This window comes from Barbus barbus, assembly GCF_936440315.1.
Source record: "Barbus barbus genome assembly, chromosome: 39".
NCBI classification, from domain to species: Eukaryota; Metazoa; Chordata; class Actinopteri; order Cypriniformes; family Cyprinidae; genus Barbus; species Barbus barbus.
This window is the reverse complement of record NC_136717.1, coordinates 16909759-16981847: the sequence shown is the minus strand read 5'-3', so window position 1 is coordinate 16981847 and position 72089 is coordinate 16909759. Positions and strand designations below refer to the sequence as shown.

At 35.8% G+C, this 72089-nt stretch overlaps 1 protein-coding gene across 2 annotated transcripts; it reads left to right on the top strand.

Annotated features, from left to right (window-relative positions):
* The first annotated feature begins 37486 nt into the window (after positions 1-37486).
* LOC306858219 (protein shisa-like-1a) lies at positions 37487-71221 on the top strand. 2 transcript variants are annotated; one of them, XM_079398647.1, is made up of 5 exons: positions 37487-37728; positions 48843-48980; positions 58270-58483; positions 61667-61960; positions 69787-71221. In XM_079398647.1, coding segments are annotated over exons 2-5 (576 nt in total). In that variant the 5' UTR covers positions 37487-37728; positions 48843-48913; the 3' UTR covers positions 69788-71221. The 2 variants fall into 2 exon arrangements, with proteins under 2 accessions (XP_079254773.1, XP_079254772.1); XM_079398646.1 differs by having other exon boundaries at positions 37492-37728; positions 69894-71207.
* Positions 71222-72089: the final 868 nt, after the last annotated feature.

Sequence of the window (72089 nt, the reverse complement as noted above, 5' to 3'; positions counted from 1 at the left end):
AGGGAGCTGACTTTGAGAGAAAAGCAAGCAATTTGGATGCTAAAAGAATAGAGAAAGTCAATTAGAGCTATAGCAAAAACAAAGGGCATGGAGAAATCAAGAGTTTGGAAACCACCAGCGACACCAGCAACTAACAGCTACCTGATCGGCTGAGAAAACAACAGTAGATGATGACAGACAAATCATAAAAGCTGTGAAAATGAACCCTAAAAGACATGTCTGTAAAATTACCAACAACTTCCAGAAAGCTGGGGTGATGCGCTGATAATCTACTGTCCTCAGGAGACTTTGACACAGAATTACAGATGCTACACAGCAAGATGCAAACCTCTGACCAGCACCAAAAATAGAAAGGCACGATTAGAGTTTGCAAAAAAGCACAAAGGTGAGCCAGAAGAGTTTTGGAACTGTGTTTATGGACTGATGAGACAAAGATGAACCTTTATCTAAGTGATGGGAAAGCAAAAATGTGGAGAAAAAAAGTGAACTGCAAATGATCCCAAGCATGCATCCTCATCTGTAAAGCATGGCGGAGGTGTTGTCATGGCATGGGCATGCATGGCTGTCTCTGGAACAGGCCCTCTCAGCTTTACTTAATGTATGATGACATGAAACCATCTTGCCTACCAATATTCAAGAAAATGCCACCAGATTCATTGGGAAGTGCTTCATATTGCATCAGGACAATGACCCAAAACACCCTGCCAGTGTATGTGTCTTCTCAGTTTCCTGTTTGCCCTTATTTGGTTTTGGGCCGGTTCTTCTCATTAGTTCATCATTAATCATTGTTAAGTCTAATCACCTGTGTTCACTTGTTATCTTGTTTCCTCAAATTTGGAACACAACTTTAGATTTATGGCTTTGATTTTCTAGCAGGTTTAGAGTTCAACATGTAAAATAAAATTGAATATTTTCATAAACTTAAACTTCTATAACTTTTTTTTTGTTTCATTTTTTTAACTTTTTTTTACTTCAATGATAATCTGCCATGGGTCTCCTTTAAAATGAGACCAAACTTACCTCTGTGCTCCCAAGCTTAAAAATTTGATGCACTAGGTACACAAAATTGTTACTCTCGGCGCCTTTTGGACAAAAATGTTCCCATTGAAACCCATTAAAACCGTTATTTTTAATCGCAGTGCTGTTTAACTGTAAAATGATGCAATTTTTGTTAATAGGCTTTCATTCTGTTGGCAAGGCTTCAAAATGTATTTTTTTTATCAGATGGTGCCATGTTTTCAGGTTTGGTCTATAAAGGGTCTATAAAGCAAATTTATAGCTTGCTTTATTCCTGTTTTCTGCTGCTGCATGTTATAGAGCCAATTGGAAAATAATGCAGCTATAATTGTGTGTGTGTAGTATATGTAGGTATAGATGTCAGAGTGTGGTTTGTATGTGTGTCATAAAAACAATTGTGTGTGTGTACTTGTATGTTCTTGTAAAAATTGAAAGAGAAACTTGACTGCAAATCACAAATCCAAACACTGTGTGCACCAGTGGAGTTTTGCTGGCATCTAATGGGGAAAATTTGGTACTGCGCCCAAACTAAATTTTACTGAAAGCTAATTTTTTTAGATATCAACCTCAAATTTGGAACACAACGTTTAGATTTATGGCTTTGATTTTCTAGCAGGTTTAGAGTTCAACATGTTTCATATATAAAATATTCATAAAATAAAATATAAAATATAAAATATTGTTCATAAATAATTTGATTTCATAAACTTAAACCTGCATAACTTTTTTTGTTAACTTTTTTTACTTTTACAATAATCTGCCATGGGTCTTCTTTAAAATGAGAACAAACTTAAGTCTGTGCTCCCAAGCTTCCAATTTTTATGTGTAACTTTTTTTTTATTGATGCACAAGGGAGATATATATATATTAAACGTTGAGCTGGGATAAAATATTATAGATATATATGGATATATATATATGGATATATATATATATGGATATATATATATATATATATATATATATATATATATATATATATATATATATATATATATATATATATATATGCATGTATGATGTATGCATGTATGATGTATGCGTGTGTGTGTGTGTGTAGTTTTTTTAACAAAGTCTATAAAAACTATTAATAAGTAAATAAAATAAGTATTTAAATGTAAGGAAATAAACACTTTTATCCAAATTAACTTTATTAAAATAATTTAATATATAAATTAAAAATAAATACTTTAGACAAGCAAACAAACTCAATGAATCAATGAAGTTCAATAAAATATCCTTTACGTAAATACGTTGATTAAAAAATTTTAAACAAACTAACAAAAAAACTAATAATTGAAATGACTAAATAAATAAATATTCAGTTTGCAAACTGTCAGCTCATTAGCAGTCTAAAAAATTAATAGAACAAAAACAACATGAGAAATGAGGGGGAGAGAGGGAGAAAGAGGGAGCGCTCAAATAAAAGTTGTTACTCAGATAGCTAAAGGCTTGCATTTTTCTTCAGTATCTGAAGGACTGTTTCTCTGCTTGAGCAACTTCAGATTCTCTGACCCTAGGGCTGAAAATCAAAGACCATTCATGACGTGACTGTCCTGAACTTATAGAATCTGGCTTCGAAACTTTGCCAACCAATTTCCCTTGAGAAAATCCTTAGTAAAACTTTGATAGTCAATGCTTTTTAGCCTGTTTAGGAGTGTTTTTTATTGCCACTCTTATATTTTCAAATAAAATCTAGCTATTGCTTTAGCCTGGAATATATTTTACTCATCAATTCCGCTCAGAACGGTTTCATAATTCATTTTCCCCCCCCCATTTTGTCAGACAAGGTATTTTTCTTCTTTGCTTGCAGTCAAGTCTAAAGGTTTCTGCTGCAGTTCCTGACATTTAAGCCTGAATATTTCATCATTATAATGCATTATTGGGAAAAATGTCAGTATGATCCTGCCCACCACATCATAGTCATGTAGCTCAATCTTCAGGAGAGATGTAGACAGGACCACAGGGCTTTTTGTCAGCTGTCTGGATTATTACGAGTGTGGCTTTTTACTGAGTATTAGTAGAGGTTTGTCAGCTCCTTCTTCAGTTTAGTGTAATGGGAAGCAGAGGCCAGTGTTAAACATGCTAATAGCTCATAAAGAAACACTTTTACTGTGTTTATATAGCAACCTCATTCTGCATGTTTGATTGCATCCAATCAACTAGATGCTAGAGTTGTATTCTTTTATTTTAGTGTCAATAAACTGCTTGCGCCAATTCAGTCAAAAGGTCAGACACCCCACATTAGCTTTCCATTTAGCTGTTGATCTATGGTAATGATGAAATCAGCCACTTTTATTTAACACTATTATTATGTTAATTCAAATGATTGTTGTCAGTCATATTAATATGGTTTTGGAAACTTTTTACCATTAATTAAAATTAATATATTCGTTAATTAAATTGATTTCCCTCTTGTCCCAGACTTAATATGAAAATATGAAAATCCATCACTAAAATGTAAATATATTAAAAATATATATCTGATTAAGAGTGAAATAAAAGTCAAATATATATTTACTGTGTGAAAAAAAGAATAAAAGTCCTGTTCCTCAGAGTTACTATTATTTCCATCAGAATAATATGTTCATAAACTAAGCATCATAAGCACAACAATGTCAAATAAAACCATGTTTAAAATAAAATATCAGATGTGGTGTGCTAAAGAAAAATCATAAATGTACATTTTTGATTGTCATTTTAATCAGATCTCACATGAAAATGCAAGTATTTTGAGAAATAGCATCATGGAAAATATCTTTCCATGTAAAAACAAAACATTCTGGTGGAAAAACAAAAATTAATATTCCGTGCTAATAGATTTCTGTGAGTAGATGTATCTGATAAAGCCGCTGTCCCTTTGGCTCATGAAAGTCTGTGTATTTGACTGGTTTTCACTGTGATGTTACTGTCATCGTGCAGGACTGTGGCGAGCAGGTGTTTCATTCTCTCCCTCTGATCTTCATATTCACATTCGCAGCTCTTCAGATCTTCAGAAGAGCAGGCGTCCACCTGCCCGGCAGGGGAAAGGATTCGGTTAAAGTGGTTTATTGTTTTAATTCTAATTTTGCGCTTTGTTCTTTTGTGTTTTTCATGCATCAATATACAGATACACATTCAATTATATAATGACAGCTGAGTGAGATATTCAGAGCTAAGTACTAATTCCAAGCTAATTTTTGTATAGCGCCAGTTTGTCTGCCAACACAAAACTGATAAACTGAGGGTTTCACATGTGAGAAAGAGCAAACGCACACACACACCCCACTGTGCCCCATTAATAGAGTTTTAAAAGGATATTGATTGGGCAAAAAACACCATTTGTGCAAACCCAATTCACTAGATGTTCTGACAGCATCCAGTAAATGTCCATAAACAGTGCTGACTAAAAGGGTTAGCAAGCTAGTTAGCATCAACAAATTCGCACATGCCATTTTAGAGGGCTCTAAGACTTCAGATGATTTTGCTAAACTACCACAACACAAGACAATAGCATTAGCAAACACGTCATTAAAAAGTTACCATAGTTTAAAAAAATTATACAAATTATAAAATATAAAAACACAAACCAAACACATTTTCACCTATGAAAGGCTATCCAATTTCTTCTGGAATTTGAACGGCGAACTTCAAATCGTATACAATTGTGTGCTAGCAGAAAAACTGCCATTGAGATGAATGGGAATGCTAACAGATAGCTTTGGCGCTAACTAGCCTTTGCACATGACCTTTGCAAAAAGGTTTTTATTCTTCGACATGCCATGCAGTGCTGTTGAAAATCCAGCCCTGAGTGTTTATTTATGAAGAATGGTGAGGAAAAATGCAACAGTGCTTTTCACACAGAACTTTTTGAACAAAAATACACTAAAATCAACACTTCAACGATATCTGAGATGAATTTCAGTCAGATAAATCACTACTTTTCTCCATCTAGCTTAAACATAGAGATAAGAAGCACTAACTGTAACATTGCGACAATAATTTTTCATAGATTCCCACATCGTTTCAACTCTCTCAGCCCACAAACTCATTTAAATTCACTCCACATTCTCTGTCACTCCCCAGCGATGTGTGAACCCCTGACACAACGCAAATAGTACTGGCCTCCTACAATGGTACAACACAATTTCTGTGGTCTGTTATCACTGCTGCGTCTCATTCACCATCCTGTGATACTGGTGCAAATCTCGATTTCCAAAAGCTCAGAACAGCTAATCATAAATGCGTTTCTATAGGATGTGACCTGTGGGACATCCTTGACCATAGGATCAAGCAATATTTAGGAGCATTGTCTCACAATGCATTGTGTCCTTAAATGTATTTTTTAGTGCTGATGATCAGGTGAATTATGCAGCTAAGCCTGTCACATTCATCAGAAACACTGAACATCAAGTTGTGTTCCTGAATTATAAATCGCCTCAGGGAGAGCAAGAGCAGTATGAAGCAATGCTGTAATGGTAATTTTATTTTACATTTTGGCAAATCTGTGATGAATTTGTACAATCTCAGTATATATATATATATATATATATATATATATATATATATATATATATATATATATATATATATATATATTCGTACAATGTTCCCATGAGGTTTAGGGGTGGACCTTTATGCTTTTGTTTCCTCAAAAATCATAGGTTTTTGTACAAATCAAATCGAATGAACATACAAATTCATATGAAATTGTTCAACTAATTCACAAAAATCTATTTTTATCATTAATAGAATGCTGGAAATAATGTATAGATTTTTTAATAGCACCCTATAACCAATTACATCCCATTTGATTTTATCTCTAGAGTTTCCATTGGTCCCAAACCCATGATAACAGCAATCCTTATACTGATGTGTTTTCCTTTTGTTAACAATGAACTCTGAAGGAGGCCATTCATTCATTCACTTGTTGATGTATTGATTGCTACATGCTCAAAAGATAAGCCATTTAGCTGATAAGAGTTGCAGAGGGATCAAGAGAGAGGCAGAGATTTATATAAAAAAGGACTGCTGCAATGCCAGGCAGCCAGATAGTCTGAGTCTATGATGAGGTTGATTTGGCCAGCCAGAAGGTTTCATGTATTACTTTTCAAAAAGAAATCTTATCTTTGGCAACAATCTCATGCAGAGTAGTAATGCTGAAATGTGAGATTTGAAACATGATTATAGTTTTAGTGAACATGTCTAGGATCATTTTAGCTGGTCAAAACAATGAACATGGGGAAAACAAAGTATCAAATTAAGTTGGAGAGCATGAAATAAAAATTTACTGTATGTTATTTTGTATGTTATTCTAAAGAAATATGTTCATTATCTTTTTCAAATTTGCAAAATCTTTTAAAATAACTTGCTTTTAAAAATACAAACATGAACATGAACAAAAAGATCTGACTAACATTGTTTAGTCCTAACTAAAGAAAATGCTCATTCTAAACGTCTTAGAGACATACATCACTTTTTTTGAGTTACATAAAGCATGATTTAAAAGAACGAACAAAAGAAAATAAAAGCAACTAAAACTGACAACATGTTAAAATTAATGCTAGCTACTCAATCCACCAGCATTCATATTCCTCCCCTGAAACCAAGCATTCAAGAGGCTTTTTAAAAACTTGTCTAACCCAACGCAGCTGCCTGTAATTGGCAGTAATTTCAAAGATGTTCTCACTCGTGTTTGAGGAGGAGTGCATGTTGATTGGTCAGTTCCTTCATTACCCACAGGACACACCCACACACTCCTCGGCATCGGACATGGGAAAGAAAATAACAGATGTGTAATCCTTTCAATAATCTTATACTCAGGGCTTTTGATTTGAAAATATCTTTTGAAACGTTGGCCTCTGGCCCATTGCTTTATTTTTTTCTAAAATATATTATTTAACTCATTAAGTTAAGTGATTTGGCATGAAGGATCAGACTCATTATCACACAGGAAACTTCAATGAGAGAGAATCACTTCTTAATTCAAAGTAGGAGGCACTCAGATTTGATTTTATTTCTGTAATGTAATGCAGTTAATAACTGCAACTCTTTTCTTTAAGATTGGCTCCGTGTTCTTCAGTCAATATGAATACAGGGTATTTTTCTCAGAGGACATCGCCCCCATGAAGAATTCATAAATGATGCTTTGGTTTCTAGAATAAGGAAGTTTCTCAGCCACATCCAAATTTAAATCAGTAAAAGCAATAAATCCTTTTGTAAGAGCAATAAATCATTTTTATTCAAATGGAAGCATTATGTTCTATTCTCTATCAGTCTGTGTCCTATTAGATCTTAATATAACATATTAAAGAGAATCTTTGGTATCCAAAGCAACCAAGAGTACAGTAATTATGCATAGAGCACTCTCGTGCCTCAAGATGCCAATGACAATTACACATTTGCCTCTGCGAATCAAGCCTACGAGAGTTTTGAATTTTGTTGCTTTACAAATTGTTCAGCAATTTATGATGCCATCAAGCCATTAAATAACCCGCAATGTCACGGATCATTTTCTGGAGCCCTTGACTTTGAGGGCATCAATTAAAAAACAAATCACGGTGAAAGCAAATTGGTAATGATAATTTTTAGCTTTCATTTTTAATTTTTACCATACAATTAGTCTGTAATACACATTTTGTTTACTTTTAATAAAGATAGTGCTAAAGTTTGGAAGAAAATAGTTTTTTGATGAAGCAACAGGCTTGTAATGAAAAAAAAAAAAAAACATTTCCCATGATCTGCCGCAGCACAATATTGATAAAATACTAAAAGATCCAATTAGACACCTAATGCATCCTTGGTTCCTCATTTTATTGCAAACCTTCTGAAAACCTTCCTTTCTTTTGTTAAAAAAAATGGAAGGAAATATGAAATTGCACTTTTTCATATTTCATACCATATTCAAGACTGAAAATTCCCAGGAAGACTTGAAGGCTTGTTGCTCTTAATTTCCTACAAGAAAACCCAAACAGTTCAGAACAAACGTTGATATGCTGCCACATTTACCATTGTTCTGTGAATTTTCATAGGCAAAATCTATTTCAATAGGAATCCACATGATCAGGATTTCTGCATTAAGGTTTCACAGCATGTTCAACTTGGTCAAATGGATTCACCATGCTGACCAACAGAAATCAGCTTGGTTTAAAAATGACTTCTATGTGACCTTTTTGCCTGTTAAATTTCACTAATGTGAGCACACCTTTATACTTTAAATACATGCGTTGTTATAATCTAAGTTTTAAGGTTTTATTACAGAATCAACTTTCATGATTGAAGTATGCTATTCTCTCCCGATGGCTTTCCAGCCAGCCAGGTCCTGCAGTGACCTTTGAGGTGACTGCTGAGTGCTATTCGTGTTCCCAGCTGTAGACATAGTGTAAAGGGCGGTCATACATTCCCCAGAGATTGTGAGGATTTTAAAGTTTTACGACCTCTGTGCACAGCTAAGCACCCTGTCTTGTTTTATCCTGTCTCCATGGCTCTCGGTCTCAAAAGTGGGAGAGTATGTCTGGAAAACAACGTATTGCTTCCATATACCATGGATAAAAAATTAAACACTTCACTGCTTAAAAGCATGCACACAATCCTATATATATATATATATATATATATATATATATATATATATATATATATATACACACACACACACACACTATAGCTCCTGTTTAGTTGACATTTTTCCAGCTATTGAAGTCCTTGAGGTAGTGAAAAATTTGTTTGTGATAGCAGCGCTGAGAATTTTCTGTCTACTGTAATCACCTGTGCTGTAAATGTAAGCATATTGAAGCCTCAGTTTAGTCTTTTCCCAATTTGCACTCACACAGATAGTTTGAGATGTCTGCAATTTGCGTAAACACGGTGACATAAGTGGTCAGAACTGCAAATCGCCTCAGCGAAGAATCTCAAAGCGTCCTCAGACTGTGCGTGCGGAGGAGGAAGAGGTGAGAGAGTCCAGACCCGCGTTTGGCTCTTATCTCTCAGCTTGTATAAACGGCCCAACTGGAACATCATGCCCGTCTCTCTGTTTAGCACCGTAACTAAAACAAACCTGGCAGTAGCCGTATGTGCCATGAAAAGATCCCAGGCCCAGGCTATTTTTTCTCACTCTGTTTTTCACTTAGCGCTAATGTTCTTCAAATGTGTGGCAGTATGGCAGCAGATTTACTGTCAGGTGAAACGGGACTTGTGTTTGTACTGCATCTATCTACTGACAAGGACATAGAAAGCAGTGTGTATAGGTAAAAACCTTTCAACTTTAGATTGAAGCTCTCTCCTAAAATCTAGTGAGCTGTCTACGGCTTACATGGGCAACTTTCTACATGTTAGTGTTCACACTGACAGCAATTAAATCACTGTATGTCACTGAGTTGCTCTGCTGTTGGTTGCTAACTAGTAGGCTGAATCAAGCAGCAGCTCATTTGCATGTCGTCAGTGACATGCAAGATTCTATCCTCTCACAAAATCTGATCCTTACGGAAGTTCTAAGCGGCCATGCATTATTATAATTTTTCTGTCTTGTTTTCTCGTGATCACGACTTAATTTTCTCGTGATCTCGACATAACGAAAGTTGTTTTGTCGTTATCACGACTTAATTTTCTCGTGATCGCGACATAACGAAAGTTGTTTTGTCGTTATCACAACTTAATTTTCTCGTGATCTCGACATAACGAAAGTTGTTTTGTCGTTATCACGACTTAATTTTCTCTGTGTATTCGGCATGAGAAAATGCTATAGAAGCAGCATCATCGTAGCATCATGGATGATCGTATTCACTTTTACTTTGATCAGGGACTCACTCAAACTGAAATAGCTCTGTGTCTGTCAGTGATTGACGACTTACACATAAGTGTTCGACACTTGAGAAGGAGGCTGTCGAAGACAATATAGCGACCCTGATTTTCTCACGATAGCTACAATTACGTCATGAGAAAACGTTTTTTACGTTGAGATCAACAACTTTCGTTATGTCGAGATCACCACAAAACAACTCTTCTTCTTTTATTTAATGTATATATTCTATTCAGCCAATTCAGGATGCCTCAAACTCAGCATGTTATAACTTTCGTTATGTCGAGATCACGAGAAAATTAAGTCGTGATAACGACAAAACAACTTTCGTTATGTCGAGATCACGAGAAAATTAAGTCGTGATAACGACAAAACAACTTTCGTTATGTCGAGATCACGAGAAAATTAAGTCGTGATAACGACAAAACAACTTTCGTTATGTCGAGATCACGAGAAAATTAAGTCGTGATAACGACAAAACAACTTTCATTATGTCAAGATCACGAGAAAATTAAGTCGCGATAACGACAAAACAACTCGTTATGTCGTGATCACGAGAAAATTAAGTCGTGAAAACAAGACAGAAAAATTATAATAATGCATGGCCGCTTAGAACTTCCGTAGATCCTCCTTCCTCAGTTCCTGATCAAAAAAGTAGCATGTAACTGTGATATTTTTTCTAGCTAATCAAGAGCTTTTTTTTTATAAAGTTAGCACTATGCTAAGATACTGTAGAAGGCAAAGGTTTTCCGTAGACATGAGGGAAAATGTTTCATTTGACCATTTCTAGCCTTGCAATATATTGTGCTATGTAATTTAAAAGGCATAATTATTAATTTGTCTTAATTAAGTATTTAGTATATTAAGTTTTAAAATGAAAGACAAATGCAGCATACTTATTCAACAGCACCATAAGACTGCTAATGAATCCAAATACATTTTGATTATTTCAATCATTTTTAGACAGGCATCAAATAGACATCCATAAAAAATGATGAGAGAAGGCCATCAAACACAGAACGCCGTCTCAATTTGAAATGTTCTTGAAGGGCAGCTTTTGTTTCATGTCCTTCATTCAGCATGCTATGTGTTTTGAAGTATGTATTAAGTGTATCCTTTGTGTTGTCCAATCCCCCACAATCTTTTGAACAAATTCCAGTTCAGAAAAATGTATTAATCAGCTTATCTAATTACATTATAAAGGCCAAAAAAAAAAAAAAGATTTTCGAGATGAAGCATTATGTTTTGTTTTGTTTTGTTGAAAATTAACAAAATGCTAAACTGTATGTAATGTAAACCACTGGGAGACCACAGACATATTGTATTAATAGAAAGTCAGTTAAAATAAAGACTTTGATATAAAGTATTTTAAGGCCATGGCCATATCTGCAGCTGCACACAGCCTGTAAGTTGTTGTAAATAAATGCTAAGGTGCAGTCACATTTACCGTTGCTCAACAAATTTTCATTATTTCAAAAGGAATCCAAGGGTATTAAGTAAAGATCATATTCCATTAAGATATTTTGTAAATTTCCTACCGTAAATATATGAAAACTTAACTTAGTTTTCAGACTGATTTCAGGCAGCTTAGGATTCAGAAATCAGCAACTCCCACTGAAAATAAATGACTTGAGGTCACTTTGTCACTGCAAATCACTGTCAAAGTCAATGCGCCTGAAGGCAGCTTGCTGAAGCTCGCAAGTGAATGAATTGAAATGCAACTTTGTACATCAAAGCATACTAAACCTCCTCCTCACAATTCTTGGTTTGCTTGGTTTGAAAGTTGATGTAGCCATGTGGACTTCTTAGACCATTTAATTCTAGAGTTCAGTGCTGAGGAGGACCTACCCTCATTCACTGCTCCGGACATTAGTCTACTAGTATTATCTACTTGAAGGAGTGAATAAAAACGAGCAAGCAAAACGACAGCACTGGAAAAGCTGCCACTCGCATTAGTAATTGCGAGCTCCAGTGATAACAATCTTTCTTTAAAATTTGTCATGGTAACATGCTTGTATAAATTAAACCATTTTAAAACCCATTAAAAAGGAACTTACATACAGTATATGATTTAGCTGTGGATACGGTATGGGGCGATTTCAAAAACAGCTTAAACTTTAGCATGGCTTCAGAAGTCGGCAATTCCTATTGAAAAGAAATGACTTGAGGTTTCTTTGTCACTGCAAATCATTGTCAGAGTCAATGTACTTGAAGGCAGCCTCCTAACTGAAATAAACTGAATTGAAAAGCTACTAACTTTGTACAGAATGCACAGCATATAAAAAGTCCTACTCCTGTTTACAGAATTGAATGAACTGAATATACTTATAATCAAAGTTATATGATCACTGAGCTTATTGCAGTGCATTTTAGGATTGCCGTCATAAAGCAATGCAAATTGGCTTCAGTTTTTGGGCAAAGTGTGGTTTCTTACCTCAGACTTTGAGGCTAGAGTGCACCTAGGACATCTTTAAAATGCTGTTTAGGTAGTCAGCTCGCTAGATTTTGGAGCAAAGCTGCAGTGGTCTATATTCAGGCCTGTTGTTGTGCTCTGCAAGAAAGGGTGATTGGGAAAGCATGAAATTGTGTTTTATTTTCACTTGAGAGCAGTGCTCTCATTCACTCTTTTGTAGTAAGCATGTCAAGGACTGCCTCTCACAGCGTTTTTGGATGGGTGCTCTGTGATCTTGTTTTCACGAACACAGCAATTACCTACCCATCTTTTCCCCATAGACCCTCTGCTCCACATATACTTGTTCTCTTTGATTTGCTGTCTGCTCTTCTTCTTTTATTTAATGTATATATTCTATTCAGCCAATTCAGGATGCCTCAAACTCAGCATGTTTCTTTAAATTGTTCTAGACTGGGTTTGTATATCACCCTCATTACTTTTTCTTCATGATTAGACAATTTAATCAACTTCTCATAGTTTGCTTGCTACTGGGGTTTTTAAATGACGTTTCTGACAGCTGATGGCAGTCTGAAAGTAATTGCTGCTACTGAAAATGCACAAATTTGCTAAATTGTTGCATGTTCCGTGTTTAGAGAAGAAGAGGGCCCCAGGGCACTGTGTTTAAATTGAAATATTATCTCTTACAATGTTCTTTGCTCCATTACTGACACAGATTAATAAATCTTTTTTTGTTGTTTTTTTTTTTGCACTCCAGTATGCAAGCCTAAGGCATATTTACTGTAGATATAATTAAAACATGTGTTATGCTAACTGTCCACGAACTCGCTTGTTCTCCAGAGATTAGTTCAGGAACAACATGGGCACATCGAAACTGAAATTTAAAAGTTGTTTGCAAAACAGATTCCGAATTTTCTTAAGTGCTTCCTTGTGAAACTCCAAATTAAAACATCCTGCAAAGTGTGCTTCATTTAGTTCCAACTAAATTAACTTTCTGTAAACAAACTAATAGAGGGGTGGAACGGATGTTGTCAAAAATGCTCACGGAGTCTCCAGCCAAACCCAAATGTTTGATAAACAAAGGATTTACTCCCTCCTGTTTTTAACAGAATCATCCTGAGCTCTGGCAGTGAGCCTGTATTACTGGATACAACTTGTAATACCAACTGAAAATCCTTTTAAGCAAAAGCTCTATAATTTTTTTACTTTCTCTAATAAATCTTTTTTATTGGATGATAGCCTGATGGCTGGATGCAAGTCATGTTTTGCATTATTAAAGTGCTGAGTCTGTTTGTATGTTGTTGGTGTGCGTAGGAGATTTAAATTTTCTGTATTTGCCAAGCGTTCCTCAGACTACTGAGTCATGCCTCGGATTTCTGTCAGTGAACTTCAAGAAAATTCAGAAAACCACGCCTGTACACAGCAGCTCAATATTCAAATTCTCATAATAATGATGAATACTGGGGAAAGAGGGAGCGTGTCTGCAATACTGGAGCTATATTTAATCATACAATCAAACTATTACCCTACAAAAGGAAAAACTAACAAAGCAAATGAGAACTATTTATCTGTCACTGTCCACAAAGAGTGTACAAATTAGTCCTGTAACTATTAATTAATAAAATAAAATAATTAGTTTGGTTATTTTTTCTTACAATTACTTTGGTAGCGGTTTTAGTTCAAGTTGACCAATGCAGTCAATACTACAATTTGTGTAAAAATCGATAAAACAGAATAAAAGTATTTACTTTCAATCATGCAAAAACAGCTGTGTGCGACAGCTAAATATGACTTTTTAGCTATTAAAATTAGTTAATTAAGAATTATTTAAGATGTGCTAAAGATCTGACAAAATCATTATGGTCTCTTTCTCACTCTCAAAAGGGTATTAAATGTTAATGTTTGTTTTCATACAATGGATCTGACCTCTACCAGCTACCATGGGCTTCTACATGAGACTGACCCCACAAGCCCTCAGCTGTGAGTCACTATTTCCTCATTAAAGGCCCAGTGTTTCTGAGCTCTCCGACAGAAAGACTGAAACCCAGACCAGGGTAAACTGTTGCTTTGAGTCTGCTGACAGTCTGTGTGCAGGGGTTGTGCAATGTCTGATAATTTCATGATAATGGTTCACTTGGCCTATTTCAGCATCAAATGCTTCTTCTTTTTACCACACAGGTCAGAGGCTGATATGGTAATATATGGTAATGTGAAACAGCAGTATTCTTTAGAAAAAAAAGTATTCCTTGTAAATACATTAAACTGGTTTGCATTATGTAGCTTATGTTTATGACACCTCTGCACACTCTCATGTCACTAAAACACTGTGCTGTTATTTTTTTTTATGGAGCACAAAAGTAGATATTTTACTATACAAAAAATATTGTGTAAAATAATCTAAACATGAGATCACAATGTAAGATATATCATTGTAAGATATAAAGCCAAAACTGTAATATATAAAGCAACATTGTGAAATTTGAAGGTATATTTTGACATATAAAGCCACACTGTGAGATATAAACTCATATTTTGAGATACAAAGCCACATTGGGATATCTAAAGTCCTATTTTGAGATATAAAGCCACACTATGATATATAAAGTCATATTTTGAGATATAAAGCCACATTGTGAGATTAAAAAAACTGCATTGTGACATATAAAGATACAATTGGGAGATATAAATGCATATTTTGAGATATAAAGCCATGTTGTAAGATAAAACCACATACATTGATATAAAATCACAACTGAGTTACAGGGTGACATGTTGATACATAGTCACATTATGAGATATTAATTCACATTTAGAGCTATAAAGCCACAATTTGGAGATATTCACATTTTGATAGATAGAGTCACAACTGTGATATATATGTATATATATATATATAGTCATAACTAGTCATAAAGAGTCAAATTTTGAGATATAAGGGCACATTTTGAGATAAAAAAAAAGTTACAATGGAAAGATATAAACTCATATAAAACCACATTGTCCCCCAACCCCAGAGAGAACAAGCAGTTTGGATGGATGGATGGAAACCAATTGCAATGACAAGAAATATAGTCACAACTATAGTTTTTAGTAGACTGTATAAGTAGTAGAGCACATCTGTCAATCTATGAAAAAAACACCAACAAATACTATAACTATTGTCCAAATGACTTGTTTGCTACATTCAAAGTTGACAAAAAATTCTACTTTGGTATTCCACTGAGAGAATCGCAAAAATGACTGATGAGCATTAGGAAATAATGATGACTGGATTTTAATTTTCAAGTGAACTATCCCTTTAAGTCGAGGCAGGATTGGTTCTCGGTTCATTTCACTCATGCACTGCTGATGCAAAAGCAGACTTCAGGCATTGTTTGTAATTCCAAAGATTAAATGCAGTTGTAAAATGTCAGCTGCTAATACTGAAAAATGAAGAGAAATGCCGCTTTCCACAAAGCATAAAAACAAGGGCAGCAGGAAAACCAAATTACAGCAACTTCTGTTAAAATTCTCTGTTTTAGTCACAGAACTTCCATCCAGCTTTCAGAGGAAAACATCCACCTGGCTGATCTAATTATGCTTCACCTCTTTGTCACAGACCACAGACTGCAAGGCCATTGTGTTGGCTGAACTTTTTGTTGTGCGGGTGTGCAGTTGCCGATGACTATGAGCTCTGTCGTGACAGCCTGCTCGCTGACAGTTTCTGTAGTGTTATCTCTCCAAGCAGACCACTCTATGACAAGCTTATTCTCAAAGCCAGGTGGGCCACAATTTTGGAGCAGTATGACAACAGGTATTGTGTGTATGTCAAAGAGATGAGAGGACACGACAGCTCCATTAATGCCGGTGTAAACAGGACTCGACCGAGAGGTTATGTCTCCGAAATTGAGGCCCCATATCAGCGGCTATGACCAGTAAGCTGCCCACATGCCTGAATGGTCTTTTCATAGCCATCCAGGAGACTGAAATAGGCATCTCATAATGGGGTTCAATAATAATGCAGGAGATTTTTAACCCTAATCAAACCATTCATGACACTTTCTATCATTTCATACCTTCATCTGTGCGGATTCATTGTCTAGCATCTTCGTATTCGGCTCTGACAGCTTCAAAACCCCAGCCAATCATTGGTTATCCAGGATGATAATCTGACTGTAATGAATCGGTATATTAGTTGAAAAGCTGTGGATGAAATGAAAGCATCCCCCCTTCATCTGAATGACATTTCATCCTTTATCCTTCTTCTCACCACTTGAGTCAACATAATGGATGCCGTTTTAAAGTCTGGACCCCACAGCGATGCATTAAATTCATAGTGAAGGACCAGGTAGAAAATGCCAACTACTCACAAACAGCATGAGCTACATCAGCATAACAATCTCTGAGAGTGCAGGGTAAATGAAGCATCTCTCTCCAAAGATTTACGATTGTTGTTTGGAACAAAGATTGTGACTGACTGAGGCCAAACATACTGATGTCCCTGCAGCCCATGAGACTGTTTAACTGATATCACTAAAAAGTTGTAGCAATTTTTTGTGAGATTTTCCATTAAAAATAAAAAAAACATATTCAATAACCACCTCAGTCAAGGTTAAACCAAGTGCAAAATGTTCCAAATTAGATGTGCACTATTAGTATTTTATAAAGTAGCTGACATTAAACACTCCTCTATCATCCCACGTAAATTTGGCTTATTATAGATCATTCACAAAATTGAAACATAGGACATTCTATTTTTTAAGATAATACATTTAGGGGGTTTTGCCTTGATTTTGACAAGACAGTTCAAGGAGAGGAAAGGTTTGGAAAGATCCACAAGCCAGGACTTTAACATGCCTGAAGCAGTGATAAAAAAAAAAAAATTCTTGAGCAACAAATCAGCATACTAGAATGATTTCTGAAGGATCATGTGACCCTTAAGCCTGAAGTAATGGCTGCTGAAAACTCAGTTTTGCCTTCACAGCAATAAATTATGTTTAAAATATATTAATCTAGATATTTTTAATTGTAATAATATTACATGATAATCCTATTTTTGATGTGCTTTTGATCAAATAAATGCAGCCTTGGTGAGCATAAAAGACTTATTTCATTAAAATTAATAACTTTAAAAGTGTTGTAGGTACCTTTGCGCCATTACCTAATGTGTATAATTCCCAAAACACTGCAGATAGAATGTAAAAATATCAGTGGGCACAATTTGCCAACCCTCTCTGAATATTTTCTTTCTTATTTTTGGGGATTGGCTCGAGTTTCTGGTTTCTGTCTATATTGTATTTATAGCAAGTTGTTTGTAATGCATGTAATGCAGACATATTTGGTGAGCCAAGCAGCTAAAAAATAAATAGCGACTTCATGTACATAGGAATAATTTATGGCAAGAAGAATACTGCTATTGATTTTAGATCTACTAAGTGAATATATTTTACACAGATGCCAGATGCCAGTGCTTTATCATAGGATGCTTTGCACAAGCAAACACATTCAGAATGTCTCTCTCTCTTTCTCTCTCCCTCCACAAATCTTCCTTATTGTTGCAGGTCTTATCAGGCAGTCTCTTTGTATTGAAGCCAGATACATAAATTCCTTCCGTGAGCCTAAGTTAAAGTTTCTGTTTATTCTACTGCTGGAGGACACCTGAAACCAAAGCCCAAGGTTATCACTCTTTTTGAAAGTTTGGGGGATTCGGAGATAACAAATAGAACCAAAACAAATGTGTCTACATCATGACAAATGCCTTTGTGAGCTTGAACGATTGGCCTCGAAATGTCCTGTTTTCCCCAACTGTGTAAAATAACAGCCATGTATTCGTACAAGCCTGTGCTGTAACAGCAGCAAAGAAGATTAAGACAAATTAAGAGCAGATTAATGATTACTGAGACAGTTTTATCGCTTCGAATGTGCTATCGCTCTCTTTTAAGCTTCATCGAGCCTTAAATATCCTCATTCAGAGCGTAGAGATTTACAGCGCAGAGTTTTAGTGATCTGCCACCCTGTCATGTTTACTCCGACCCTTAACAGCCGGCTCGTTCTGAGAAGCTGTTCACTTCTCTCAGAGCACTTGACCTCTTTCGCAGTCTCTGTGTACGCGGTACAGTAGCCATGGAATCTCTGGCACTAGCGATCAGGCTCTCAGAAAATGGTAGAAATCCAAATGCCATCTGTCTTCTCAGAGGACATCATCGAAGAGGACTTGGAACAATGTGGTGATATGAAAAGCCTTGTCAATAGCATGAATCTTTCAGTAAGGATGGCCACTTTCTCTCTGACAGACGGTCGGGCCTTTGGTCTTGCTGCTTAATGTAATGATTGAATATTCAGGAACAACTGAAGCTTTTCAACAGGGGCAACATTAGCCAGTTGTCACCATGGAAACCTTTCGGCCAAGAACGAGAGGTAAACAAGTGCCTGCGTACAAATCATCTTAATTGCGTCAACACGGCATCATAATTGAATTTCTTGCTGAAATTAAAAGCCTGGGCAAAGAACTACCTCAGGTTTGTTCTCGAAATGAACGACCAAATGAGTGACTTGTCTGTGTGAACGCAAAAAACATAATTTCAGAAAAGGTAACTGTAATCACAGCCTTATGTTTACTGTTTTGTACAATACAAACTTAATTCATTAAGAAAAATGTGCTACTTTCTACAAAAAAATTTAAAAACCGTTCTTTTACATACAGTCCAATTCACTGACATTTCCAGCTGACACTACAGCGGGAGTATCAATTAATAAAGACTTGTTTATGCATGGTTCCTTAAACAATACCCAAACTAACAGGGAATGTTCTTTATTAATATTTTATATACAGTACGTTCTCATAATTCTGAGAGGCAGCATCTTTATGATGTTATTTGTAGTTGATGAACATGATAAAGTAACTTTTATATAACCTTTCAAGATCATTATAAACACGACAACAAAATTGTCAATTTTATGTTTTAGAATATTAAAAATAAACATTCAAATAACGTTATATTTTGGGTAAACAAAGTTAGTAGAATGTTGTAAGAAAAATTCTTGTACCTTTAAATAATGTTATAATCAAAACAAGAAAACTAGACATTATAAAGTTCTCATAATATTCGAAATAAATGTTCAAATAATGTTATATTTAGAGTGAAAATAAAGTTGGTAAAATGTTGTAAGAAGTGTTTTTGGAACCTTTAAATAACATTATAACAAGGACAAGAAAACTGGACATTTCAATCTTTTAGAAACATTTCAAAACAATGTTCCCACAACATTTTTTTATAACCAAAATTTGTTACCTGGCACTATGCTATGTCCATAAAACACTTTTACCATCAGTGCATTATTTGTAAACTAGCACATTTTGATGTTTTCATTACATAATCAGCTATATATATGGCATTTCTGACTTGGTAAACTTGCTCGGTAGCTCACCCGGTACAGTACTGCTCTTGCAATGCCAAGACTTGTCGAAGTAGGCTAAAATGTCATGGTTGCTTCAGCAAATTTGTTTTATCTCATGTTTGTTTTTGCTAACACTTGGTTAGGTTTAGGTCAGAATTTAGTGTAACATTTAAAACATGATAGAGAATTAGCCTTTTAGCGCCACTCACCAGATATTTCATTTTTGAATTGACACGATACGCACAACAACCAACGTAATAAAACATTGCCAGATTCACATTTATCTGTTTTGGATAAAATTTAACAGATGGTTAGTGGCACTCATTGGACATTTCACATTGAAAGTGTGATACACAAAAATAAATAATCAGTAATAATCAGAATATCATAGTGCAAAAAAAGTTGCAAAAGGCATGTTTTTCCAGTCAGCCAGGCTTGGTTTTCTTTCTTATTTTGTCTGATAACTCAAAGTTACAGAAACCCCCTGACTGCATGTTCCTCCATAAATGACATCTATTTAACTTCATAAACACGGTTATTGCGACACATTCCCAGCAACTGCGGCTCTACGAATCCTTTTAAATGTTATTAATTGTCAATGGTTTTAACATTCCCCTGCTTCTCAACCTTACCATTCTCAAAATAGCTCCACCTGATTAAGATTATTGACTTTGTGGATCTCATTTTCTCATTAACAGCGATGCCAGTCAGAGCTTGGTGAGAATAGTTTTCGGCAGAATTCAGCAAAGGAAAAAATTATCCATTTAATAGGGCCCTTTTTGTCTCCAGGGATCCAATTGTCCTGGAGCTCCCAAAACTTCCCTCAATCCACATGTTGCCATTTCAGTGATAACATTTTCCGTCCCGAAGCCTGCTCATCTGGTCCAGGGTGACAGATGGTGACCTATCAGCAAATACAATTCACGGGTCAGTGATACACCAGCCATTGGCATAAAGGACACTCCTGCTACTCTCGCTCGAACGGTGGCAAATCACTCAGCGAGCTAAAAAGGATGGAAATGTCTGGCTTGTTTTTGAAGGAAGTCGAGTTTCTTTTTGAGAGAAAAATTGCTTGAGAAATGTCAAATTTGGTTTTATTCAGCCTTCAGAATATCAAACGCATTTTTCTGAGCTGCTTGGTGAGACTTGTGTGTTTTTTGTTTTTTTTTGTAAGATGAGAACACGTATACTAGTAGAAGGCGAGCAGATTTTTAACGCTGATTAGGCCTGATTAAATGCTTGATTAAAAGCGAGGGTTCTCATGCATACTCCTGATTAGCTAAGAGGAAGCATCATTCATACAAACACCAATCATTAAGATGGACGAAGGTGATGATGATGATGGTGGTGTTGATGAGGATATTCCTTCAAAGCTCAAACCTGCGTTCGGTACAGTGCTTATAATAATTTCATCCCCTCTTCATCATTCCGTCCCCTCCATCCTTTTTCCTCTTTAATTATTCGTCTGACCTGTTGATTGCAATCTGCCATCAGTGCAAATGAGGCCGTGTGAAGTATCTCCAAGCATCACCTGTTGCCCTGCGTCTCGAGATGAGAGGAGATTAAGAACTGGAAGGGTGGGATGGAAGAAGCTGGAACAAAAATAAACCAGGTTTTTCACATATTCAGAAGGTTCAGCTTGGGATAAACTGGATTCTGCAGGTCTATGTACACACAGAGATTTTATTATATCTAGACTTGATATGAAAGAAAGATAAACATCATTGTGCAGATCTTGTGTGACAGACAGCAATATACTGTGTATATACTATATAATATATTCCTTAACTATCCTCGTTACATTTTTTTAATTCAACTATCTATTAATTTTAAATATATATATATTTATTTATAATTTATAATTTTTATTTTAGTCTAATACACAAAATTAATAAATTAATAAAATTTAAAATTTAAATATTTTATTTGATTATTGTAGAAGCATGTTGATTGTCAGGATGACAGAAAATTGTCTCTAAAAGGCCATTTCATTTACTCACCAAGGGCTAAACTCTAAACTTCCCTACATATTTAATATTATTCATTTGCAGCACTGGTATTGAAATGCAAATTTGGTTCATTGCTACTTCCTCCAGGAGCTGCCCACAATCACATCAGCTGCCCACAATCAAATCCTCTGAAGAAAAAGATGGCAGGTCTTGCAGTTTGAGTTTTTCTGATAACAATTCACTCTGACAAGCCAAGCCAATCAGACTGTGTATTTCTATAAGTGAAGACACAGGTGAAGAAAAGATATAACTGACACAACGTAATGTCATTACATTTCTAGATTCTCCTCAAAGTTCACTCTAATAAGCTCCTAAATGAGTCTATCCCAATACAATCAGCCTCTAATGAAAAGTAAGAGAAAATCATTTTATGGAATTCCTCTCGAATCCTAAGGCCCACTTTACCAGAGCAGATGCATCACCATGGTAACCGCTACATCCTGTCAACCTTGCAATGTAGGAAACAGACAAGCTGACTGTGAATAGCGACATTTACTGTATTATTAATACACGACAAAAGTAATGTCACACTTAAACTTTCAGAGAAAAGTAGATGTGAGGTTGATTCTGTTTTGCCGTAAATTAATCTCATAAATACTTTCATTGCACCATGCACTTTTCTGGGAAAAGCAGGAGCGTAGCAGTAAGCCCCAAACAGCTCAACGACTCAGGCTGCATATAAAAGAAATGTGTATTTTTTTAAATAAATAAATTAAATTGAATAACAGTTTTCATGAACGGCAGAATGGGGCCAAAACAGCTGCTTTGTGTTTGCGTGCGCCTTTAAACTCTGTCCTCTTCCAGCACTCTTGGGTTGGATTAACAGGCTTAATCGCATCAAAACGAGGATAACCTTATAATCATTCCAGGAGTTTTGGATTTCCATTTATTAGAAACTCTTTTTAGATTCTTTTTGGCCCGAAAAGCTCTTGCCCCTTTAGCATCCATTTCCATCCACCTCTAATATTTTTTCGTCCCACATGAGCGGTTGGTAATATCCCATTACCTGCACATATCCATCAGCCAGCTTTCTGTAGGTACCAATAATAAATCATTAGACGCGTGACAGTCACAATCACAGCAAAAGCATCAGCAATGTCACTTTCTCAGGTCTTGTGCCACCTTCAGTTGTCGTGCATGTCTGGACATTGGCCAGCGTTCCTTTGGAGCCTGAGGTGATGTATCTATTTATACCAATTGTCCTCGAAGGACATGTTAGCATGTGCTTTCTATGGATCCATGCTTAGATGACCTTGTGAAGGTACTATGCAGCAAACTTGAAGACAGGGAGACCTATAGGAAAGGCAGTAGTGGTTATGAGTTTGATGTTTGAACATAAATGCTTCATGAACGCATGAATTATTAACTGAAATTTCAAATTCCAAACCAGCTGGCCGACCAGCTAAACCAACCTAAACCAGACCAAAGAAACAGTTTAGACTGAATTAAGCAGGGATGCTTATCTAGTTCTGCAGTTTAGTGGAAAAAAACAAAACAAAGAAAAGTCAAAGTGTTTCCATAGTTACTAGAGACAGGCACATAATGTTGTACCGTGTTTGAGCCTGGAAAAGCACTATATTTCTGCATCTTCAGACATGTTCTCTTCAGAGTCCAGCTGTAATGCTTTATAGTCATGTGTTCCAACTCCCGTGTAAAAAAGAATAACAAAAATAGATCTTGTCCTCCACCCACACGCCCCTCACACTGATCCATTCATTTACTTTTCTCCTTTTCTCCTCCCACTTAGATTTAACATTACACCACAATCAAGTGCATTTGTCAGGTGCTGAATGACTTGAATGAAACTCATCATTAGGGAAGTGGATAAATCTATGCCACCTTCATTGATGTTGGCTGCAGTGAACTGTATCTGATTAAATTATTTTTTGCAAGCATATAGATATACATATATAAATCAAAAATATTTCATGATACCTTTGTAGATGATTAGGCAGTGCCCAATTTTTAGGGCATGTCATGTGAAGACAGAAGCTGCTCTGTTTTTGCTTCTGTATAATAAACTATAGACTGACACTAACAGTCATTCAGTCTTTCAAATGAAGTCTTGTAAACATCTGTGTTTGTCTTGCCATGGCAACAGTGCTTGCCATCTCTAAACATATCCAAATAATATCAGAGGGAGGATTTCTTCTAAATTAAACATATTATCTAAACCCTGACCTTGTGCGTCAATGATCTGCAAACTTGAGCTCTGTCTATTGGTACGGGTCAACTGACAAAAGCAGGAAACAAAAACATTAATTTAGCAAATGAGGTGCAAACCTTATAATGGAAGTATGAGAAAACTTGTTTTGTATACAAACTATATGATTAATTGTATTAATAATAATAGTTAACTATAGTGGTTTAAAATTATTAATCTATTTAAAATGATAAATTATTATTTATTTTATTATATGATATTATATGATATATTAATTTTATTATATTATAAAATATTCTCATTTTAGTAATATATTACTTAATATTTAATATATCAATATAATTTTAGCTAGCTATAATTCTTTGTTATTTTATTTAATTTTTTTAATCTATACTATAACTGTATACATTTGAATCACATTGCACATTGAACTTTTAAGACCTGGTGTCTAAAATATAGCCCAACCTAAAAAGTATTAGTGACGAACTGACACTTTAAAAGTGTCCCAGCTATTAAACGTACAGCTATAGCTGTTCTCTCCTGAGACTCCTTTACCTTGCCCAAAGCCTTCAGCCTTTGTTACTCATTGGTTGTGTTCTGCAGCTCATGGCACACATCCATTCTTACATCACTCTGTCCTTATTATAGGACATTTAACACATTGCTTTCAGAAAACCTAATGGAAGAAGAGTATTTGCTCCCACTTCTCCGGATGAGGCCAACTTTAATATAACAATGGCTGTCTGCCTTAAAACTGTGCAGAATAATTCACGTCAGTCTGAAAGCACAATATGCATCAGCACTGACAGATTTTCCACAATAATTATGATTAAATCGGTTATTATAAAATGATTCATCGCAGACGACCAGAATACTATCACAGAACTAGGACTAATATGTATTTTCTTCCATTGTTGTTCCTCAAAGAAGCACACCATATGCTACAATAAAATACTGGCACATTTACAAGACAGTAAAGCATACACAGCCTCAAATGAGCTAAATGATGTACATAAAATCGAAGCTCTATTAGCACCGAGGTTTACACAGTGCAGATTGATTTATCTTTAATCAGCAGTTCTTTGGAGATCAGTAAAACGTGCTGCTAAATTTATTCTGTGTGATTAGAAAGAGAGCAAGACGCTGTCTTCAGATCACTGATTTTAACCCATCTGTCACAAGAACCAAAAGCCTACATCTAGTAGCTGTCGAGTTTTTTAATAAAATGAAAAGAAGAAAAAAACTGGAAAGAATTTGATTCCTGCTTTTAAGAAAGCTCTCCCTCAGTATGATTAGGACCTTTTTGCCAAATCAAGGACAAAAGAACAACCTATAGGACAAAAAATTGTTGCTTTTTCATTTTCTGTCAGTTGGTCCCCAGGCAAACGTTGCTTTAGTTTTTGTGGCAGAAATTGGCACTATACGCACCAATATGGCTTTAAAAGTCTTTTCCTGCTCGCTTTCTTTTTTCAGTCTCAGTATGTTCTTCCAGGCAGCTGGTGATTTTGATAAAAGCCAGCTCCACTAACAGGAAGGTGAGGAGGAGGTCTTTGCTAAACTGTATTTCACCTGACAAACTTTGGCAGGAGCAAATCCCTCCCTCAGGTTCCATCTCTTTCCATTTGTCTTCCTTGACATCTTTATCTGTCTCTCTGCCTCTAATTACCTCCAATTACCTTTCTTTCTGACACTCTTTATAAGTGGTGTCCAAATGGTTGGCCACAGTAAAACGTTACCACATATATGTGGTATATACATACCACGTAAGCTTGATCATTTAACAATTGAAAGCCATCGCTTCCAGTGAAAGGTCATGAAATGTGCATGCGCTGCGCATGCGCTGATTTGTGACTGCGTGTTTTGAGCTTGAGCTCCATCAAGTTGATTCTGTATCGTCTATTTTCTATCTTAAAAACAATTTTATACACTATCATTTTCGTTTCTATAACGTGTGAATATATCCACTATAGCATTCTAAAACAAAACCAATCAGAGCGCCTTGTTATCACTAGTTTTATTTTGATTTCTCGTGTCTGCTATTAGCTTATAGCCCGTTAGCATCGGCAGCATGGCTGCCGCTAATCTCGCTTAGATTGATACTCTATTCACACACATTACCATTGTTTCACTCTTACTTGCTTAAATGGCGGATTTGTGTCTACCTTTGAGTGCAGGTGAGGACACGTTCGAGCTGCATTCGGTGCAGCTGGAGCTGGAAGCCATGGAGAAGCAGATCCGCGACCTGGTGGAGAAGGAGGCCCAGCTGAGAGAGTGGAGAGCCGCGCTGTAAACATCCCGGGCTGATGCTCACAAGTCCGGGGTAAGTATACAGCACGCTGCTAACACTCCCACCACCTCTACTCCGTGTGTTTCTCTGCACAGACCCTGCACCCAGGACGCGATCTTCCCAGATGTCCTTCACTCCGGCGCTGGGACGCCATGGACCTTGGATGTACCATCAGCGGAAGACACGAGCCAAACCCCGGACGACGACCTCTCCCCCTCCGCCGCCTCTGGTCTTCGATATCTCCACCCGGAACCGCTTCGCTCCCCTCCGTGAGAGCGAACGCGACACTGTGATCATCGGAGACTCCATCGTCCGGCATGTCCGTGCTACGTTAGCTGAAGGTAAAGTGCAGGGAAACTCACTGTTTCCCCGGTGCTCGTGTTCTCGATGTTTCTGCGCAGATAAAAAAAAAAAAAAGTGAAGTATGGTGCCAAGTATGGTGACCCATACTCGGAATTCGTGCTCTGCATTTAACCCATCCAACGTGCACACACACACAGCAGTGAACACACACACACCGTGAACATACACCCGGAGCAGTGGGCAGCCATTTTATGCTGCAGCGCCCGGGGAGCAGTTGGGGGTTCGGTGCCTTGCACAAGGGCACCTCAGTCGTGGTATTGAGGGTGGAGAGAGCGCTGGACATTCACTCCCCTCACCTACAATTCCTGCCGACTCGACTCGAACCCGCAACCTTTGGATTACAAGGCCGACTCTCTAACCATTAGGCCACGACTTCCCCCAGATACCTGCGATCCTGAAGGGCGATGAGAGCATGAGAGCAGACGGAGACACTGAAGAGGGACTTCAGGAGCCTGATCGAGACGGTACGCAGCACATCACCCGCGACGACGATCATCGTGTCAGGACCGCTTCCCACGTATCGACGAGGACACGAAAGGTTCAGTAGACTGTTTGCTTTAAACGAATGGTTATTGTCATGGTGTAAAGAACAGAAACTGCTCTTTGTTAATAATTGGAATATTTTCTGGGAGCGTCCTAGGCTTTTTTCCGTGCTGATGGCCTGCACCCCAGCAGAGTCAGAGCGGAACTCCTGTCAGATAACATCTCCAGGACGCTACGCTCCATCTGACTAGTAAGCCAATTCTCAAATAACTGCTATGATGACTTTTGTTCTACCCACTTAAATGATAGAAGTACTTGCGTTGTCCAATCTATACAGACTGTGTCTGTTCCCCGAATAGTGAGGTCAAAATATAAATTTAATGCTAGATATAAATCTGATCGTGATTAAATTAACAAATACTATTTTTAAAGCTCGGGCTCCTAAATATTAGATCACTTGCACCCACTCATCGTTTTAATCATGCGCTAGATTTAATTATATCGCATGGAATTGATCTTACCGATATAGATATCGTACCTCAAAGTGATGATGTTACTGATCATTTCCTTGTATCGTGCATGCTGCGTATTACTGATATTAATTATATGGCTCCGCGTTATCGTCCGGGCAGAACTATTGTTCCAGCCACCAAAGACAGAGTCACAAATAACCTGCCTGATTTATCTCAACTGCTCTGTGTACCCATAAATACACATGAACTAGACGAAATGACTAGCAACATGGGCACTATCTTCTCTAATACATTAGAAGCTGTTGCCCCCCTCAAATTGAAAAAGGTTAGAGAAAAACGTACTGCACCATGGTACAACAGTTATACCCATTCTCTCAAGAAAGAAACTCGTAATCTTGAGCCCAAATGGAGAAAAACTAACTTGGAAGTTTTTAGAATTGCGTGGAAAAACAGTATGTCCAGCTATTGACAGGCTCTAAAAGCTGCCAGGGTAGAGCATATCCGCAAACTCATAGATAATAACCAAAACAATCCAAGGTTCTTATTTCGCACAGTGGCTAGATTAACAAATAAACACACGCCACCCGATCTAAATATTCCCTCACAGTTTAATAGTAATGACATTATGAATTTCTTTACTGATAAAATAGATAACATCAGAAATACAATATCAAATGTAGATTCTACTGCGTCTAGTATTTCAGCTTCATTCATCGCACCCAAAAAAAAAACTGCAGTGCTTTATAACTATAGGACAGGAAGAGCTAAATAAACTTATCAGTGCATCTAAACCAACAAGACGTTTATTAGATCCTATACCCACTAAACTACTGAAAGAGTTGTTACCTGTAGCAGAAGAACCGCTTCTCAATATTATTAACTCATTGTTATCTTTAGGTCACGTCCCAAAACCATTCAAGCTGGCGGTTATTAAGCCTCTTATTAAGAAACCACAACTAGATTCTAATGAACTGGCAAATTACAGACCCATTTCAAATGTTCGGTTTATGTCTAAAATTTTAGAAAAAGTTGTGTCTGCTCAATTATGCTCCTTCTTGCAAAAAAATTATCTCTATGAAGAATTTCAGTCAGGTTTCAGGCCTCACCATAGTACAGAAACTGCACTTGTTAAAATTACAAATGACTTACTTCTTGCTTCAGATCAAGGCTGCATCTCATTGCTAGTATTACTTGATCTTAGTGCTGCGTTCGACACTATAGACCATGACACACTCATAGATCAATTACAAAACTATACTGGTATTCAAGGGCAGGCTTTAAGATGGTTTAGATCCTACCTGTCCGATCGCTACCACTTTGTTCATTTAAAAGGAGAGTCATCACAATTATCACCAGTAAAGTATGGAGTACCACAAGGATCTGTCCTAGGTCCTCTGCTATTTTCAATATACATGTTGCCTCTTGGTAATATTATTAGATAATACGGGATTAGTTTTCATTGTTATGCTGATGATACTCAACTATATATCTCAACAAGACCAGATGAAACTTCTAAACTATCTAAGCTAATAGACTGTGTAAAAAATTTAAAAGATTGGATGACCAATAATTTCCTCCTATTAAATTCAGATAAGACAGAGATATTACTTATTGGACCAAAAAACAGTACACAGAATCTCTTGGATTACAATTTGCAACTAGACGGATGCACTGTCACGTCCTCTAAAGTCAAAAATCTGGGTGTTATATTAGACAGCCACTTGTCCTTTGAAAATCATATTTCCCATGTTACAAAAACAGCATTCTTCCATCTTAGAAACATTGCCAAGCTTCGAAACATGCAACCTGTTTCTGATGCAGAAAAGCTAGTTCATGCATTCATGACCTCTAGACTGGTCTATTGTAATGCACTGCTAGGTGGTTGTCCTGCATCTTCAATAAACAAGCTACAGATAGTCCAAAATGCAGCGGCTAGAGTTCTTACCAGGTCAAGAAAATATGATCATATTACCCCAATTTTGCAGTCTCTGCACTGGCTACCTATTCAATTCCGTATCATTTACAAAATATTATTACTTGCCTATAAGGCCCTAAATGGTTTAGCTCCTGCGTACCTAACTTGTCTTCTACCACGCTACAATCCAACCCGCTCCCTAAGGTCGCATATCTCTGGACTTTTGGTAGAACCTAGGATAGCAAAGTCCACTAAAGGAGGTAGAGCTTTTTCACATTTGGCTCCCAAACTCTGGAATAGCCTTCCTGAAAACGTTGTTGTCAAATGTACATTATTATTATTCTTTAGCTTGGGTTGAACAAATATTTTTTGCTTAGCTGGAACAGCAGCTACGCTAATTATGTCTCTATTTGTTTCTCTGTTTCTGCCATGGGATTAACATCCTGTGGTAACTAGGAATGACAGAAGCTTCAGTCTGGATCCAACCCTTAAATGATCTGAGATGACCGAACACCTGAGAAAAGATAATGCCAACCCCTCAGAGGACTTCGGAGGATGCCAAAGCTCAGACAACATACAGAATTACCAAATTTTGCCATAAGTCAAACATATTAAGGTTCTGCAATATATAAATATATTGTGGAAACTTAAATTCCTGTAGAGCTGCTTTGCAACGATTTGTATCGTAAAAAGCGCTATACAAATAAACTTGAATTGAATTGAATTGAATATGCTGCTTTGGGGGCAATGAGAAAAAGAGTAACTGTTTCTAACATGTATATTAAGCTAATGAGGATAGCATCAAAATAATTTTCCTCTTGGGTGTTTGACACCAGTTTTGGCTTGTTTTTATTCTTTCATTCACTTTGTTTACTGTCTGTAATGTATCCTCCTCACCCATTCATTATTTCCCCGACCTGGTGTTCTTTCAAGAGGCGTGTCATTCTGCTTTACAAAAAAAGAGCTACAGATCAGAATCCTGTCACACTTGCCTGCTGTGGAACATGAGATGCCACCAATATCTTCATGAAATAATGATGTGGTGCATAGCACAGGATGTGTTTTCATTCACATGCTTATGCCAGTCAACAAGGTCTAAAACTCATACTCGTCAAATCAAAGGAATTTTTTTTTAAAGTTAAAATAACTTAAGATCTGCAACATAATAAAAAAATGAATTAAGAGAGCAAGAGTTTGACCATACAAACCAAACATTTACTACAGAAAAATAACACAATTCACTACAATTCTTTCCATATTATCTGACAGCAGCATAGATGCTGCAGCATAGATATGCACACAATTTTATATGATTTTTAAATATATATATATATATATATATATATAAATCTGTTTTGGGTTAAATATTTAGTAAACCATCTCACTTAAAAATTTAATTTTGGATCCTGTCTGTACATGCATTTTCATCAATATACAGTAGCTGTCTGAAGAAAAACTACTGAATTGCTGAGCATTTTCTATGTTTTTTCCTTTTACAGTCAACACTTACTTGCAGCATAACCTCATCAGGACTTTCTCAGGCTGTGCTGACAGACACATTTGCTCATGTGCGATCAGATACTGCTGCGTCTTCACAATTTCATGTGTGCAGCTCGTCAAAATGAATCATGCTCATTTGTGGCCGGGTTTCAGAGTGAATGGTGAATATGTGTATGTTGATATGGGTGTGACATTGGAGATATTTTAATAAATGTGAGCAAATGTAAGCCATTAAATATGAACATGATATCGAACTGTATCTGCTGGCGTGTGTGTGTTGGGAGAGAGAAAGAGATTGAGAAGGAGGAAACACACTTGCAGAAGAGTTTGTGTGGGTATTCATCGTGGTGTGTGTGGAAGTGTGTCAGTGCGTGTCATGTGGACTGCAGAGGTGTGTCATAATGCAGCTGTCCTGCTTCAGGTGCTCGATGCAGTACTGCGTATTGCAGTAGCGAAGCATTCTGCTGCAAAGGTGTGTGAGGGTGTTTTAGTGAATGAATGTGGGACAGTTTCGATGGAAACTCAATGGAAAAATATGCCTGTGTGGAGACATAAATTCTGCTAAATAATATTATGTTGAATATAATATTTTGCAACACTTTCACCGGAAACACCAGAGCCAGAGCCCCGCTCAACAGACACAATTTCCCTCTGTCCAGCATCTCCACTTCTACGCTTCTCACAGAAAATGCAGGAACTGCTAAATGCTGGGACCAAACTCTCCCACTTTTTCGGTGCAAGCCCCCAGATATCAACTAAAAAACAGCGAGCCCCACAACCACCAAAGCCTGTGGACCCAGCTCATCCTCCTCCTCTTGTGAGAGCACTTCGACTGCTGCCACAACGCCAGGGCCCAAACCCTCCTCCATCGGCTGTAGGTGAACCAAAAACAACTGATAGCTACTCTCAGTGATGTGTGTCTGGTCCCCGCTATGATAGAAGCAACTTTCACAATTGTTTACAGAACAAGCGGGAACCCAGTGTGCCTGTAGCTTTCTCTATCTCTGTTTTATCGCGTGATAGAAAGTCTAAGGCCTTCTCAAGCCGTACGGCTGGCCCATCTAATCTGCGGCTAAAAAGTTAGCATTTTTAAACATTCGCTCACTAAAAAATAAATAATTTCTGATCAATGACTTAATAACCACAAACAACCTGGATTTTATGTTTCTAACCAAAACATGGCTAGAAGACAGCTGCAGTGCAACAGTCCTAAATGAAACAGCCCCTCCTAACTTTAATTTTATAGGTGTAGCTGCTCTTTTAAGATGTCTCTCAATGCAAGCAAGTGTCATTTGGTGGAAGAATGGAAGACAAAAATCAACATGGAGAAAATCAACAGCAGTTCAGAGTATGAAAAGACAATGCAGAAAAGCTGAGCGGATCTCGAAAGGAAGGCGAAACTCAAAATTCACTATAGCATCTATAAAATCAGCCTTCATGCTTTCAATGCGGAACTAGCCAAGCTGGACAGACCTTCTTCTCAAACCTTATAAACAGTAACTTAAACAACACTTGCACTCTTTTTTCTACTGTTGAAAGACTAACAAACCCCCCAAATCAGATTCCCGGTTAAATGTTTTCCGACAGCAAATGCAATGAGTTTGCTTCCTTCTTTTCTGAGAAGATCAATAATATTAGAAAGGCGATTGGCACATCTTCTAGTTATGCAGAGGTCACACAGGTTCGACCGCAATTTCAAAAAGAAGTAAATATGTCTGTTTTTGAAGCAATTGATAGCAAAATATTGGAAGAAATAGTACAGCACCTTAAATCGTCAACCTGCTATCTTGACACACTTTTTCAAAAGTGTGTTTAACTGTTTGGAAGCAGATCTCTTAAAAGTGGTGAGCGCCTCACTTCTTTCTGGAACTTTTCCAAACTCCATGAAAACTGCAGTTGTTAAGCCCCTTCTGAAAAAGAGCAATCTTGATAACACCATATTGAGGAACTATAGACCAATATCAAATCTTCCTTTCATAAGTAAGATTATTGAAAAGGTAGTTTTTAATCAGCTGGACAACTACTTAAACTCAAATGGATATCTGGACAATCTTCAACCTGGTTTCCAAGCACATCACAGCACAGAGACAGCACTCATTAAGATAATAAATGATATTCGTCTTCATTCTGATTCTGGCAAAATATCAGTGCTGGTACTACTAGATCTTAGTGCTGCATTTGACACTGTCGATCATAACATACTTCTAGAGAGACTGGAACACTGGGTCGGGCTTTCTGGGATGGTACTCAACTAGTTCAGGTTATACTTAGAAGGGAGAGGTTATTATGTGAGTATAGGAGAGCATAAGTCTAAGTGGACGTCCATGACATGTGGAGTCCCACAAGGCTCAATTCTTGCACTGCTCTTGTTTAGCTTGTATATGCTCCCACTAAGTCAGATAATGAGGAAGATCCAAATTGCCCATCACAGCTATGCTGATGATACCCAAATTTACCTAGCCTTATCTCCAAATGATACAGCCCCACTGACTCCCTCTGCCAATGCATTGATGAAATTAACAGTTGGATGTGCCAAAACTTTCTTCAGTTAAACAAGGAGAAAACTCAAGTCATTGCATTTGGAAACAAAGATGCAGTTCTCAAGGTGAATGCATACCTTGACTCTAGGGGTCAAACAACTAAAAATCAAATCAAAAATATTGGGGTGATTTTGGAGACAGACCTTAGTTTCAGTAGTCATGTCAGAGCAGTAACTAAATCAGCATACTATAATCTCAAAAATATTGCAAGAATCCAGTCAAGATTTGGAGAAACTTGTTCATGCCTTTATCACCAGCAGGGTGGATTACTGTAATGGTCTCCTCACCGGCCTTCCAAAGAAGACCATTAGACAGCTGCAGCTCATCCAGAACGCTGCTGCCAGGATTCTGACTAGAACCAGAAAATCTGAGCATATCACACCAGTCCTCAGGTCCTTACACTGGCTTCCAGTTACATTTAGGATTGATTTTAAAGTTCCTTTACTCATTTATAAATCACTAAATGGCCTAGGACCCAAATACATTGCAGATATGCGCACTGAATATAAACCTAACAGACCACTCAGATCATTAGGATCGAGTCAGTTAGAAACACCAAGGGTTCACACAAAACAAGGGGAGTCTGCTTTTAGCTATTATGCCGCGTACAGTTGGAACCAGCTTCCAGAAAAGATCAGATGTGCTAAAACATTAGCCACATTTAAATCCACATTTAAATCCACTTATAAATCAAAACTAATCTGTTTAGCTGTGCATTTGTTGAATGAGCAGTGTGCTACGTCCGAAGTGATTGCACTGTACTTTCATTTTATATAATTTTCCTTGTTTTTATTGTTGTGATTATTATTCCTTGTTTTTATTGCTGTGATAATCATTTTCTATTTTCTACATTTTAAATTAATTGTATATCATTTTGATTTTAAAACAATTTCATATAATTTTAAAACTTTAAACTGAAGGCTAAATTAAGTGCTGTGATGGTAAAGAGAATGTGGGCAAAGTAAGACAAGTGTTTAAAGTAGGACCTCTGAATTCTATTTGTTTGGTTTCTGGTTAGGGACTGTCTGTAAGCGGAGGGAGTGCAGGAGGGGGGGAGCGATGCACTCACTCAGATATGAGTGAGGGACACCAGCAGAAGAAAATTGGTGTCATAATTTAGGTTCACCTGTAAGTGTAAAGGTGTACGAGTGCACATCTATAGATTGAGAGATGTGCACAGTCCGGGAGGGACAAAATGCATGCCCTAGAGGCAATTAGTGCATTTGAAGCAATAAATACAGAGATAACGTGAGACGCTAGAAGGGAGGATATAGTCGTGAATCGCTCGACCAACTCTAAATTCCTATCATTACAGATAGGGGCACGCCCCAAGTTTGAGCGAATAAGTCAGATATGATAATCAAAGTAAGTAGGGGGTGAAGTAGTGAAGTAGTTAGGTGTTTTGGAAGGTTTTTTTTTTCCCCACTCACTTAGTGCGGAAGAGATTGAACAAAGCTTGAGAATATTTGTTTTTAAGTTTATTGTTTTTATTATCATTATTAGAAAAAAAATCTACTTATTTTTATTGCTGTGATCAATATTATTATTATTTTTTATGACTATTTTTACTTTCTTTCATGTAAAGCACTTTGAATTACCATTGTGTATGAAATGTGCTATATAAATAAACGTGCCTTGCCTTGCCTTGAAATGTCCAGTGAATGATGTACACTAAACCCAACCCCAAACTTAACAGATGACACAAACATGGCGCAGCCATAATTAATTAATACTGTACCAGTTGAGTTACTGAGCAAGTTTACTATGTCAGAAAAGCCAAATATATGGATCTGGTTATGTGCTGCAAACATTAAAATGTATTAGTTTACAAATCATGCACTGTGATAAAAGTGTGTTGACATATTTTTGATAATAACATAACATAACATAACATAACATAGCATAACATAACATAGCAATAATCTGACTAATCATAATTTGTGTGAAAAGGAATAAAAGTTGTTGGTGTTTTACTACCACTAGTGCTCAGTTCTGTTAGAAACTGCATTCAATTGTATGTATAGGTATGTTTTTGGAGAAAAATAGCCTAGGTTAAAAAAACAGCATTGTGCTATTAAGTTTAATAATAAATAGATGGTAATTGACAGTATCTTTCTTGTTTTTTGAACACAAACAGATGGAAAATTAGTAACAGTTTAAACTTTCCTGCTCTCAAAGGAAGTTGTGAAAAGTTGCATTTTTTTTTCTAGACAAATTCATTTGGAATCTCCAAACCTGCATCGAGCCTTTGTGTTCCATAAAGCCTGAATGATTATTTTAGCAGCTATATCAATGAAAATTTGTTCACAATGTTCTTTTAATTTATTGGTTTTAAGAGAAACATACGTTTCTTGTTTTGCTGCAGCTCAGCATTCAGACCTTTAATACTAAGACAAGTCTTCAAATGGTATCTACATAGAACAATTTCATTCTGAATTTTGGAGTGGGGGCAATGATGTGCACATACTTTTATATCTAAATAATTAACATATGTTACCTGAAGTATAAATCTAACCACACGACATGTACCAGAGACCTTCCATTATTCTGCAATGACAAATGTTCACCTTATTGAGAAGCCAGTCATTTATATGACCTTTCTAGCTCTTAAGCTTCTGTTTCATATTCCAGCTTCACACAGAGATCAAGCAGAATAAATGCGATACTGATGCTTTACAACTGAGAGAGCTGAACTGAACTGTATTACTGATGGGTTTTGAATGTTCTCACTTGGGTCATATAAGGACAGAAAGATCTTGACCTTACGCACACACATGTTTTTCATCTCTCTCTCTTTCTCCTTTCTCTATCAGGAAGGGAAGATCTACGTCCATGGAACGGGTGATTTTGTGCTTCACCAAGGAGGACGACTGTCTGTGTGTGTGTGTGTTTGAGAAAGACTGGTTGATTGAGCTCTAGCGAGCTGTCAGAATCACACCTAGACCATCCCTCATTAGTGAGCCAATACTGACCTTCTGCCTTCAACTGTTGGACTATATCCAGATCCTGCTACACATGCTGAAGAACTCACCCACTCACTCTCTCACTCTCTCACTCTCACACACACACACACAGATTCAGCAACATTCACCCACTCATAAACACACACATAGATGTTTAAATCATGTATCTATCTATCTATCTATCTATCTATCTATCTATCTATCTATCTATCTATCTATCTATCTATCTATCTATCGATCGATCGATCGATCGATCTATCTATCTATCTATCTATCTATCTATCTATCTATCTATCTATCTATCTATCTATCTATCTATCTATCTATCTATCTATCTATCTATCTATCTATCTATCTATCTATCTATCTATCTATCTATCATCTATCTATCTATCTATCTATCTATCTATCTATCTATCTATCTATCTATCTAGGAGTGATGCGCCAATATTACAGTTGTAGCTAGATCCAATAAACAATTTTTTTCATGTTATGGCTGAATAATAAAGGTACATCATTCAAATTGTATATTATGTAAATGAATAGTTTTTTAAAATAATAATAATAATTTTCATAAATGAACAACAACTAATAAACAATAATATAAACAAACAATAAATCAATTATTTTAAATACAAGTGAATTCACATTAAGTAAATGTATAGTGTGCACTATGAAAAATTAGTGTTTTTAAAAATGAACTTTTGAGTGTTAGTTCATGGCAAAACTAAAAACAGACTGAAATGAGCATGCATAATGAAATATCTAATATGTACGTACATATCCAATGTGGGCAATATGTTACTAATATATCGTGCAAAATAAAAATAGAAAAAAAGAATGATTTTAAAAAATGATTATATAGATTGAATTAATGTTTGCTGCATGAAATTAAAATAAAGTGTACTTTTGAATTTATTTATTTATTCATTTATTCATTCATTTATTGTTTAATTTTTCTCATTATTTAAACTCTTGTGTGTGGGGGGGGTGTACTTCAAGAATTTAAAATATTTTCTGCATTTTTAAATTTTAATTAAAACATTTTGCATGTTTTTCTCATGGACATGGACCTTTGACTGCTCCAAACAATGTAGGTGATTTCAGGTTTTACTCAATATAAGTAAATATATCCTCTCAATATACGCAGAACTTAACCCCCACACACACACACACACACACACACCTCCCTCTGCCTCTCACTCGCTCAGTCTGTGTTCAGTTTAAGCACACGGACCCAGCGCATGGAAGGTAGAGGGTAGAAGTGCGTGTTTCCTCTCCTCCCCTTTACCTCCGTTCATCTTCTCTTTCAGATGACTGAACGCTCAGTGAAAACAGCAGGATGAGTGTGTACCTGTGTGTGTGTGCCGTTCTCCATCGGAGAGCCTCATTCAACATGCTGTAACATCAGGCAAACTGGCTCTACAAGAGAGAAAGACACACAGAAAGAGGTAAGACTGACTCTCTGCTTCTCATTAACAAAAAAACATGCGCTTTTCTTTCTGTTTTCAAAAGCGCAGCCAAATGTTTAATTCACATGTGCTGAACTTGGAACAGACCTTTTTGGTTTTATTGAACTCAAAGGCAAGTTGCGGTACGTTGTTGATATTTCTGATTGGGTGAAAGAGGTTGACTGTTTTGAGCTAATGTGTAATATTGTGGGAACGGATATGTTTGGTCACAGGATATCAATACATCCGGGCTTCAAGCTTTAGATAATTAGACAGGTTCAAGAGAAACTGCTAATGATTTGTGTTTCCTGAGTGCCTGAATTTTCCTTTTGCTCGGCACTGGAAAGGAAACATCTAGAGAGATGGTAACTTGGAAACAAACGAGTTTCTTGTTTTTACAAGGGATCATGGGGAAATATAATGAACTTGTCTTAGTCAACAGCAGATGGCCATCCATTCAACCTCTGTGTGTATTTGTAGATAACAGAAGCATCCCAGCAGCACTTCACAACTACTAATTGGGTCCCTCACCTCTGTTATTTCTCAGACTGTGTGCGAGTCTGCGTGTGTTTGACAGCTCTCTTCTCTGTGAGAGGTTGGGATGTCAGTTGGTGTACTCAAGCATACTTTAGTTTATCAGAATGCATCCTCAGCTGAGCAGTGATGAGTGATTTTGGATGGAGCCCTCGAGCTGGTTTTTATAGAGTGCCACAGCATACTGTCAGAAACCCTCACAGCTTAATCTGACGCATCTAGTGTCAACATGACCAGAATACTACTGCTCTAAGCTTCTGGGTTTGAATTATTAATTTTAATAAAAAAAAAAAATATATATATATAAAGAAATATAAAAAAATAAAAAAATAAATATAAATATAAAAAATACATAAAATAAATCATTTGAATGAACTGTTGTGATTTCTTTAAAACCTCATTATATATTAATCATTAATATTAATTATTAATACTTTTCATAATAATAATTGTTATTTATATTTTTTTCCAATTTATTAAGATGTATTTAAATAGTTTTGAATGATTTTAAAATGTTTTAAAGCTAAATATTAAAACTTAATTAAATTAGGGCATAATGAACAGTCAGTAAAAAAACCCAGAGAGATACACCTGACATAAAATGTGAATTATATTACTATCTGTGTATGTATTTATATACATGTATAATTGTAGATACATTAATGCTATATTACATTTCATAATCATACCTATACATTATCCTATGTAGATATATGCATTTCCTAATAAAGATGACAAACCAAAAGAACAATAATATTATAATAATAATACTGTAATAATATTACAGTACTATTGATACTAAAGTACCTCTGAGGACATTCTCACTATAAGGCAGCATTATTATATTAGATTATATTAGATTATATTATGCATATTTTACATTAGCTATTATTTAATATTTTTATTTGCATTAATTTTAGCTTAAGTTTTAATCATTTTATGTGCCTTTGGCTTTATATATATATATATTTATCTTCAGTTTTTATTTCAGCTTTAGTAATTGCAGTACTTCAAACATTTTCCAGTTAGTTGCTTAAGGTAAAAAAATTATTTTCACTTACGTTTTCCATTATTATTATTTAAACTTAATTTAAATTACAAAAAAATATTTTTTAATTCTATTTTTAGTAACAATAACAACCCTGCACTATACCGTCAGTGTTGTTCAGTTACTCGGATCTGCTGTCTGATAAATAGCATTGCCATGGACAACAGCAAATATTAGGAAATATCTGCTAAAAGCTGTGACTGGCCAATCGGAATTAAGTATTTCATAAAGTAATAATATTAAATATCAATTGCTGATCTTTAAAAAACACAGGCAAAGAAACACATCCCTGAAAGGAAACACCTCAGCCCAGGTGAGTCATGGTGGGTTCAGTGTTTGTGCATGGGGGTTAAAGACTTTTGAAATCCCAAAGTTTAAATTCAGAAATGTGGCATTATTATTTATTCTCAGACCTTTAGGAAACACAGTCTAGGAAATGGTCTCTCTGAAATTTTCTGAAAGCCAAATTTAGGCTTCTAATTTTAGTCTCGACACGTCATCTCTCTGAGGTGAGAAATACATTTAGGAGGAGAACAAAGGGTCTAGTATTAATGAGAGCCATATTTCAGCCCCCTTTTGCCCCAGCAGCATTGGTTATCTGCCTTTCACAGAGACAAGAGAGAAAAAGAGATTCTTCTCAATTACAAACAACCTGCTCTGGATGTCTCTGACCAGTTTGCTTTGAATACATGACTTGAAAGGCAAAAATCTTCTAATTTCTCTGAGTCTGTCCAAGTCTTACACCTGATGCTCTGCTTTAAACACCAATCCGCCTGAGGCAGTAATAGCTTAAAGCCAAGAGCAGTCAATCACACTGCAGGTAAGTCTTCCCTCGGGTTCATGATAACACACAGGGCCATCTGAGTCGCTTAAAGACAGTGTGTGTTAATGTGTTTAATGAATGAGCCTTTCTCCATCATACTCTACAGCAGAAAACTCAAGCAATAAAAGAGCTCTTTAGTAACACAGCAACGAAAAACAATAGAGGGCTGAGAACTGAGAAAATGGACAGAGAAAGTGTGGAAATAAATAAATAATAAAAGCTATTTGCTGTTTATCTCTCATTTAAATGGACAATCAGTGCAGTCAACCCTTATGACTGAAAAATGTAGGATCAAAAGCAGATCATAGTAAAAAATCCAATTTATGACCATATTCTCTCTATGCTCACATTTTTAGAATGTTTCCACCAATGAGCCAATTTATAATAAAATCGTTTAAAGTATAGTTTTATTATTAATACAGACAAAATATTTAAATGATACTAAAATAATAATATTTAATAATAATAAAATACATTTTAATTTAATAATAACAACAACAACAATAGTTATTTTATTAGTATAATAATAAAAAACTAATTATTACATTTTAAATAAATAAAGATACAATTATAATTATTAGTGATAATAATAATAACAATAATAATTTATTAATGATGACACATTATATTTTAATAACATTTTAAAATATTCTGTTATTAGATTTTTTAATAAATTATTTAAAAGGCTCATGATAAAATATTTAATGTCAATAATAATAATAATAATAATCACCATCATCATAAAACATTGTATTATTATTATTGTTGTTGTTGTTATGGCCATACTGTCCCCAGACATCCCTGATTTTCAGGCTGTCTTCCCATCAATGTGCCACTTTTTAAAGATATTATTATTGTATAGTTTAATTTTTATTATTATAGAAAAGTTCTATTTTAATAATAATTATATTTTATTTTGAGAAATATACTTTTTAATATAACAACAACAGTCAATTTGTTATCATAATATAAATTATTAAATTATAAATATACAGTGGTGTGAAAAAGTGTTGGCCCCCTTCCTGATTTTTTTTTTTTTTTTTTTGCATGTTTGTCACACTTTAATGTTTCAGATCATCAAACAAATTTAAATATTAATCAAATATAACACAAGTAAACACAACATGCAGTTTTTGAATGAAGTTTTTTTATTATGAAGGGAAAACAAAATCCAAACCCACATGGCCCTGTGTGAAAAAGTGCTTGCCCCCTAAAACCTAATAACTGGTTGGGCCACCCTTAGCAGCAACAACTGCAATCAAGCGTTTGCGATAACTTGCAATCAGTCTGTTTTAGCGCATGAACATGCCACAGCATCTCAATAGGATTCAGGTCAGGACTTTGACTAGGCCACTCCAAAGTCTTCATTTTGTTTTTCTTCAGCCATTCAGAGGTGGATTTGCTGGTGTGTTTTGGATCATTGTCCTGCTGCAGAACCCAAGTTCGCTTCAGCTTGAGGTTACGAACAGATGGCCGGACATTGTCCTTCAGGATTTTTTGGTAGACAGCTGAATTCATGGTTTCGTTTATCACAGCAAGTCTTCCAGGTCCTGAAGCAGCAAAACAGCCCCAGACCATCATACTACCACCACCATATTTTACTGCTGGTATGATGTTCTTTTTTCTGAAATGCTGTGTTACTTTTACGCCAGATGTAATGGGACACACACCTTCCAAAAAGTTCAACTTTTGTCTCGTCAGTCCACAGAGTATTTTCTGGCAAAACTGAGATGAGCCTTTATGTTCTTTTTGCTCAGCAGCGGTTTTCGTCTTGAAACTCTGCCATGCAGGACATTTTTGCCCAGTATCTTTCTTATGGTGGAGTCATGAGCACTGACCTTAACTGAGGCAAGTGAGGCCTGCAGTTCTTTAGATGTTGTTGTGGGGTCTTTTGTGACCTCTTGGATGAGTCGCTCTTGGGGTAATTTTGGTCGGCCAGCCACTCCTGGGAAGGTTCACCACTGTTCCATGTTTTCGCCATTTGTGGATAATGCTTTAGTGCTTTAATGAGTCCCAAAGCTTTAGAAATGGCTTTATAACCTTTTCCAGACTGATAGATCTCAATTACTTTGTTTCTCATTTGTTCCTGAATTTCTTTGGATCTCAACATGATGTGTAGCTTTTGAGCATCTTTTGGTCTACTTCACTTTGTCAGGCAGGTCCTATTTAAGTGATTTCTTGATTGCGAACAGGGTGTGGCAGTAATCAGGCCTGGTTGTGGCTAGAGAAACTGAACTCAGGTGTGATAAACCACAGTTATGTTTTAACAGGGGGGAGGGGGGCAAACACTTTTTCACACAGGGTCATGTGGGTTTGGATTTTGTTTTCCATTCATAAAAAAAACCCTACATTTAAAAACTGCATGTTGTGTTTACTTGTGTTATCTTTGATTAATATTTACATTTGTTTGATGATCTGAAACATTAAAGTGTGACAAACATGCAAAAAAAAAATAAAAATCAGGAAGGGGGCCAACACTTTTTCACACCACTGTACATAATAATAATAATTTTTCATTCTGAATAGCAAAGAGTAAATTCAAAGCAGAACACAACAATGCCAGTACTCTGATGTTTAAGGTGTTTGAAGGTACTTATCCCTGTGCCATTCTTTGTGATTTTAGGTAAGGGGTATTGATGGTAACTATGGGGATGAGCAGAGAACAGACTGTACCATCTGCAGTGCTAATGACGTTAGTTCATGCTATCTAAATGTACCCTTCCCTTTCCTCAGTGTTCAACACACATTCTCAATTCATCCCAGCACATTAATCCCTGGATGCAGTCTAGAGGTTTTTTTAGACTACCAAATGCATAAAAGTACAAATCTGACATTTTGGAAAATCGTTTTTTCCATTACCCTCATAGATTTGCATTTACTAAAATGGACTGCTTTTTGTGAGCTGACAGTTGACTTTATCCTTTCACAGTAAAGTTGCTAGAGTGCTAGTGGACGTTTCTTTGCTATTTCAAATTGCCAAGCAGAAAGCAAAAGACCAATAACTGAGGGACATTTTTTAAATTCTGTATCACTTTGCATTTGGTCCTGCGGTGCTTTTGAATATGAATAGTGCAGTCAGATAGTGAGCGTTGAGCTCTGTAAAGGCTCTTTTTCCGTGCCAGATCCGTCTCATGCACATTTCGGAGGCCTCAGAGAATATCAGTCAGATTTAACGAGCAAAACAATCCAAAATCATGATATATTGACTGACTTTTGAATATAGTATTACTTTCACATTAAGATGTCTATAGAGTCTGTCCAGTCAGATGAGCTCCTTTACCCAACAAGTTTGGCTAGTTAGCATGATCCAGTTAGCAATTGCTGATAGCATTCTGTGAACAAAAAAAGCATCTTTCTCCATAGACGGACATTAAAAAGTAGACATGTATGCTTTGCAAGTAGCCTATTCTTTGTTGTATATTTTTACCTGTCTACTACTCGAGTCCTGGACCAAAAACTGCCACTGAGATGACTGGGAATGGTAACGGTCCGGATACTTCTCTTCAAGTATTACAGACCTCCTCTACCCAGTTCTGTCAAAAAACTGAAAGGAACTTGTCTCAAAGGATGTTGTTGAATCTTCTGACAATCTGGCATTGTTTCCTTCTAAACTGACATTAGTTTACAAAGCATTCTGTAATAAAAAATTAATAAGCAACAGAACATTCACAAACAATTAGTAAGTAGCTACTCTATTATTCAATAGTCAGAGGCAGCAGGTGTGCGGAGGAGCATATGAATATAAATATGAATTGATCTTCAGAGAGAAACAATGACTTCAGCGCAGCTCTAGGATAATTTTGTGATTTCTCGTTTGCTCAAAGACTACAGGAGCGTCTCCCATTCTCTCCTACATTCTCACACATGCACAAGGGTCCGGAGGGGATAGATAAACACAGTGTAGTGTAGCTCTGGGAGAAGAAAGTCCTTCACACTCTTCTGTGCTTTTGTGAAGCGCTATGTGATGTACTGCCAGGAGAGCCACTGCTAGTAGATTTGGACACAAATGTCAGAGCTTTCAGAGCCATATGTAGCACACTTCTGTTTCTGAGGGACTCATCCATCTGAGGAACACAATGTATCTTTCTTTGTTTTCAGTTTTGCTGAAAATACTAAAACCTTTAAGGTTTAAATGGTGGAAATCACAGAAGCCATTCATATTACTACAACTGATACCAAAAGATGATGTTTTTAAAATCTTGTTTTGTAAAGAAGAATTATAAGAAAATATTTTGAAAAATAGGTTTATTATTATTTTTATTTTTAGAATATGTCTATACAATGTTCTTTTGAACGCCACAGATTAAACAGTTAAAACATTCTTCAAAATCTCTTTATTTAAAAAAAAAATAATAATAAAAAATGAATTGATAATTAAATTAATAAATTAATTACCATTATTAAATTAAGCTGACCATTTAATTACATAATTATACAATATATAATAATTATTGTAATATCATATATACCATTAATAAATATATGGTTATTTATTAGTATAATTTACATTTTAATATAATTATTAAATCAAATTAATAATTTGGATTTATTAAATAATATTATAATTATAATACATTAAGTATCATAATATTTGGAATATGTATATGTATATTATATATAATATTTAAGTCAATATGAATATATTAGAAATAAATTATTACATTTATATTATATATAAAACATATGTAATCTTAATTTTACAAAGCAGAATAAAAATAAGACATTTTGAAAAACTAATTTTCACTGTATGTGTCATGAAACAGGGCCATGGACTTCCATTCGCTCGCTACCAGTGGTCACTCTTCCATCAAATCGACTCTCACACCACACAGCCTGTTACATATTACCCTGGACTGCATTTCCCATCATTCATTGCACTAAGTACACACAGCTGTCTCAATCACAAGCTCACACTTGAGAATTATCACACACCCTACTTAAACCATGGACTTCCTCTTCCTCTCTGCCTAGTATTGTTCTGCATATAGCACTCCCCTCGTGTTAGCTGCCTTACCAATCCATTCTGTGTTTCTGTTTAGTTCCAGTATTGTTCTGCATTTATTACTCCCCTAGTTTTAGCTGCGGAACCTGTTTCTTGTTTTCTAGTCTGTGTTTCCTGGATTTACCCTTGCCTCTGTTTGTACCTTATCTAGACTATCGCTCATGTTTCTGGATTACCCCTGTTGTCAAGCCCTCTGCATATTGTTCACCAATCAAAGACCTACGCTAGCCCTCTGGATTATTCTTGTATCTTGTCTGTGCCATACCTGTGTGCTGATGTTTTGATCCTGCTTGTGTTTTTTGCCCACGTCTTTGTTTAATAAAGCTTGCAAATGGATCCGCACGTCTCACGTCTCGTTCGCCCCGTAACAGTAAGAAAAAAACAGTGAAAACATTCTTCAAAATATCTTCTTCTGAAAAAAAAGAATAATTGATGATTAAATTAATAAATTAATTATCATCATTAAATCAAGTCAATAATTGATTTAACCTAATTCAATTATTATACAATTTATAATTAATAAAGTAATATCATATATATGATAAATAAATACATTTTCATTCATTAATATACTAAATGTAAGTATGATTATTAAAATCAAATCAATAATTTGAATTTATTAAATAATATTATAATATTAATAATTATGTATATCATATAATTAAGTATATCATATTTTAAATATGCATATGTATATATGTATAATATTTAAATCAATATTAATATATTATATTAATATTATATATAAATATTATATATAAAACATTTAATATAAATTTTCTTATTTACAAAGCAGAAAAATATCTTAGTCTTCTTTTGTTGTTGTCATCGTTTGTTTTGTTTTGTCTTGTTTTTACGATACAAAACTCCACAGACATTTCCTGTGGACAAAACAGTCTTGAAACAGTCTTCAAAATATCTTTTCCGTGTTACAAAAAAGAAAAAGTCATACAGGTTTGGAACGCCATGAGGGTGAGCAAACAATGACGTCATTTTCATTTTTGGCTAAACTGTCCATTTATTGTTCACATACTTTCTGAATGTCTCTGAGTTTCCACGGTAACACTAAAGCTGTTTGCATGTGCGTAGGACACTGTTTTTCTTTCACCGTATGTTTTTTGTTTACTGCTTTTAGCATATAAAAGTGCAACTTTGGTTTCAAACAGCAGATGTTCGGTATCTCCTCAGACCTCGGTGGAGTATTAAAGCAACAATAAACACAAACAGAGCTGTTTTCTTTATATGATTAAGATATGAAGATATCAGCTTTGACTTAAGGCATAATGACTAAGTAAACAGTCATTACCTCATTTGGAATTCAGAAAAAGCGGGAAATCTGATTGTTGAGACTCAAGGGTGCGCAATATGATTCTGTAACTGCACAGTAATATATGATTCCTGTAAAAACAGGAGGCAATATATAATAACACACAGTGTTGATTATTGATTATCTCCACACTGGATACAAACAAACATACCTTATCTGTTACCAGGAGGATTTGAAATCAAATAGATAATATGTCTGGAAGCTAATATTTTAGGGTGTGTTTATCTGTGCCATAGGCTTATCCGAATATGAATGCGTATTGATACACATTATTCGTTTCTGGTGTGTGTGTGTGTAACTGTGTGTGGTTTGTTTTCTTCATGTTGGCAAGAGGGAGTGTTTCTCACTGCCAACAAGCCATTCAGAGGCCTGCATGGGTGACAGAGGCGGATTGGCATGGTGACGTGTTATGACAGACGGCCAGCTTTGAGCGAGTGTTGCTGTAAACCAAACACAGACATGCTGACTGCTGTATAAACACACAGAGAAAGATAAGAAAGATTGATGATAAATATATATCTGGAGAGACACACACACACACACTAAGCACATATTCCCATAAACCCCATTTGTCCAATGCATGCATTATGCAGTGCAGCTACATTTAACCAATAGTTGGTTGAGCTTAGGGGGCATATTTCCTCTCTTCCTGAATGAAGATCTCTGGCTTAGGTAGGTCACATGCATCTATTCCATGTGGTCCTCCTGTTGGCCCCTTTCAGCATCCTTTGCTAGTCTCTAGGTACCGTATAACATACTACTGCTTCTCATGAAGAACACATGCTGTGCACAGAACGGATGACCTACAACATTTGACAAAATGTGCCAGGATAGAGTGTTCCAGAACACAATATGCTTGATTTGACTTTATATTTAATTACAATACAGGCAGGCAATGACAAATAAACCGTAAATGATAGTGACTTTATTTATTTATGCATGTAAGTATTTATTTATTTTAATTTTAAGTTTTAAGTTAACTGCACTGGCAAATAAAAATTTAATAAATCAAGTTATAAAAAAAAAAATAATAATATTAAATTTGATTATTAAAATAATATTAAATTCATAATTGTCCATTAAAGTAAATATTTGAGCATTATAGTTTATAAATTAATCACAATTATTTTAATAAATATATAATATTGAATAAATATTAATATAAATAGATCACACATACATACACACACACACATACACACACACACACACAAATATTTGAAAATGTGAAATGTTGCCCACATGAAACAATAACATAAACCAGAACTTAATATGATCGATTGATTGATTGATTGATTGATTGATTGATTGATTGATTGATTGATTGGACTGCCAAACATTAGAACATTTTCCATTTGACAATCAAATGGGAAAAAATATTTTATTAAATTAATAATCAATTAAAATTAATTAATTATCACTAACTCATCATTTGATATTTACTTTAAAAATGTAATGTAATAATTAAATAATTATTATCAATTATTAAATTAATATCTAAAATATATAAACCTGTAGTATTTAAATTAACCAATATTAATGTATGATCATCAAAATATATATTTCCTATTATCTATCTTATTTTACAAAGCATTGTTTTGGCTTTTTTGGCACTTTTATTTAAATCAAAACTGCAATAGTTATGGGAAAATACACAAAGCCGGATTTGAGCTCATTCCCACATTGTGCACATGATGTAATAACCACAAGGCCATGGCTCTGACCATATACAATACACAAAAAAGTATGCAGTTATACTGCATGGCATGCAGTAGCTAGTATTTTATTCCAAACACACCCTCTTTGGCACATCTTATATTTTTTCTTATGTGTCTCACGACAGTTGCACGAGGGTCTGGGAGGATACGGAGGATTTGAAAAGGCTTTAGACAGAGAGATTTGATTTGATATAATGTGTTGGGAGCAATATGAGCTTTATTCATATTGCTCTGTTATAAAATGTGCTTTTCATCAGAGAGAGCACATGCAGAGACGAGCACAAACAGAATCATCAATAAGGACTTATCACATTTAATCCTTTGCAACATGCTGTAAGAGCGCATATTGTGTGGCATTTTTCAAACCAAGATTCTCCTCATCAATATTCTCAAATCTCAAGTCTCTCACAGTTCCCTTTTGACAGCAATAATGAAAGGATCGGTGTAACACCAGCTGTAGCTCCATCTTATCAGTTATTGCATGTGTAACTCAAGCCCAACAGATGTCTTTGTTAAAATAATGCACGAGTTGTTCACTCCATTACATTTCATGTTGAAATGGTTAGTAAATGATGACTGAATTTTTAAGTCTTGTTCAGAGAATATAAAGTTTAAACACCTGTATATTGTGTGTGTATGTGTGTGTGTGTTTTCTTCCAAAGCTTTCAGAATAAAATGACCACCAGGCGGTGAGAAATGAGAGTGTGTTGACTTTCCTCATGAGGGCTGAGAGATGACCATGAACGGCCGCTGGTCCTTTAATACCCTAGCCGTCATCTTTATTCTGCTGTCCACTGCAGGTAAGACCAGATCAAACAGGTATTGCATATGAATATTATTTCTATGCAGGTTTGCTTTCTTACATTAGAACACAATCTCAGTCAGGCACGAGCCCTCAGAAGTCATGACTTGGATATGTTGCAGAATGAGTCACAATTTTAAGGATCTGACTTGGTTACTGATGACTGCATTTGGACTGATTACTCAACATGAGACATTTAAGATTCAAAACTGACCTATTTGTTCATTTTTCCTGGCAAAGTGTGCAGTGATTTGTTAGACAAGCATCAAACTCGTGCAGAGGGTAAAGTAATGTCTATTATGTCACTGAAAGCAATTCATAGGCCATCTAGCATGTGCAAAATAAACTGAAATGTCCTAAAAAGTTAGTTTACCAGTTGTGTAACAATTCCAATAAGCATTTGCCATTTTTGGTCAGGTAATGGCACAAATATATACATATATATATATATATATATATATATATATATGCATATGTATATGTATGTATGTGTGTGTGTGTGTGTGTGTATATATGTATATGTATGTATGTATGTATATGTATATATATATATATATATAGTTGTGGTCAGAATTATTGGCACCCTTGGTAAATATGATCAAAGAAGGCTGTGAAAATTAATCAGCATTGTTAATCCTTTTGATCTTTTATTTAAAAAAATTCACAAAAATCTAACCTTTCATTGGATAAGAATTTAAAATGGGAGGAAATATCATTATGAAATAAATGTTTTTCTCTAATACACACTGGCCACAATTAACGGCACCCTTTTATTCAATACTTTTTGTAACCTCCTTTTGCCAGTTTAACAGCTCAAAATTTTCTCCTATAATGCCTGATGAGGTTAGAAAACACCTGACAAGAGATCAGAGACCATTCCTTCATCCAGAATCACTCCAGATCCTTCAGATTCCTAGCTCCATGACGGTGCTTCTTCTCTTCAGTTCACCTCACTCATTTTTTACAGGGTTCAAGTTAGAGGACTGGAATGGCCATAGTAGAAGCTTGGTTTTGTGCCCAGTGACCCATTTTTGTATTGTTTTTTATCCACAAATGACCCATTATAAGATTTCTAACAGAGTCAGTCACTTATTGTTTTTTTATCTGTTGGTATTTGATAGAATCCATGATGCCATGCGTCTAAACAAGATGTCCAGGACCTCCAGCAGAAATATAGGCCCACAACATCAAAAATACAGCAGTATATTTCATTGTACACATGGGGTATTTTTTATCCCTGTGTTCACCAAACCCATCTTGAGTGTTTGCTGCTAAAAAGATAATTTTTTAGTTTCATCTGACCATAGGAGCCAGTCCCATTTGAAGTTCCAGTTGTGTCTGATAACTGAATATGCTGGAGTTTGTTTTTGGATGAGCGAGGAGAATTTTTCTTGAAACCCTCCCAAACAACATGTGGTGATGTAGGTGCTGTTTGACCTTTTTTTTTTTTTTTTTTCTGTTTGACCTTTTTTAAAAAAGATTTTCTGACCCCGAGACTCAACTATTTTCTGCAATTCTCCAGCTGTGATCCTTGGAGAGTCTTTAGCCACTCAAACTCTCCTTCTCACTGTGCCGTATCGTCTCATTAGGACGATATAGACACACGTCCTCTTCCAGGCAGTTTCATAACATTTTCTGTTGACTGGAAATTTTAATTATTGCCCTGATGGTGGAAATGGGAATTTTTACTGCTCTAGCTCTTTTCTTAAAGCCACTTCACTAATTTGCGAAGCTCAGTTATCTTTTGCTGCGCATCAGAAATATATTCTTTGTTTTTTCTCATTGTGATGGATGATTAATGGAATTTGGGCTTTGTTTTCCCTCCTATTTATATTTCTGTGAAACAGGAAGCCATGGCTGGATAATTTCATCACCCTGGAGTGCTCAAAATTGTGAATATGAATATGAATTACTAGGGGTACCAATAAATGTGTCCAACGTGTATTTGAGAAAAACATTTATTTCATAACGAGATTTTCTCCCATTTTCAATTGTTTTAGTTCAATGAAAGGTTAGATTTTTGTGGGGTTTTTTTAATAAAAGATCAAAAGGATTAATAATTCAGGTTTATTTTCAGAGGTTTCTTTGATCATATTTACCAAGGGTGCCAATAATTCTGACCACGACTGATATATATATATATATATATATATATATATATATATATATATAGATATAGATAGATAGATATGTGCGTGTGTGTGTGTGCGCGTGTGTGTGTGTGCACGCGTGTGTGCGTGTGTGTGTGCGCGTGTGTGTGTGTGTGTGTGTGTGACCCTGGACCACAAAACCAGTCGCTGGGGTATATTTATAACAATAGCCAAAATTACATTGCATGGGTCAAAATTATTGATTTTTCTTTTAAGCCAAAAATCATTAGGACATTAAAGATCATGTTCCATGAAGATATTTTGTAAATTTCCTACTGTAAAAATATAAAAACTTAAATTTTGATTAGTAATATTCATTGCTAAGAACTTCATTTGGACAATTTTAAAATTGCAATCTTAATTTTAATTTTCTCAGTATTTAGATTTTTTTGCACCCTGAAATTCCAGATTTTCAAATTCCTGTATCTCTGCCAAATATTGTCCAATCCTAACAAACCATACATCAATGGAAAGCTTATATATTCAGCGTTGTACAAAAATATTTGTATAATTTGTATATATTGATGTATAAATCTCAATTTCGAAAATTTGACACTTAACACTGGTTTTGTAGTCCAGGGTCATATGTGTGTGTATATATATATATATATATATATATATATAGTATTATTAGTATTAAATATATATTATTATACATTTTTACAGATTATTTTTATTTTATTCCAAAAAAAAAAAAAATCCATAACCATCCTGGAACAAAACCTGCAAACAAATCTTAGGACTTAGTACTAGTCACAAAATTATGCATTCCATATATATATTATTTGTATATTTATATTTTTGATTAAATAACACTGTCTTTATTATGAAGATATGATCACATACTTGAAGCTGTGGAGTTCATACATGGTTTATTCTGGCAAATTTGACGTACAAATGATCTCATCTGTACGGAAAGTCTTTTCTGACTTTTTAATAAACCTCTGGTTCAACAACTTGCATGCAATTTACATTCAACTGAATTCAATCAGAATCTAATCTACATTTTTCACTCTTCAACTTAACTCCCAGCAAAACTCACTAAATGGAAACCTTAATGCAAAGCATAAGCCACTACTACTGTTCATCTACTCAATAGAATCTCACCAAACATTTCATCAAATGGCCCTCGGATGAATTCAATACCTACATCCACATTTCCTGTAAGACAAACAGCCAGTACAAAAGCCTCAAACCTGATTCTGCCATTATATTAAAGGCCGGGGCGATGACAGATGTGTGTTTGGATCCAGCTTCGAAGACTATGCTGTTGTAACAGGATGTAAGAGAGGGAGAGGAACTGAATGAGGGAAATATTAAAGAAATATTTGGGGAATATTTATACAAATACCTTTTCATTTTGTAGTCCCGTTCACTCGCTCTGTAATGTTTCAAGACAAGCTTAGCCAGACGTACCTCACTCAGGGGGAATTTACTAAGAATGAATTGTGCCTGTTGATAGTCGTTTATTTGCAAATGCTGTTTGTGTTGTTTTAGCACCTGATTCACTAAAGGAATTATGCAAATCAGGTAACGGCCCAAACACGGACAAAAAAATTGTCTGAATGCAATTTGCACAGAGCAATTCCCAATCTTGTAAGCGAGGTTTGAGCGCTAGGTTATGGATAATTCAGGAGACTGCCGCAATCTGGAATATTTGACTGTACAGCATTGCTCCACTATGATATATAAATATACTCCAATTCAAAAGTTTGGGATCCTTTTTTTTTTATTATTAATTTTTTTTTTCAGCAAAAATGCATTAAATTAATAAAAGTGACAGATATTTATAATATTACTTTTTTTCTTTTTAAGTTCATATACATTTCTTTTCAAAGAATCCAGAAAAAAATAATAATAATATGGTTTCTACAAAAATATTCAGCAGCACAACTGTTTTCAACATTGATAATAATAAGAAATCTTGAGCACTAAAGCAGCATATATATGATTTCGAAAGGATCGTGTGATATTAAAAATTCAAAAAGAGCAAAAAAAATCAGAATTGGCATAACAGGAATAATTGATATTTTAAAATATATTAAAACAGAAAATAATTATTTTAAATTGTAATATTATTTCACAATATGACTGTTTTTACTGTGATTTATGACCTTAGTGAGCATGTGAGACATGAAAAGAATTTCAAAGTCTTACCAGCCCTAAACTTTTGAATAGTAGTATGTATATATATATATATTTGCATAAAAGTTGATATTTACATATAAATATAATTTTGTGGCTGTTTTTGACTGCCAAAAAGCAAAGATACTTACTTTATAAACAATTAAATTAAACCAAGAATAATTCTTCAAAGATTGTAAATGCATTGAAAATATTTTTGTTGCGATTAATTAAATGACCATTAAATGCTAATTTATTAAATATGATACATAGAGACATTTTATTATTATTATTATCTTTTTTTACATATTTTGTCTAAAGGTTCAAAGTTTCAATAAACTTCAAGTTAAAAAAAATAAAACAGAAAATGCTAATTACTCAAAATGTCACATTTCAATGCATTTAGCGTCTGCTTAAACTGGATTGAGAGCGTTTTTGTGCTGAATTAGTGCACACTGAAGTGGCACGACTGTTTAGTGAATTCACCCCAGGATACTTCAACAGACAAGCGGAGCCAGAAGTATCACACACAGACTTTTGAGACTGTTTATGTAACTCCTGAGCCATATCTCACCCGACACAGAAGAGATAAATATCTCAAATGAAGCGAAACCTGTCCCCAAAGTGAGCATGGCAAGAAGCAGAGAACAGAGTTCTTTTTTCCACAAACCTAATTGCTGAACAACATGGAGAAATGGCGCACAGTGTCATTCATAAACCATTTCGCTGCCATTCTTCAGTGAGTGCAGACATGTTAATTCTAACATAGACACAATTTCCCAAAAGTAACTTGAGGACAAAACCCTTATTCAAACATCTGTGAATATTTAATATTTCTTTCATGAAATGTTCTTTGCAGTCATGTAACTAGTTATAATGAGCGAGAGCTACAATCCACCATCTTATAAAACACAACCAGGTCTGCTCTCTCTGCCAGAAAACGCATGCTGACTCCCTTCATCTGCCAAAACTCCCACAAGAGGGTGAACTTTCACCTTTACGATTCCACACAGCTCGTGTTTGACTTCACGAGGCATTCTACCCCATCCAAAATATGCGGTTCCCCGAGGTTAATAGTCATAATCCTATCCATTTATGGTAACGCGAGTATCCATAAAACATTTAGTAGACTCTCTTGACTGAGCTCACTTCAATAGGCATGAAAGAGTTCGCTATTCATCTTTGGTTTTCTCTGAGCAAATGTCTTGTGTGCCTTTTGTATGCAAAGAGAGACGTCACGGTGCACTTTTGAGCATTCAGACATATCTCTCTCAGCTGAACTATCTGAAAGAGCAGAAGCCTGAAGAAGAGCACTTGCCAAGCTCAGTGTTAAGTAGGACTGGGAACCGGTTCTATGGTTTAAAAAAACTAAATGATTTATGACTTTCGGTTCTGTTTATGGTTCCTGAATGTGCACTCTTCCACCAACACGGATAAAACACTGTGCTTCTGCACTTGTATAGAACCCTGGAATTCACAAAACATACAGCAGACACAACAGTCTGGTTGTTTTCAGTGAATCAAAAACTTATGTCTGAATGGCTACTGAATTAATTTGTCGCACTTACTGAGCCTACTGGTAAACTCATTAAATCAGTGTCGCTTTTGACTAGTTCTGTATATGAACTGTGTATTTACTGATAACACATTTGAGTTTTATTGCATAAATATGTTATTTATACTCTAAAAGTGACTTAATTATTTAATGAACAAATGAACAATGTTTTTATTAATTCAGGATTAATTAACAGATTGCATTAACACACATTTGTGCTGAATTAAAAAGACTAAAAATGCTAGAAAAACGAATCACGGTGCTGCTCTTTGCATGCTAAATTTACATTAGATTTATTTTGCTATATCTATTTTGTTGAAGACTAAACTATTCTCATCATTTGTCATCAGACTGCTGAAGGCAGCAAAGATTACATCACTTATTTCCAAATATTTCTTTTACTAATGAGACTAACACCAAACCAACATTAAGCTATGGAAGCCTGTTTCCACCTTAGAGTACAATATAAAAATGGTAATCGTGAGAAAAAGTTAAAAAATAATAAATAAAGCCACATTGTGAGACATAAAATCACAATTAAAATACATTAAAAACAGTAATATTGTGAAATATTGTTACAACTTAAATGAGCTGTTTTACATTTTAATAGATTTTAAAATGTAATTTATTCCTTTGATGACAAAGCTGAATTTTCAGCATCATTACTCCAGTCTTCAGTGTCACGTTCCTTCAGAAATCATTCTAATATTGATTCGGTGCTCAAGAAATATTCATTTTTTGTTGAAAACAGCTGTGCTGCTTAATATTTTTGGTGAAAACAGTGATAATTTTATTAATAGAATGTTTGAAAAATCAGCATTTATTTAAAATGGAAATCTTTTCTAACAATAGAAATGCCATTACTCACTTCTTATCAATTTAATGCATCCTTGCTGAATAAAATCATTCACCAACCCCAAATGTTTGAACAGTAGTGTACACACCATTTTATGGGTTGATGTTATGGTTTCAGACCTGTTAGAAAGGTGTTTGTTCGCCTGGACACATTGCACATGCATTCACATTTCATTCTCACTATATTTCTGGTGAAATGAGCATGAACCAAGGTGTTGCCTGTCAGCGCAGAAAACCATAGTGAGTGCTGATTATGTGGCGTACCAAAATAAAAACACTTAAATACTCCCGCTGCCACAGTGGAAAAGAGAACGAAAAAAATCTCCAACAGGTGGTTTTCATTTCACACCCCAGGTTTTTCTTTTGTTCTTTTTCCCCCTTTCCAAATATGAGAGACCTGCCTTATTGCCTGACTTTTTGCATATTTGTTTGATGGATACATAACCTGAGCACTGCCAAATAACTTCCCCTGTAATACTGGGCTCTTTATAGGGTCAAAGGTGGCACTGGAGGGCTCTCTGGCCCACGCTGCTGTCAGCACTGATTTATTCCGATCATTAGCAGGCTCTCTGTATGCCTGCGCACTCACGTAATTGGACGTTTTGGTGCTTAGCAAGGGGTCAAATGCGGCAAACATTAAATTGTTTCCTGAGTCATAATATTTTTTGCCTCTCTTATTCAACTTCGATTCACGGCGATTAACGTTAAAAGTTCTTGTTTCTATTCCAGTTCTTGCGAGTCTTTTCCAAGCGTGAACCCCTTCTCTGCTCATTCATTGTTGTGATATGAATCAGAATAATTGCCTTGAAATAAAAAATAGTCCACCCAAAATGAAAAATTGCTGAAATTTTATTCACTCACAGGTCATCCAAGATGTAGATGAGTGTGTCTTCACCAGAACATATTTGGAAAAATGTAGCATTACATCACTTGCCCACCAATGGATCCTCTGCAGTGAATGGGTGCCGTCAGAATGAGAGTCCAAACAGCTGATAAAAACATCACAATAATCCACAAGTAATCCACACAATCGATTCAAATCTTGTGAAGTAAAAAGCTGCATGTTTGTAACAAACTATTTAATTGTATTAACATATATGTCCTCTATCCATAATGCTCCTATCTCCAGTGGAAAAAGTGGTCTCGTCTGAATCAGGAGAGAAATATTCACAGATCAGGCACTGTTTACAAGTGGAAACAGTCTAAAATTGTTCTAAACAAATCTGTTGGTGGATTTTGATGTGAGAGGACAACAGGGGATGGACTTTTTCACTGGAGGAAATGTTCTCAGATTTTGTCCAGAAGTGACAGTTTAAAGTTAAAAGGTCTTAATGATGGACTTGTTTCTTACAAACACAGAGATTTTCACATCACAAGACATTATTTAATGGACTGGAGCTCTGTGGATTACTTGTTGATTATTGTGATGCTTTTATCAGCTGTTTGGACTCTCATTTCGACGGCATCCATTCACTGCAGAGGATCCACTGTGAAGTTAGTTATCGAATGCTACATTTCTATAAATCTGTTCTGATGAAGAAACAAACTCATCTACATCTTGGACAGCCTAATGGTGAGTAAATATTCAGCAAATGTTCCTTTTTGGTGAACTATTTCTTCAGTGCGGTTTCTCAAGGAAAATCTTGCACATGCTTTAAACAAAAAATACTGTAATTTAACAGTTAAACTTAATATATAACACCTAAATAGTTCTGACAACTATATAGCTGCTGGTTTTTTTGTTGTTGTTGTTTTTACCATACATTTCACTATTTTATTTTATTTTTTACAGGTGCATAAAATCTCAGCAATTTCTTCCACAACAGTATGACTCTCAGGTGTACAGTTCAGAGCAAGAACGCCTCCGGCACAAATATTAATACACTGTACAAACGGACAGCGAGGTCCATCAAATTCACAGAGATCCAACTCTAGTGTTCCTGTCCATTCCACTTACCAATAGTGCATTCTCATACAGCTCTCATCTATATGCAAATGATGGCACAGTGCTTTCTTCTTTTCCGTAAAGATCAATATGAAGCTTTAGAGATGAGCAGGTGCACTTTGAAAGTGAGTCTATGGGCATTGTTGATGAGCGCAGAATTTTTCATGAAAAAAAAGAGGAATGGCCAAGATACTTGGCCGTGCCATTAGAATGTTTTCAGAGACTCTGTGAACTTCATTATCTGAGCAATTACTGGTGCCAAGATTGTTTGACAGTTAGTTAGTTCATGAGTTGAGAAGCTGTCCGCTTTGGCTCGAGACGAACATGTTTGTTATGTCACTTATGATATTAAAAACGTTTACAGTGGTTACGGTTCTGCAGTTGAAGTGTCACATGACAGACTTCAGAAAGTCATAAAGGACGTATTTAATGAATCTGGCTGCATTTAGCAGCCAGAGCTCTAATTACTGAAGACATGAAAGATCTGCTCCGTAAATCTCTCCCTCTGTTCCACCCCAATAATCTCTATCTTGCACATATCAGAAGTCATTCATCCAACCTTGAATCAGATCACGAGCTGTTTGAAATCACTCAGCTCTATCGACCCATGAAAGACTTGCTTTATTCCCTCATACTGCACTGTTTTATCTCTCTGCAGCTCTCTCTGCGCACTTCAAGGTGTGTGAGCCTTACTCTGACCACAAGGGACGCTATCACTTTGGTTTCCACTGCCCTCGACTCTCGGACAACAAGACCTACATATTCTGCTGTCACCATAACAACACGGCCTTCAAGTACTGCTGCAACGAAACTGAATTTCAGAGCGTGATGCAGCTCAACCTCACCACCAACTCAGACGGCTTTGCCCACAAGTGAGTAACTGTTTTGCTAGCATGCTAGCATAGTTATGCTTTGCTTTGTTGGGCTCTGAATCAACACCCACCATAAGGGTCAACAATTTTTTTCAAATGGTACACCATGTAAATTTTGGTGTAAAGAGTTGTCAACAAAATTATTGAATTGAATTAAATAATTTTGGTTTCGGTAATATGGACGGCTGACCAAAACACTAAAATACAAAAAATTAAATTAAATAAATAAAATACATTAGTACACAAATAAAAATAAATACATTTCAACTATATATTTGACAAAAATATGAGAAAAAATATTCAAAAATAATAAATGTCAGGAGTCTTCACATTTTTTAAATGCTGATAATTGTTTACTTGCATAAAATGTTTTATTATTTATTTATTTGTCAATTTAGATGCCATTTGAGTAACACTGACTAAAATGAATGAACATGACATGATAAAACACTGACAATTTTTCAAATAAATATAAAATAAAATACTTATTCTGTATCAAGTATAACATTGTAAAATATGAATATCATACAGAAGAGATATTAAAATAAGTACATAATAAGTACATAATTCACAAAAAATATGCAGATTCAACTTTAATTGACTAAGTTAATGGTTTGACTAAGTTAACTGACTAAGACTATGGTTTCAGTAGAATAAAAAAATTGTAAGATTCAAAATTGTAATCTCTAGATTTCTAAAAAAAAAGGTAAATATTGCATTCAAAATATTTAATATATGAAAGTTGTTGTTAAAATATTAAATACATATTAAGTTTGTCCTACAGTATGTATTCATTTTGTAAATATTTTAATCAACCTCTTTGAAAATCCTTGAATTAAATTATACACTAATGATTTTTAATAGATTAATAAACATATGATTAATGAGAGATTAATAAACATATTTTAATTTACTTATATTGAAAAAAACAAATGATTGTATTGTCATGGCCAAATATTCAAATAAATCAATCATTTTGAAAATTGAGTATAACTAACTAAATTTAAAAATGAATAGACTTGATAAAATACTGACAGTTTAAAGGATATTTTTGTCAAAAGACAAAAACTGTGCTAAAAAAATAGATGCAGTTGCAGATAATTAGCTGTTTTAAGCATATTCCTCACACTTGCAGTGAAAATACCAACTACTGCTTGCAATAGTCTTCATCTCCATTTCAAACTCTTCACAGCTTTAAACATGACAAGCAACCTCTGATGTTGCTATGGTGTGAAATAATTAGATATTTTCTGAACATCTCTGCTACTTTTTATTTTATTCATTGGGTGATAAGAGATCAAAGATAGACAGTGTAATCTGCCCTCTGCCCTCAGCGTACACTTCTAAAAATGGGTCTTGATTAATTCTTCCTACATATTCATTCTTAGCTGGTCCATCCATCCAAACCCTACCACAGCCAGCCTGAAAGGCTGTAAACCAGTATATTAGGTTAAAATGCACCCGACCAAAACTTCTGCTGATAGGGTCCTGACCCGTACGCTGTGTTGTGAAAGTCCTCCCTGTGCTGTAATGACCACAGAAGGTTAGCAGTCCCGTTCAGATTTTCCCACAGGCTGTTAAAGTAACGAAGTCTGAAAAATTACTCCCGGTCTCTGGTGCAGTGAGCCAAACCAGAGATCAGTAGAGTGACGCCTTTCTTCTGAATATCATCACGGCTTGTTTATCCCTCCAGCTGACTGAGAGGGAGGTTAGAAAAATGTGACAATCAGATGGACTTGCTTATTTGCAGCAGGCCTGATTTTGTCTGCCATCCTCAGACATATGCAAAGACGGATCAAAATGCATAATGCAGCAGATTCAAATCACATGCACGCAAAAGATACAGAAATATCTGACAGTACAGGTTAAATGCAGGTTCATTTAAAATATTTTCCATTAAATCAGGTGTTTCCAAACTTTTTGATGTCAAAGGCCTGCAAATATCATTACCCAGCTGTGAGGGACCCCCTTCCCAAAATATAAAGGCAGCTATTTATTTTTATGTATAAAGACCCATTTAAACTGTGTAAGAAAAATATGTGATGATATCAAATAGTTCCAAAATTCAATAATTGTATTTGGCCAAAAAGATAAGAAAAAAGCTCAAAGAAATTAAGTATATTAGGTTAAAATTAATTAAAATATACTTTGTATTAAGTATATAATATGAATATAAATCAAGTGAATATCATATTGAAGGAAAGAACTTATGCAGATATATGCAAGTGTGTGTGTGTGTGTGTGTGTGTGTGTATGTGCATAGTTGTAAATAAAAAAGAATATTCAAACAGGTTTTACAAGAAAATACTCTAATTAATAGTTAAGTTGTTAATATAATATGTGCATTACTTTTATTCTAATATTCTAATTTTGACATGTATTCATTTTTTAATCACCTCCTAATCTTGAATATTTTAGTACATCCATGACTAGGAAATGACATGAATGCATTAAAAAAAGGATAAAAAAAAGTCAGCACAATATCTTGATAAAAACAAAAGTAATGTACTGTCGCTGCCTGCATCAGCAGTTTCAGAAACATCTCTGTTGATGCCTGCTGTGTGTGCAATTTCCTAATCACTATTCCCAAGTGAACCACGCATCCAGATCAAACTGTCTGTTCCGATAATGAAAGAATTCCTCTGACATTAAGACTTCACAAAAGATCTCCGCAGGCTGCAATATCTTACTCGGTCGCAGCCTTAGGTGTATGCATGAAAAACCAAGCCCTGTTGTTTCAGTCAAGCATCTCTGTGAGAAACATGGCAGTACTAATCCAAAACAAATCAATTAATCTTCAACCCCACGATGGGACGTGAACAATGAAGCAGTGACAAAGGCCAGTCTGTCACCATGCCATGACTCAAGCATGAAAATGTTATTTCACCGCTCAAGATCAAATTGATCCCTCAAACCACTGGGTAGCTGTGCAAAGTCTGCCCAACCTGCACACTACCCTGCCAAAGCAATCAGAAAGGCCAGTGGAAAACAATTACAGCACTTTACTTCCACTGCATGCGCACTGACCTCTCTTTTCATTGCACTGGTTGATTTAAATGAGGAGAAAATCAGGCCCATTCTTCCTTGTAATGATATGATTATTCCTGTTTGTTTGTTTTTTGCATCCTTGTAGAGCACAAGCAACGCCACTAACTTCCATCATCATCCTTTCTTTCACTTTAGTAACTACACAGCTCTCATCGGCGTGTGGATTTACGGCTTTTTCGTCATGGTCCTCCTGGCTTTGGACTTCCTGTACTATTCGGCTATGAACTACGAGGTGTGCCGGGTCTACCTGGAGAAATGGGGGCTGGGAGGACGGTGGCTCAAACAGGCCAGGAGTCAATGGCACAGCGTGGCTCAAGAGGGTGAACACAGCATGGGATCAGGCCTGAGCCAGCACCACCATGCGCGACACAGTTTGAGAGGAGAAGCACAGAGCCCTACGCTCTTGACCTTCCAGACCTCAACAGCCTGGTGAGTCAACCAACAGGGATAAAGGAGAACTCCCAGATAACTAAACATCCTTATGTGATGAGTCAGTGTAGCAGAACTCTAACTGATTTCTGATCTTGACTATCGGTGGTCCATATGGAAGCCCGTTTCCGCCACTGAATAAAAAATTAAAAAAGGGAATTGCGCCTTTTTATCAGACAATTCAGACTTTTTTCTAAACTTGCAATTATAAGTTCTAAAGTGAGAATTGCGCTATATAAAGTCGCAATTTTGCGTTATAAGATCAGAATTGCGAGATAAGTAATTCTGAGAAATAAAGCTTGACTTTATAACTCGCAATTGCAAGTTTATATTTATTATTGCTTCCAATTGTTTAGTAGTCGAATATAAAAAAAAATGAACTTGAATGAACTTTGGATAAAAGCTTCTGCCAAAAACATAAACGTCAACTAAAGCAAGAGAAACTAGAATGAAAGTGTCCAAAACCTTAAAAGAGATAAACCATGCAAACTACTGCCCCCCAAATTATATTAAAATCCATAAACACATTTAAAATTAAGGACATTTTTTAATAATGCAACATACATCTAATAAATGTTAATTTCTAAGCATATTTTTGTAATTTTTTAAAAATTAATATTGTATTAATTGTATGTATTAAGAACAAACGTGAATTAGCCATTTATTTTAGTGTCCTTGTTCCACACTAATTACAGTAATAACAGTAAATTATAAAAAAAAGAAATTACATGCAACTACCCCTAAATCAATCCGTAATCCTAATACTAACACTTTAATAAGTAATTAATATTACTCAGTACTTAATTGTGTAACAATGACAGCAATTAGAATTGATCCTGCTTTAAAGAGCTCAAGCATTCAAAATGGCTTATGACATAACTGCAGCATGCACTTATAATAAACAGAATGATATTGTGCATTGGTGTAGACGCTAATAAAGATTATTTATCATTATAGTTATATCAATGAGTCCTCAGGCAAATCTACCAAACTAATGAATATGTGAATATGAATGGACAATAAGACTAAATTGATGTCTTTTCTGCAATATCCATCTTGTAGACTGTGTATATACGAGACTAAATATTTGTTGTTTGTTCGCACGTGATCTCTGTACTTCATGTAGAGGAAATGTGTTAAAACTGTGTAGCAGATCCCTCAATATCTGGTAGGTGTTCCTAGTTCACAGTGAGCATTGGTGATTTTCAAGTAGACTGATGTCTGACAGACACCAGGATACACTTAAAAGACTTCAAATTTACCATCTGAGCATACATGGGTAATAAAAGAAGGGTGTAGAGCCGACCTTTTAAAAGCCTGCAAATTCTTGGCTCGAGCAGAGGAACTTCTCAGACACCACAGAAATAGTTTCAGATGAGATTGAAGGGGAAACTTCTACCCACTGCAGGTGTTGGCCACATAAGGTTAAGCTGGCTCAATATGAGGTAGCATTTGTTCTGCCATCTGTTGCATCTGTTATTCACTGTTGCCTGTCATGACCTTGACACGGCGACCCTTGGTCACCCCTGTCAAAACAAAGCCATTGCACATTTGCCCATGCAATATTGTAAAAAAAAAAAAAAAAAAGTTATCATACCGTATGACGCTGACAGCATTCTTGAATCAAATACTAAAAAATACTTACCAAATAACAAATGAATTGCTTTTGTCAGAAGGCATTACAGTGTCTTGTCTGTATGATATGCTATACATACAGTACATATTTCCTGTCACACTATGATAGTACTTTCAAAATCAAGACATCAAGAAATCAGTGCTGTTAATCGTGACTTATAGGGATAGTTCACCCAAAAATGAAAATTCAATCATTAATTATGCACGCTCGTGTCGTTCCAAACCCGTAAGAGCTTCGTTCATCTTCGGAACACAAATTAAGATATTTTTGATGAAATCCAAGAGCTTTCTGTCCCTGCATAGACAGCAATGCAACTAACATGTTCAAGGCCCAGAAAGGTAGCAAGGACATCATTAAAATAATCCATGTGACATCAGTGGTTCAACCGTAATACTATTTGTGTACAAAGAAAACAAAAATAACGAATTTATTCAACAATTTATTCTCTTCCATGTCAGTCTTCGACGCATGTTCACAAGAGTACCACGACACATATGTGTGGTGCTGCTGACAAAAAACACCATTGACATCTTGGCTCTTACCCAAGATGTCACCCAGATTGCACAAACTGACAGACAAGAAACGTAAAAGCCGGAAAAAATTACAACATACGTCCAAATCTTGAGTTATTTTTTGAAGCTAGTTTTTTGGCCAGTCATTTTGAAATGCAAGCCGAACTCTGAAACAAGCCAATGAGCTTTCCATTCTCTCATTCTCGCCCCTCCCCTTCCACACCTGTCCTGTCAACTGAGAGAGAAACGTCTGGAGGCAGGCAAGTGGAATCTAGCATATAATATGATGATGATGCATCTCGCACTTTGAAGATGCTGGAGAAATGGAGCTCTTGCAGCTCAGAGAGAAGACAGATGGATGCACGAGCCCAATATGTTAGTCTGGTTTTTTCACTCCAAAAGAATTTCGAAGGATAAGGTTAATTGAATATTGGCATACTTGAGATGTAATTCACATCAAAGCAGCTTCTCATGTCTGCGTTCACGATGGTTGTGCTAAAATGTGCTTTAATCAACACCCTGAGTTTGTACTACATATGACAGGACAATGATCACTTTAAAAGTGGATAGTAATCTCAACAGCGCTGACATAAAAGGCCAAAATGTAATGTAATATGCAAGTGAAATAACATGATTTTCTCTACCCTTTTCCGCCTGGTCGATCTTCATGTGTGTGTTGTGCAGGTGCTGCTAATTAAAGTCCTGCACCTGCATGCTTTTGGCAGGAGATAATTTAGAAGTTAAAGCCTCCCTATATCCTCCTTTAGACTGTCTACTGTGTCAGGATTCTCTTCCAGCTAGTAAACTCTTTTTGAATGATTATTTTCAAAAAGGAGTTTAAAAATGTCCAAATGTCATTACTTTGAATTTGCAGGCACACTGAAGGATTATCTCAAAACCCCAATTTGTGTAATATTGAATTTAGTTGGAGTCTAGATGCATTTTTCCAAATCTAAGCTGCAGCAGAAAATTAGCCCATTGAATCACAAATGTTAAAGCAGTGGTTCTCAACCTTTTTGAATCAATATTTCTGGTACTTACAATGAAATAACAAAGCTACTATTTTTCATTTTTAATGAAACTGAGGGTACAAATTTATTAAAATAACACCGCCCTGCACCATATTTGCTGAAATGAAATACAATACTAGTTTCTTACTAATTTTGGGGAGCTGATTTAAAAAAAAAAAAAAAAATTCTCAAGCACCGCACTCTTTCTCACAAAATTATTACTTTATTTTGTAGAATATTGGTAAGGTTATGAAGTCTTCCATTGTATTTTATCAATTCTCTGCTGATTTTCACATGTATAGATGATTCTGAACATAACATTTTATAGTTCTGATTTCCACTTTATCATTTTTTTTTTCTAGATTGTAAGTTAAATTATACATTTAGTCATTTTCCATATGTTTTTGTCATTTCAATCGAAACTTTTGACATTTTACAACACTGACTTTTAGTCTATGAACAAAGACAGAATTTCGCTAACAGAAACATTGCACTGGGGTTCATAGGCAGTAATAACAGTCTACAGGAGTCAAGTGGTCATCAACTTGGGGTGGGTCCATTTTGATAATAGTGTCATTTCTGAGTGTAATTTGAGGGGTCAGTTTAACTCTTATAGAAAGAGACAACAATAACCGAATATCCTGCTGGGTACGCCAAATGACACTTGTTCTACACGGGCTGATCAGAGTGATGTTTAGAGTTTTACAGTCAACAGTACATCTACCTGCAGGCTGTGGACTATTGTACCAAATAGCATCACTGAATAAAATGTAATTTTTCATAGAATTGCATAAGAGAGAATCCATCTGATAATAATTAAACAATTTCCCGACCAGTGGTGAGTGGAGATAGCGGTTTCCTGTAGCTTTCGTGATTGCATTGCTTGTCTGTTTTGGAGTTTTCTCATCATGGTTCCAGATGGCATTGGTATTACGTTGGCAGATCCAGGTTTTTTACATAAATTAAGAAAAAATGGGAATATTTTGAATACGCTAAAGGCTATAATGAAATTACAGACTATTGCTGGGTTATGGCAAATGCATCATTACGTCTTCAACAGGCATTTAATAAGAATAATGAGGCGGTAAGCTACGTTAGGAGCTAGAGCCTGCACTTCTACTTTAAACACAAGCCTTTAAACTAATTAAAATGCGTAAAAGGCTGAGAATTTGACACACTATGCAAAGCCGACACTCAATTTTCATTATGTAATGGAGTGTAGCAGCAAGCATTGTTTTAAAATTACCAGCCAATTTGCCTTTGATACTGAGAGCCGTAGTCTTCTGAAATTCAAACATATTAATTTAGCTATTTCTCTCTGAAAGGAATCCAGTCGCAGAAAACTGATATTTTCATTTGAATGTCACCAACTCGGAGCACTTCCCATCAGAACGCCTCTGCCTCATTTCCCAAAACAATCATCTCTCAGGGGTTGTGGAGTGGAGGCAGGCCCAGTGGGGGCAGTTGATATTTCTATTGCACGCAGAGGGCTGTGCTCATCTTGTGTAAATATCTCAGCATGAAGTGACTCACCATTGTCTCGGCTCTCATACGCACAGGGTTTGGTTTGGATTAAGACCTCATGTTTGCTTTAGAAGAACTGTCTTTCTTTCAGATATGTATAATCAGCTGCTTCTGTCTGCTTTTATAATTAACTTTAAATACTATTTTTGGTAACACTTTAGAATAGGGAACACTTATTCACTATTAACTACGACTTTTCCCTCAATAAATTCCTAAGTTGATGCTAATTGCTAATTAATAGTTAGTAAGGTAGTTGTTAAGTTTAGGTATTGAGTAGGATTAGAGATGTAGAATAAGGTCATGTAGAATAAGGCATTAATATGTGCTTAATTAGTAGTAATAAATGGCTAATATTCTAGTAATAATAAGAGTTACCCTATTTTTTACTATTACTATCACAGGGCTAAACAATAATTATGACCCGAGGCCAGTGTGAGAGAGTTTTGAGGCTAATGAATATCTTATATTCATTGATTTAGTTGCTATGCAACTTACTCTTCTCCTGATATTATCAGACGAGGTTTTGACCAAATTTTGAAAATGACTTGTGATAGTCTTGACAAAAAGAGTGGTGGAAAACCATATCAATCCATAATGGAGCTACAAGCAGCATTATATCATTTGCAGTTTACTGAACATAAAAGTAATAAAGAAAATGTAATATTTGGAAAAATAAATATGTATAGGGTAATTACAGTAATTAAAAAAAACTCTAAAACAAAACAATGCAGTGCAATAATTTAAAATTTAAAAAAGTACACTATACAGTATTACAGATTTTTTAGAATGTATAATAATAACAATACCTCTAGCTTGTTATAACTATGTTTTCTTTTTGCAAATGAATAGTTTTTTTAGGATATACATTATTTATTTATTGCTATATTATTTATATATAAACATTTAATATTTAAATATATTATATTTAAAGCAACAGGCACCTATCTTCAACGGGCATTTAATAAAAAGCAGAGCACGTACATTCGTAGAAACCTTTTTGTTGAGCCCTACTTCTAATATCAATATTATTCTGACCGTTTTTTTCTTTTGGAGACTAAATCTGAAGTGCTCCATTTTGAGTATTTTCCAGGATGCCTGTGGAGTTAGGGAAGACCTGTGTGTGACATTTCAACTGCATGAACAGTGGTGTGTTCCTCAGAGGCGTGTTCTCTAAGACCAACAAACCTGTCTGCGCTCTTGGCCTACATTGCTTAAAAGCGTTCTGTAATGCATTATAAATGAGCACGGCGCTCTGTGCAGACAGCCCCTTCTCTAAAGTAGGCCAAAGCTCTGGACATTCCCGAAACTTTGGCCAAGACTAAATTCATAAAAATCTGACCACGTCCAGAGGAGTGCAAGGATCAGCCAGTCGAATGCAGTCAGGCATTCATCATTACAAACAGGATTAGCTTGTTCTGTCTTTATCTGACATTTCCATTTATGAGACGCACAAGTCTCGCTCAAGTGGCAGTGGGATCTAAATGTTTATGCTCTTTCTAAGTAACTCAAGTCAAGTGTACCAGCAGTCAAGTGCAAGCTCTGCCAAGATGGACATTTACGAAGCATCACTTCCAGCTTTTTTAGCTTTTATCCAAACCGACAAACAAAGGCAATTCTTCAAGGAACCAACAACATTCATAATATATTTGCAATTATTAATTACAAACCCACATGACTTTCTGCCTTCCAAGAAACACAAAGGCAGTTTTTGAATACATGGTCAATATTTTTTCAATATAATTACGGGAAATAAAAAAAAAAAGGAACATAAATGTACAAATGCATTCTCATTGGTTGACTTCTTGCTTATTTGTATTTGGAATCTACAATGTGTCTACACTCGTTTAACAACTAACCTTTTTGTTGCCCACAACCATTCAGGTTACCATATTTAAAAAAACTTTCAAGTTTTAATGTTTTTGACATTCTGACAAAGACTGAAATGGTTTGTCAATCATTAAATATGTTTTGAGAACAGTGTACTGTTCATTTCTTGGTTTTTTCATAAAGCAAAAATTAAGGTTACAGTGATGCGCTTACAATTGAAGTATTTTGTAAAAGCACTTGCATAAATTATTTGAGCTATAAAACTGTTCTCATTATTTTAGGTTAGTTTTAAAGATTTACTGGTTATGTTGCCATGGCAGCAAAGTTGTAAAATTAGATGATTTTACACAGGTTAGAAAGTGACTTTTTCACACTAAAATCATGTTAGCATGCATCAGGTTATACTTTGGACACGGTGAGCATTTTAACATTTACAGATTGGAAACTTGCATCAACATTATGCAAGTGCTGTCACTTTAAGACAAACTTGTATTGTACCTACTTGTACTGAACGTCTATTGAACCCACACAAGTGTCACAGCACCTCATATTTATAGAGAAAAGTACGTTTACAGAGTTGAGCTGAGTTTCCCAAAATACATTTGTAACAAAGTTCGTAGAACGGGAAGAAGGAAGCGGGAACCGGCAAACATTTTAAAGACAATTTAATAAATAAAATAAACACAAAAGTAAAGCAGCAGCCCCTCACGGACGACTGACGCACACAAAATAAAGTCCAGGCCTGGTCCTCTCTTGTCTTCCACTGTCGTCACTCCTCCTTTTATCCCTCCGGAGCTCCTCTGTGGGACTCGAGACCGGTGAGTGGCGCAGGTGTCGCTCATTATCATTAACTCCACCGGCCTCGCTCCGTTCCCACGGCTCTCGGCCCCGCCCCACTCACTACAACATTATATTGATTTTGTTTATGAAAGTTTTGGGAAGGATCTGTGTTGTGTCACTTCTGTATTAGGCCTTATTAGCAATCCGAAGTCTCTCTGTACAGTGATGTGGATCAGCTTGTAAACAGATTGAGGCTCAATCGTGCTCCGGCTTGCCCATGGCTAAAGAGCTGCTGTCTGATTATTGTAAAGCATCCACAAGGACCTAATCAACACATCCGTTCCACTGGGAGATCCTGTTTTCCCTTTTAAGATCATCATTCATCACTGACAGAGAATACATGCTTGTATTCTAAAAAGTATTTAATACTCTTCTGATGCCTCCATGAGCCACAAAATTATGGATGTCAACAGACAGATTTTTATAATAAGATTATTTACATTTTAATCTTGATCTCCTCTCTTTCCGTTTCTCTAGATATCCAGTTTTGATCCCAAGGATATACTTTGTATGACAAAGGAGGAACAGCCAGGAAATGGAGATTTAAATTCAGAGACTCTTTTCCTTATCCCATCTACATTTAGGACACGGACTGTGCCGGCTACCTCCTGCAGCTCTGCTGGATGGCATTTTCTCCACATGAAGACGCTGATGCTGAGACTGACAGCTGCAAATGAGTTTCTCTGCCCAATCAGAGGAGGCTTGTTCGGCTTTTCGACAGCTGTTGAAGGACTTTAATGAGACTGTTGTCTTAGATGCCCACTACCTTGCCTTGTCATTTCGGAACTTAGGACTTAGATGCAGGGAAAAGGACTTTGCGAAAAGATAGCGAAGAGGCTTGTGTCTATAAAACTCTACGGTATATGTCATGTTTGCACTGCTCTGAAGCCATTGGTTGGCTTTTCTTGAAGTAGCGAAAAATATTATTTTGATTCCAGTTTGTCCCAACAGGATCAAACACATCAGTTTCAACTGCAGTTAATATAAAATTTAAGGTGCGGTCACATTTACCATTGTTCTGTGAATTTTTGTGGGCAAAATATCATGAGGGAGAAATGTTTTCCAATGCATTTTCGCATCAATGTTGACCAACAGGTTGGTTTGGAAGCATATAAATATAAACTATTATAGACAATGGACCTTTGTTGTCCACAAAATTTAGCTGAATTTTCGCTAATATGACCGAACCTTTAGACTGCTTTGGATTAAACATGATTTGGAATTTTCTAATTCTGTTTCCAAGAAGTGACATCACCATTTAAGAATACTTTGCAACTACTGAGATTTCAGAATGGGGAAATCATTTCTACATAAAGCAATAGATAATAAAGAAGAACGTTCATTTATTGATCATAAGAACCTGAAACTTGACTTCATGGAGTGTAGATCTGGAGAGTCAGATGCCTGTGGGTCACTTCATTGTAGAAATACAGCAACATCAATTTTTATCCCTATTGAACTTGTGCACTGAGTCAAAACCAACTAGACATAGGTAAAAGTAGCCACTGGCTGTGAGTATTCACCTGCAATAACACACAGCGCTGTGCTGAGTTGTGTTGTGTATAGAGGAGAACTTGTCGTGATCTTGTTTATCTAAGGTGAAACTATTAGTTTTCCCCTCATGGAGGGAAGAGAGATGTGTTATGTTTTTGAGTATTAAGTTATAATGGTTATAAATTGCCTTACGGTAAATCTGTAGTACATGCCTAGCACCTTGTTCTGTGATAGTGGTTGGTACCTCAGTTGAAGTGTGATATGGCCATCCACCTGTTAAAATTGTCTGTTTTTATTATGGGGTCTGTGGGTGGGATGGGGGGCAGCGGAGTTGTAATTGCACTTGTAATTAACTTTTTACTGTTACAATCTGGGAGAAATAAAGATTTATCTTTTGCAGTGTTTTTGGACGTCTATCAGATCTTTTGCTATTTGTTTACATTCATGTTCAGATGATTCTACTATATCAGCTGCATCAGCCGTTGCCTCAAAGGCTGTAGCTTCAGCTAAGGCTGCTTCTGCCTCTTTCTCTTGGAGTGCCTTTAATGTAGCCTCTAAACGTGTCTCTTCTACTTGAAGTTGTGCTTTCTTTATTTTTATTTCAATCTCTCTTTGTGCATATGCTGCTCTTGTACGAGCGGCTTCAGCTTTAGCTCGTGCCTCTATTGCAACAAGACTGACTGCTGATCTTCTTGAATGTGTTAATCTGGATGATTTAGATGAGTGTGAACGTGAACACACTGACCTGTTCGCATGGCTTCAAAGAAAGATTCACTGAGTAGATGAGAAGTTCATTCGCAGTTGCTGTAATTACTGTTGAATCTGTCTTTTCACTGTTTTGCCCTCACTTTGGTCTCTCTTCCCGAAGTTAGACAGATAGATAAACTCTTTCCAACACGTAGACTTGTGGGAGAATGCTGCTTTATTCCACAGCACGTTGAATGTGTATGTTGAACCAAAGACTATACAATACCCAAGACATGTCACTCCTATAGTTTTGAATGGGGAAAAATATGGCCGCTCGATCGCTGGAAGCCCCGCCTTCTGAATTAAAGAGCCAATCGCTAATCGGTAAAGTCAGCGTGTCACTGCAGCTGCAGTTAGAAGTCCCGGTTGCTATAGAAACAGTCAGCGCTCTGAGACGCGCACTCAGGATGATCTAGCCTGAGAAATAAGCTTTTTATAATGCTATTTGGACATGTCCGATTTCATTGGTGATTTCAAATATTAAATTTAATCGTAAGCTTAGTGAACAGTTTTGGAGAATTTGATGTTTCCCCATACAA

Bases quoted from the DNA above. Each gene is read 5' to 3' on its own strand.
- LOC306858219 (XM_079398646.1), top strand. From the start codon at position 48,914: ATGACCATGAACGGCCGCTGGTCCTTTAATACCCTAGCCGTCATCTTT. The intron at 48,981-58,269 runs GTAAGACCAGAT...ATCTCTCTGCAG, and splicing joins TATTCTGCTGTCCACTGCAG to CTCTCTCTGCGCACTTCAAG. The intron at 58,484-61,666 runs GTGAGTAACTGT...CTTTCACTTTAG, and splicing joins TCAGACGGCTTTGCCCACAA to TAACTACACAGCTCTCATCG.